General features: G+C 42.9%; 4 protein-coding genes across 4 annotated transcripts; 1 reads left to right on the top strand and 3 right to left on the bottom strand.

Annotated features, from left to right (window-relative positions):
• Positions 1–7,264: 7,264 nt before the first annotated feature.
• LOC121556406 (gastrula zinc finger protein XlCGF17.1-like) lies at positions 7,265–16,642 on the bottom strand. Its single transcript, XM_045219402.1, has 4 exons — positions 16,631–16,642; positions 16,383–16,513; positions 15,805–15,929; positions 7,265–8,823 (listed from the first exon to the last, which is right to left on the bottom strand). The coding sequence occupies exons 1-4, from the start codon at positions 16,640–16,642 to the stop codon at positions 7,967–7,969; spliced, it is 1,125 nt and encodes a 374-aa protein (XP_045075337.1). The 3' UTR covers positions 7,265–7,966.
• Positions 16,643–21,429: 4,787 nt separating this feature from the next.
• LOC123488491 (zinc finger protein 239-like) lies at positions 21,430–27,112 on the top strand. Its single transcript, XM_045219400.1, has 2 exons — positions 21,430–21,460; positions 25,508–27,112. Exon 2 carries the CDS (start codon positions 25,564–25,566, stop codon positions 26,524–26,526), a length of 963 nt encoding a protein of 320 aa, XP_045075335.1. The 5' UTR covers positions 21,430–21,460; positions 25,508–25,563; the 3' UTR covers positions 26,527–27,112.
• A 7,059-nt stretch (positions 27,113–34,171) lies between these two features.
• Positions 34,172–57,067, bottom strand: LOC123488490 (zinc finger protein 501-like). Its single transcript, XM_045219399.1, has 3 exons — positions 56,839–57,067; positions 52,390–53,173; positions 34,172–34,297 (listed from the first exon to the last, which is right to left on the bottom strand). The coding sequence occupies exons 1-3, from the start codon at positions 56,996–56,998 to the stop codon at positions 34,228–34,230; spliced, it is 1,014 nt and encodes a 337-aa protein (XP_045075334.1). The 5' UTR covers positions 56,999–57,067; the 3' UTR covers positions 34,172–34,227.
• Positions 57,068–63,254: 6,187 nt separating this feature from the next.
• Positions 63,255–64,171, bottom strand: LOC121556420 (zinc finger protein 239-like; the record flags this gene model as incomplete). The annotated part of the gene is made up of 1 exon (XM_041870328.2): positions 63,255–64,171. A coding segment is annotated over one exon (864 nt), but the record flags the coding sequence as incomplete, so codon positions are not given.
• Positions 64,172–71,455: the final 7,284 nt, after the last annotated feature.

Genomic DNA, 71,455 nt, shown 5'->3' with positions numbered 1-71,455 from the left:
TGTCAGTGTGTAGAGTCATTATTGTGTGCATGTTAAGTGTAGAGTCCTGTCAGTGTGTAGAGTCATTATAAATATGTGTGCATGTTAAGTGTAGAGTCCTGTCAATGTGTAGAGCCCTGTCAGTGTATAGAGTCCTGCCAGTGTGTAGAGTCCTGTCAGTGTGTAGAGTCCTGTCAGTGTGTAGAGTCCTGTCAGTGTGTAGAGTCCTGTCAGTGTGTAGTGTGTAGAGTCCTGTCAGCGTGTAGAGTCCTGTCAGCGTGTAGTGTGTAGAGTCCTGTCAGCGTGTAGAGCCCTGTCAGTGTGTAGAGCCCTGTCAGTGTGTAGAGTCCTGTCAGTGTGTAGAGTCCTGTCAGTGTGTAGGGTCCTGTCAGTGTGTAGAGTCCTGTCAGTGTGTTGTGTAGAGTCCTGTCAGCGTGTAGAGTCCTGTCAGTGTGTAGAGTCCTGTCAGTGTGTAGAGTCCTGTCAGTGTGTAGAGTCCTGTCAGTGTGTAGAGTCCTGTCAGTGTGTTATGTGTAGAGTCCTGTTAGCGTGTAGAGTCCTGTCAGTGTGTGTGTAGAGTCCTGTCAGTGTGTAGAGTCCTGTCAGTGTGTTATGTGTAGAGTCCTGTCAGTGTGTAGAGTCCTGTCAGTGTGTTATGTGTAGAGTCCTGTTAGCGTGTAGAGTCCTGTCAGTGTGTTATGTGTAGAGTCCTGTTAGCGTGTAGAGTCCTGTTAGCGTGTAGAGTCCTGTCAGTGTGTAGAGTCCTGTCAGCGTGTAGAGTCCTGTCAGTGTGTAGAGTCCTGTCAGCGTGTAGAGTCCTGTCAGTGTGTAGAGTCCTGTCAGTATGTAGAGTCCTGTCAGCGTGTAGAGTCCTGTCAGTGTGTAGTGTGTAGAGTCCTGTCAGCGTGTAGAGTCCTGTCAGTGTGTAGAGTCCTGTCAGTGTGTAGAGTCCTGTCAGTATGTAGAGTCCTGTCAGCGTGTAGAGTCCTGTCAGTGTGTGGAGTCCTGTCAGTGTGTAGGGTCCTGTCAGTGTGTAGAGTCCTGTCAGTGTGTAGAGTCCTGTCAGCGTGTAGAGTCCTGTCAGCGTGTAGAGTCCTGTCAGTGTGTAGAGTCCTGTCAGTGTGTAGGGTCCTGTCAGTGTGTAGAGTCCTGTCAGTGTGTAGAGTCCTGTGTGCATGTGTGTAGAGTCCTGTCAGTGTGTAGAGTCCTTGTGCAGTTGTAGAGTCCTGTCAGTGTGTAGAGTCCTGTCAGTGTGTAGAGTCATTGTGCATGTTGTGTAGAGTCCTGTCAGTGTGTAGAGTCTTGTCAGTGTGTAGAGTCCTGTCAGTGTGTAGAGTCCTGTCAGTGTGTAGAGTCCTGTCAGTATGTAGAGTCCTGTCAGCGTGTAGAGTCCTGTCAGTGTGTAGGGTCCTGTCAGTGTGTAGAGTCCTGTCAGTGTGTAGAGTCATTATAAATATGTGTGCATGTTAAGTGTAGAGTCCTGTCAGTGTATAGAGTCATTATAAATATGTGTGCATGTTAAGTGTAGAGTCCTGTCAGTGTGTAGAGTCCTGTCAGTGTGTAGAGTCATTATAAATATGTGTGCATGTTAAGTGTAGAGTCCTGTCAGTGTGTAGAGTCATTATAAATATGTGTGCATGTTAAGTGTAGAGTCCTGTCAGTGTGTAGAGCCCTGTCAGTGTGTAGAGTCCTGTCAGTGTGTAGAGTCCTGTCAGTGTGTAGTGTGTAGAGTCCTGTCAGCGTGTAGAGTCCTGTCAGCGTGTAGTGTGTAGAGTCCTGTCAGCGTGTAGAGCCCTGTCAGTGTGTAGAGTCCTGTCAGTGTGTAGAGTCCTGTCAGTGTGTAGTGTGTAGAGTCCTGTCAGCGTGTAGAGTCCTGTCAGCGTGTAGAGTCCTGTCAGTGTGTAGAGTCCTGTCAGTGTGTAGAGTCCTGTCAGCGTGTAGAGTCCTGTCAGCGTGTAGAGTCCTGTCAGCGTGTAGAGTCCTGTCAGCGTGTAGAGTCCTGTCAGCGTGTAGAGTCCCTGTCAGCGTGTAGAGCCCTGTCAGTGTGTAGAGCCCTGTCAGTGTGTAGAGCCCTGTCAGTGTGTAGAGTCCTGTCAGTGTGTAGAGTCATTATAAATATGTGTGCATGTTAAGTGTAGAGTCCTGTCAGTGTGTAGAGTCCTGTCAGCGTGTAGAGTCCTGTCAGTGTGTAGAGTCCTGTCAGTGTGTAGAGTCCTGTCAGCGTGTAGAGTCCTGTCAGCGTGTAGTGTGTAGAGTCCTGTCAGCGTGTAGAGTCCTGTCAGTGTGTAGAGTCCAGTCAGTGTGTAGAGTCATTATAAATGTGTGTACATGTTAAGTGTAGAGTCCTGTCAGTGTGTAGAGTCCTGTCAGCGCGTAGAGTCCTGTCAGTGTGTAGAGTCCTGTCAGCGTGTAGAGTCCTGTCAGTGTGTAGAGTCCTGTCAGTGTGTAGAGTCCTGTCAGTGTGTAGAGTCCTGTCAGTGTGTAGAGTCATTATAAATATGTGTGCATGTTAAGTGTAGAGTCCTGTCAGTGTGTAGAGTCATTATAAATATGTGTGCATGTTAAGTGTAGAGTCCTGTCAGTGTGTAGAGTCATTATAAATATGTGTGCATGTTAAGTGTAGAGTCCTGTCAGTGTGTAGAGTCATTATAAATATGTGTGCATGTTAAGTGTAGAGTCCTGTCAATGTGTAGAGCCCTGTCAGTGTATAGAGTCCTGCCAGTGTGTAGAGTCCTGTCAGTGTGTAGAGTCCTGTCAGTGTATAGAGTCCTGTCAGTGTGTAGAGTCCTGTCAGTGTGTAGTGTGTAGAGTCTTGTCAGCGTGTAGAGTCCTGTCAGCGTGTAGTGTGTAGAGTCCTGTCAGCGTGTAGAGCCCTGTCAGTGTGTAGAGCCCTGTCAGTGTGTAGAGTCCTGTCAGTGTGTAGAGTCCTGTCAGTGTGTAGAGCCCTGTCAGTGTGTAGAGTCCTGTCAGTGTGTAGAGTCCTGTCAGTGTGTAGTGTAGAGTCCTGTCAGCGTGTAGAGTCCTGTCAGTGTGTAGAGTCCTGTCAGTGTGTAGAGTCCTGTCAGCGTGTAGAGTCCTGTCAGTGTGTAGAGTCCTGTCAGCGTGTAGAGTCCTGTCAGTGTGTAGAGTCCTGTCAGTGTGTAGAGCCCTGTCAGTGTGTAGAGTCCTGTCAGCGTGTAGAGCCCTGTCAGTGTGTAGAGTCCTGTCAGTGTGTAGAGCCCTGTCAGTGTGTAGGTGTAGAGTCCTGTCAGCGTGTAGAGTCCTGTCAGCGTGTAGAGTCCTGTCAGTGTGTAGAGTCCTGTCAGCGTGTAGAGTCCTGTCAGTGTGTAGAGTCCTGTCAGTGTGTAGAGTCCTGTCAGTGTGTAGAGTCCTGTCAGTGTGTAGAGTCCTGTCAGCGTGTAGTGTGTAGAGTCCTGTCAGCGTGTAGAGTCCTGTCAGTGTGTAGAGTCCTGTCAGTGTGTAGAGTCCTGTCAGTATGTAGAGTCCTGTCAGCGTGTAGAGTCCTGTCAGTGTGTCAGTGTGTAGAGTCCTGTCAGCGTGTAGAGTCCTGTCAGTGTGTAGAGTCCTGTCAGCGTGTAGAGTCCTGTCAGCGTGTAGAGTCCTGTCAGTGTGTGGAGTCCTGTCAGTGTGTAGGGTCCTGTCAGTGTGTAGAGTCCTGTCAGTGTGTAGAGTCATTATAAATATGTGTGCATGTTAAGTGTAGAGTCCTGTCAGTGTATAGAGTCATTATAAATATGTGTGCATGTTAAGTGTAGAGTCCTGTCAGTGTGTAGAGTCCTGTCAGTGTGTAGAGTCATTATAAATATGTGTGCATGTTAAGTGTAGAGTCCTGTCAGTGTGTAGAGTCTTTATAAATATGTGTGCATGTTAAGTGTAGAGTCCTGTCAGTGTGTAGAGCCCTGTCAGTGTGTAGAGTCCTGTCAGTGTGTAGTGTGTAGAGTCCTGTCAGCGTGTAGAGTCCTGTCAGCGTGTAGTGTGTAGAGTCCTGTCAGCGTGTAGAGCCCTGTCAGTGTGTAGAGTCCTGTCAGCGTGTAGAGTCCTGTCAGCGTGTAGTGTGTAGAGTCCTGTCAGCGTGTAGAGCCCTGTCAGCGTGTAGAGTCCTGTCAGTGTGTAGAGTCCTGTCAGTGTGTAGTGTGTAGAGTCCTGTCAGCGTGTAGAGTCCTGTCAGCGTGTAGAGTCCTGTCAGTGTGTAGAGTCCTGTCAGTGTGTAGAGTCCTGTCAGCGTGTAGAGTCCTGTCAGCGTGTAGAGTCCTGTCAGCGTGTAGAGTCCTGTCAGCGTGTAGAGTCCTGTCAGCGTGTAGAGTCCTGTCAGCGTGTAGAGCCCTGTCAGTGTGTAGAGCCCTGTCAGTGTGTAGAGCCCTGTCAGTGTGTAGAGTCCTGTCAGTGTGTAGAGTCATTATAAATATGTGTGCATGTTAAGTGTAGAGTCCTGTCAGTGTGTAGAGCCCTGTCAGTGTGTAGAGTCCTGTCAGTGTGTAGAGTCCTGTCAGTGTGTAGTGTGTAGAGTCCTGTCAGCGTGTAGAGTCCTGTCAGCGTGTAGTGTGTAGAGTCCTGTCAGCGTGTAGAGTCCTGTCAGTGTGTAGAGTCCAGTCAGTGTGTAGAGTCATTATAAATGTGTGTACATGTTAAGTGTAGAGTCCTGTCAGTGTGTAGAGTCCTGTCAGCGCGTAGAGTCCTGTCAGTGTGTAGAGTCCTGTCAGCGTGTAGAGTCCTGTCAGCGTGTAGAGTCCTGTCAGTGTGTAGAGTCCTGTCAGTGTGTAGAGTCCTGTCAGTGTGTAGAGTCCTGTCAGTGTGTAGAGTCATTATAAATATGTGTGCATGTTAAGTGTAGAGTCCTGTCAGTGTGTAGAGTCATTATAAATATGTGTGCATGTTAAGTGTAGAGTCCTGTCAGTGTGTAGAGTCATTATAAATATGTGTGCATGTTAAGTGTAGAGTCCTGTCAGTGTGTAGAGTCATTATAAATATGTGTGCATGTTAAGTGTAGAGTCCTGTCAATGTGTAGAGCCCTGTCAGTGTATAGAGTCCTGCCAGTGTGTAGAGTCCTGTCAGTGTGTAGAGTCCTGTCAGTGTATAGAGTCCTGTCAGTGTGTAGAGTCCTGTCAGTGTGTAGTGTGTAGAGTCCTGTCAGCGTGTAGAGTCCTGTCAGCGTGTAGTGTGTAGAGTCCTGTCAGCGTGTAGAGCCCTGTCAGTGTGTAGAGCCCTGTCAGTGTGTAGAGTCCTGTCAGTGTGTAGAGTCCTGTCAGTGTGTAGAGCCCTGTCAGTGTGTAGAGCCCTGTCAGTGTGTAGAGTCCTGTCAGTGTGTAGAGCCCTGTCAGTGTGTAGAGTCCTGTCAGTGTGTAGAGTCCTGTCAGTGTGTAGTGTGTAGAGTCCTGTCAGCGTGTAGAGTCCTGTCAGCGTGTAGAGTCCTGTCAGCGTGTAGAGTCCTGTCAGTTTGTAGAGTCCTGTCAGCGTGTAGAGTCCTGTCAGCGTGTAGAGTCCTGTCAGTGTGTAGAGTCCTGTCAGCGTGTAGAGTCCTGTCAGTGTGTAGAGTCCTGTCAGTGTGTAGAGCCCTGTCAGTGTGTAGAGTCCTGTCAGTGTGTAGAGCCCTGTCAGTGTGTAGAGTCCTGTCAGTGTGTAGAGTCCTGTCAGTGTGTAGTGTGTAGAGTCCTGTCAGCGTGTAGAGTCCTGTCAGCGTGTAGAGTCCTGTCAGTGTGTAGAGTCCTGTCAGTGTGTAGAGTCCTGTCAGTGTGTAGAGTCCTGTCAGTGTGTAGAGTCATTATAAATATGTGTGCATGTTAAGTGTAGAGTCCTGTCAGTGTGTAGAGCCCTGTCAGTGTGTAGAGTCCTGTCAGTGTGTAGTGTCCTGTCAGTGTGTAGTGTGTAGAGTCCTGTCAGCGTGTAGAGTCCTGTCAGCGTGTAGTGTGTAGAGTCCTGTCAGCTTGTAGAGTCCTGTCAGTGTGTAGAGTCCAGTCAGTGTGTAGAGTCATTATAAATGTGTGTACATGTTAAGTGTAGAGTCCTGTCAGTGTGTAGAGTCCTGTCAGTGTGTAGAGTCCTGTCAGCGCGTAGAGTCCTGTCAGCGTGTAGAGTCCTGTCAGTGTGTAGAGTCCTGTCAGTGTGTAGAGTCCTGTCAGTGTGTAGAGTCCTGTCAGTGTGTAGAGTCATTATAAATATGTGTGCATGTTAAGTGTAGAGTCCTGTCAGTGTGTAGAGTCATTATAAATATGTGTGCATGTTAAGTGTAGAGTCCTGTCAGTGTGTAGAGTCATTATAAATATGTGTGCATGTTAAGTGTAGAGTCCTGTCAGTGTGTAGAGTCATTATAAATATGTGTGCATGTTAAGTGTAGAGTCCTGTCAGTGTGTAGAGTCATTATAAATATGTGTGCATGTTAAGTGTAGAGTCCTGTCAGTGTGTAGAGCCCTGTCAGTGTATAGAGTCCTGCCAGTGTGTAGAGTCCTGTCAGTGTGTAGAGTCCTGTCAGTGTATAGAGTCCTGTCAGTGTGTAGAGTCCTGTCAGTGTGTAGGGTCAAGGGTCAAGGGTCAACTCAAGGTCACTTAGATCTTGGTGACATTGTGTGTCATGAGTCATGAAAACAATACTGCAGTCAGAGTGCAGTACACACTGCAGTTATTCTGCACTTACTGCGTCCAAAATACCATTCGACTGCATTTTCTGCACTTTTACTGCAGTTTCAAAACTGCAATATTTTTTTTGTAAGGGTGTAAACACATCTTGCTATAACATTTCCTCAACAGCACCACCACGGCTACTCTACTTTTGAAAATGAAAGAAACTATTTGGTGTAATTTTTATTATGGAAGATTGAATAAGTGTGCTTCAAACTGTTTGCTTGTAATGATTTGTAGCTATCGTCACATGAGAGCGCATCTGACTCAGTTTCCCAGAAAACACCTGTTGTGTATTCGCGCACCCAAATTCAGGAGGAAACTGAATAGCGGATGGCTGGACCCCGTTTAGCGAGTGTTGGCTCACTTGACCACAGTGAAAACACTGAAGAGCTTGAATCTGTCTGCCATTTTGGCTAGCTAGCTACCAAGGTGACCGACTAGCTGTTGTTGTTGTTGTTGTTGTTGTTGGGTCATCACTACTTACCACAGCCACAAATGGCTAAACCCTGCCTATTTCTACCATTTTAAACCTAACCACACCGCTAACCTTATAGACTGGTTGGTTGTTTAGCAATAAAACTGATGCGTGTGCAACTATGGGGCAAAACCGACGGGGTTGGCGTAGATTATTAACAACATGTACACACTGTATTTCTCAAATGTTTATTGAAAACAATTATTATAAAATTTGGCACAATGAGCACTTGTTGTCTCTCAAATACGTTCTTCCAGGTGTTGGTTAGCGCCAATCGCCAGCTAGCGATTTTTAGCCATATTAGCATAGACGTGACATCAGTCAAAACGTCTCTTATACGTCACGCTAGAAGCATCGCCTGAAGACTAGTACACAAAATTAACTCAATGAAACAAAACGACTCAATTCTAGACGTTTCAAAGTTAGAATCAATAAATGCACATTCTATTCATCTATTTAATAATTTAAAACATTTCAATATCTAAATCAAGTAATCTAATTAATTTTGCAATATCTAAATCATGTAATCAAATTCATTAGGCAATATCCAAATCATATAATCAATCGAATTAACTTCGCGAAAGCCAAATCATATCAAATTCAAGAGGTTTAAAGGTTAGAATCAAGAAATGTAAAACTCCATTCATCTATATAATAATTTACATTTAGCAATATCCTAATAATATAATGAACAACATTGGAGGGTTTATCCTTGTATCCAATGCATTAAAGTTCATAATCAAAACAAAATACACATTGTATAATATTTAATCTGATTTTAGACATCATCATGTCACCAGATGAAAACTAAAACAAAAGTGGGCCTATTTTTTTAAATTATGATTTCATATAAACAATATGATTTAATGTGGCATAAACAAAAACACTAATTCTCAGTCAAAAACATAAGTCAGAACACAGCCTCTCTATTCTCTCATGTGATTTCAGGTCCTCTGACTGGGAAAATGTCTTTCCACAATGAGAGCAGTGGTATGTCTTCTCCTCCTGTGTATGTATCCTTTCATGCTTATTCAGATGCCTTAACCGGTTAAATATCTTTCCACACAGGGAGCAGTGGTAGGTCTTATCCCTTCCTGTGTGTGTCCGCTCATGCCTATTCAGGGACAATAACTTGGTAAAACTCTTTCCACACAGGGAGCATTGGAAGGGCTTTTCTTGTGTGTGTGTTGTCTCATGCTCTTTTAGGTTCCCTAAGCGGGTAAAACTCTTTCCGCACTGGGAGCATTGGAAAGGCTTTTCTCCTGTGTGTATCTTCTCATGCTCCTTCAGGGTCCCTAACTGGGTAAAACGCTTTCCACACTGGGAGCATTGGAAAGGCTTTTCTCCTGTGTGTACCTTCTCATGCTCCTTCAGGCTCCCTAACTGGGTAAAACTTTTTCCACACTGGGAACACTGGAAAGGCTTTTCCCCTGTGTGTCCCCTCTCATGCGTTTTCAAGCTCCCTAACCAGGTAAAAGTCATTCCACATTGGGAACAGTGGTAAGGCTTCTCTCCAGAGTGTATTCTCTTATGCTCATTCAGGCTCCCTAACCAGGTAAAACTCTTTCCACACTGGGAACATTGGAAAGGCTTTTCTCCTGTGTGTTTTCGCTCATGCCGTTTTAGGTACCCTAACCAGCTAAAACTCTTTCCACAGTGGGAGCAGTGATGTCGTCTCGCTGGTTTGGATGTTTCTAGGTCTGGTTCCCCTGAAGGACTCTTCCCGCTGTCAGAGTGAGAGTCTGGTCTCTCTCCTGCCAAAGACAAAACAGATTATTTCGTTAAATACTTAAAGAGACCCGAGTAAAACTTCCACATGATAAAACTGTCTTCATATTAGAGGAGGAGCCTGTCTAAGTGACTGACTGATGCCCCTCCCTCTCTGTGACGTCGAAGCTCCCTCCGCTTAAGCTACTGCCCAGCCTTTCTGAACCGCCTGGCTGAACAACACCTTATCATCTGAAGCTGGTGAAGACCATCACCAAGACCTGACAGATCTCTACATTAAGCTACTGCCCAGCCTTTCTGAACCGCCTGGCTGAACAACACCTTATCATCTGAAGCTGGTGAAGACCATCACCAAGACCTGACAGATCTCTACATGTGTTGTTTTACAATCTACATTTCACAAACAGAACTGGATAATAAGTCTATATAATGATACTGTCATTGTGACAATCTACATTTCACAAACAGAACTGGATAATAAGTCTATATAATGATACTGTCATTGTCACAATATACATTTCACAAACAGAACTGGTGTTATAACCAGTTTTAGGAGGGCAAACAGAACTGGTGTTATAACCAGTTTTAGGAGGGCAAACAGAACTGGTGTTATAACCAGTTTTAGGAGGGCAAACAGAACTGGTGTTATAACCAGTTTTAGGAGGGCATGTCATTTTATGAATGATTTTCCCCCACCTTGTCCGCTCCGTCTCCCGACAGTTTAAAAGTTCCGTGCCCAGTTGATAATCACCCCAATAAATGCTTCAAAACCGAACCTAAATCTATATTTCACACAATATAACAACGGATGAAATAAATGAAGTAAATTATGATGGGGGGGGAAACGGGTGAGTTGATGAGCGACGGGAAGTGAACTATGCAGAATTATGTCATCACCAATTGTGAATGAAGAACAGCAGTCCAAGCAGTCCTATCAGTCTACTCTGGTCTACTACACGTGACATGGACATGCTCCAGCTGATGTCGTTGATTACGTGACATGGACATGCTCCAACTGACCTGGGGCGGCAGGTAGCTTAGTGGTTTAGAGCGTTGTGCCGGTAACCGAAAGATATCTGGTTCTAATCCCCGAGCCGACTAGGTGAAAAATCTGTCGATGTGCCCTTGAGCAAGGCACTTAACCCTAATTGCTCCTGTAAGTCGCTCTGGATAAGTCTGCTAAATGACTCAAATGTAATGTCGTTGTTTTAGTGACATGGACATGCTCCAGCTGATGTCGTTGTTTAAGTGACATTTTAACGTATGGGTGGTCCCGGGGATCGAACCCACTACCCTGGCGTTACAAGCGCCGTGCTCTACCAATTCGTGCTCTCTGCTTGTAACGCCAGGGTAGTGGGTTCGATCCCCGGGACCACCCATACGTAAAAATGTATGCACACATGACTGTATGTCGCTCTGGATAAAAGCATCTGCTAAATGGCATATTATTATTATAAATTATTATACAAATAAATCGGTGTCTTTAATAATAACAACAATATAGAGCTTCACATCTTTCATGGAATGTCCTGAGTAAAGTACTCTAATAAGGTCCCTGTTTTTAGGCTGAGTAAAGCACTCTAATTAGGTCCCTGTTTTTAGGCTGAGTAAAGTACTCTAATAAGGTCCCCGTTTTTTATGCTGAGTAAAGTACTCTAATAAGGTCCCTGTTTTTAGGCTGAGTAAAGTACTCTAATAAGGTCCCTGTTTTTAGGCTGAGTAAAGCACTCTAATAGGGGTCCCCGTTTTTAGGCTGAGTAAAGTACTCTAATAAGGTCCCTGTTTTTAGGCTGAGTAAAGCACTCTAATAAGGTCCCTGTTTTTAGGCTGAGTAAAGCACTCTAATAAGGTCCCTGTTTTTAGGCTGAGTAAAGCACTCTAATTAGGTCCCTGTTTTTAGGCTGAGTAAAGTACTCTAATAAGGTCCCTGTTTTTAGGCGGAGTAAAGCACTCTAATAAGGGTCCCTGTTTTTAGGCTGAGTAAAGCACTCTAATAAGGTCCCTGTTTTTAGGCTCAGTAAAGCACTCTAATAAGGTCCCTGTTTTTAGGCTGAGTAAAGCACTCTAATTAGGTCCCTGTTTTTAGGCTGAGTAAAGTACTCTAATAAGGTCCCTGTTTTTAGGCGGAGTAAAGCACTCTAATAAGGGTCCCTGTTTTTAGGCTGAGTAAAGCACTCTAATAAGGTCCCTGTTTTTAGGCTCAGTAAAGCACTCTAATAAGGTCCCTGTTTTTAGGCTGAGTAAAGCACTCTAATTAGGTCCCTGTTTTTAGGCTGAGTAAAGTACTCTAATAAGGTCCCTGTTTTTCGAGTAAAGCACTCTAATAAGGGTCCCTGTTTTTAGGCTGAGTAAAGCACTCTAATAAGGTCCCTGTTTTTAGGCTCAGTAAAGCACTCTAATAAGGTCCCTGTTTTTAGGCTGAGTAAAGCACTCTAATAAGGTCCCTGTTTTTAGGCTCAGTAAAGCACTCTAATAAGGTCCCTGTTTTTAGGCTGAGTAAAGCACTCTAATAAGGTCCCTGTTTTTAGGCTGAGTAAAGCACTCTAATAAGGGTCCCTGTTTTTAGGCTGAGTAAAGCACTCTAATAAGGTCCCTTTTTTTAGGCTCAGTAAAGCACTCTAATAAGGTCCCTGTTTTTAGGCTGAGTAAAGCACTCTAATAAGGTCCCTGTTTTTAGGCTGAGTAAAGCACTCTAATAAGGTCCCTGTTTTTAGGCTGAGTAAAGTACTCTAATAAGGTCCCTGTTTTTAGGCTGAGTAAAGCACTCTAATTAGGTCGTTCAACCAAAAGAGGGCCTTTGGCGTCCCTTTGATATTTTAAGTAGAAATTGTGCACCAACATTGAATTCTAGAAGCCTGTTATATTAAATGAAGTGCCCTTTAATATAGCCCACATGGAGAATTCAATGCATTTTTTATATTAATAAAGGCTTGCTAGTGTCCAAACGTAGCATTTTGACATGTCCTTCCGTCAAACCTGTGTCACTTCTAGGATGATTTTAACCCACTTAATCCCAAAAACGATCCAGGTTTCACCATAATTGTAAAGCCCTATTTATTTTTCTGCTTTGACAAAGTCATTTCTGAAGATGTATTATTTATTTCATGCGATTAGTGAGTCATTTACGTTTGTCCCTCATTTTAAGGTCAAACTTCTTATTTTTTATTAATTTTTTTGCACAACAACTTCCATTCCCCCCGTCACGAGGGGATTTATGGTGATTTAAGAACAAATTGTCAACCCTGTTACGCTAAACTTTCCCCAGTTCATTGTTGTAAATGATCATGTATTCTCAGTCAACTCACCTGGTAAAATAAGGAATATCTATATATATTTTTAAATAAACCCTGTTACTTTATTTAGCACTTACTGTAGTTTTTTGTTTGTTTTTCTGTCTTCAGAAACTAGTTCATGAAGTTGAACATGTGCTCTTTATGACAGAATGTAACAATTTGGTGAAAACAAACGTTTTTTTTTGTTTGTTTTTTACCAAGTTACACTTCTCAAAAGCCACCGAATTTGTGGAACGACCCAATAATAGATATTGAGGACCAGTGGCGGCTCCTGAAAAAATTCTCAGGGGGGGCAATTTTTCTGATGATTTAGGTGACCTACACACATTTTAAAAAAGATATGTCCAGCAACAACATGAAGACAGGGGCAGCATATAAATCAATACCAGAAGCATTTATTGACTGATCTCAAAAGTGTTGGCTTACCAGGGTTGGTGGAGCCCTCAGTTTCATCTTTGCCTCGCAAAGCTAACTCAAACACTCCGCAAAACTTCACACACTGGATTAGCCGGCTGAGGATGTGGCGGTTCTTGCTAATGTCATAGTAAATATATTTGTTATATGGAATATGATATGTTGAGTAAAATGTTGTGCTAAGATCTATTTAGGTCAGGAGCTGGTTATAAGTTCTGTTCCTATCCAATAACAATGGACAAAAGGGTCCTATCTTGTCAGCCTTGTCAGCAGGTGGCCAAGGACAACACCCACGCCATAGGCCTCTCAGTTCTTCCAACTCACGAGTTCTTGCTCTGAGGACACACACACACACACACACACAAACACACACACACACACACATCATCACTGTTAAACACACACACACACACACATCATCATTGTTAAACACACACACACACACACACACACAAATCCCCTCTCTTAGGCTGAACATTTGAAGACAGAGAACCCGACTCAGAGCCAATGCAACAGTAGCCTGGAGGGGACCTCGCCCAACTCATCAGGACCAATCAGAAGATCAGAACTACTAGATTCAACCTACTTCATTTATTGCATAAAATGTCTGCACACAATGTTTCGGGGCTCTCTTCAGATAATAATAATAATAATAATAATATGCCATTTAGCAGACGCTTTTATCCAAAGCGACTTACAGTCATGCATGCATACATTTTTGTGTATGGGTGGTCCCGGGGATCGAACCCACTACCTTGGCGTTACAAGCGCCGTGCTCTACCAGCTGAGCTACAGAAAGTGGATACTCATGGATGCGCATCGCAATTGTAAAATGTCAACACAATTGGAGACACCACGTCATTTTTGGAGACATGTTATTGACAGTAAACTATTGTAGATGCGACTGCTAACTAAATAAAACATTTTAGCTGGCTAGCTAATCATCTTAGCTAAATGTGGGGCAAACAATTCAGTTATTTACCGTTAATTTTAGGGATTGGGGTGAAAGAAATCGAGTTACATAGTGATACTTTACGATATACTGTATTGACAATATCGCAATATTTTAGCGCTAGTTGGCTGTACCTGCACCAAAACACCATTATTGTTCCTTCATAGCTTGTTCTCAATCTTTTCACATTGGGAGCCAATTTGTTTTCAGCACTTTTATTTCCATGACTGATCAAAACTCGTTCTCATGGCTTTCTGATCCCTCTGCAACAGACATATGGTGCGCAATAAAATCACAGTATCGAATCGCAATACGTATAGAATCATGAGACTCGCAATGCATATATCTTATCGTGAGGTTCCTGGCAATTCCCAGCCCAAGTTCATTTGCCACAACAAATCTCTTCGCTAGCAAACGCGATGTCTTCTCCAAAACGGCAATGTGTCTCCAGCAATGTTTACTTTTTTGACGTTCTATGGCATCTCCACTTTCAAGCATATATGACCACATGTAATATTTTGGTAAGTGATGCAAATAGTGAACTATGTAGGGCCAGGATGTAAAATATATGTAGCTGCAGCAATTTCTCTTATCTGATATGGTAAGTAATGGGGCTTAATGTATAGCTCCCTAAGAGTTTGACGAACGGGTCCGTGCACGCGATTCCAGATATCTTTACCTCTGAATAAACTGCCTTTATTATACCATATCCACCCTGTCCAAAGTCTCTACTTGGTCTCAGTTCTCCAGTAAACTTGTGATTATCAACACTAACCTCATCGTTGTGGCGGCGGACAGCTAGCCTGTATCCCTCATCCAGTTGAGAGTGGCAATGTCTTTTTTCGTTCGTACCAATTTTTGGAAAATCCTCGGGTGTAGGACTTTCCGCCTTTAGTAGAAACCTGTTGAATTATTAAATTTGGTCTGGGAGGTCCTAATTGTTTCGTTGCCAATTTATCTTCATTTGTTCGCCGACAAAAAGGAACTTCTTTCAAAGACACAATCGAGTTGTTACGTTCATGGTTACGTTACGTATGACGAAAGCGCGTAAGTGCAAGCCCTCAGACACCCATAGAGATTGTATTGAAAGCTTTGAAATTTGAAAAAAATAGATTTTACATGGGAGTCTATGACAGACTTCTGGGCGATTTTCAACCTGACTGAAATCGCCCCAAAAGGGGGGGTGGCCATTTGAAGCAATTGGACATTTAGTGGCAGTGTGGCACTGTGGCAGATCAGACGTCTAGATTACAACACTGATAACTACTGTTGCCGTGATATAATTGATTAGAAAAAAAATCCCTTCCTTTTCCCGTTTGGCAGTGCGTCGCCCATATCGCCCTATTGAACAGGCCGCCCCTGTTGAGGACTACAGTATTACAATCAAAGGTCAAGCATTTTGAGTGGTACACATATTTCACAGTGTAGCTTTAACAATTCCTACGGTACAGAACAACATATTTAAATGTACAACTTCAGTAGAACGCTGCATTAAAACCACACATTGGTTCAACAGACAGAGGGTTAGCCTTTAAAACCACACATTGGTTCAACAGACAGGGGGTTAGCCTTTAAAACCACACATTGGTTCAACAGACAGCAGACAGGGGGTTAGCCTTTAAAACCACACATTGGTTCAACAGACAGCAGACAGGGGGTTAGCCTTTAAAACCACACATTGGTTCAACAGACAGCAGACAGGGGGTTAGCCTGTGATCGTTCCATTACACGTCAGAGTTGTTGGAAGAAGGCTTCTTCTGTACAGGGGAGTTTTTGTTAAGAGCCCCGACGCTCGGTCTGAACATGAACAAGCATGCGTTGCTGTACGGTTTTGGAAGCATAAAGGAACTTATCTTTCAGACCAGCAATAAAAAGGGTTTCATTGCTACGTTTATAGGGTTAATGTTCCCACACGGCCATATCTCCATGTTACAGCGCGTGTTTGGGGAAAACAGACGGAAGTCAGAGGCGTCCCTGTGCTAATTAGCTATCAGCGTCTCCTAACACCTGTCTGTAAATGGAAGACGGACGCCACAAAGGGGTTGTCACTGGAAAAACACTGAAGGCTGCAAAGGTGTTAAAACAGTGTGCAGTAAGTGTATATTTTGCATTTTGTGAAATTATCTTTAATATCACATCAAAAATAGAGAGATTTATGTTTCTAGAACCGTACCGCAATTGAGAATGGATTCACATTTAGTATTTGGCCGTTTCGGCTGCCAGAGCCAAATCGCCACTAAGCAGAACATGTAAGGTCCATGGACTATAATAAGTAACGTTAGGCTTCTTTCGTCCATTATTGCGCTAACAGAGGTTGGTTGTGCTCCTGTTATTAAGATAGTACTTACTGGTGGTAATCAGATCTACTTTCTCCCCCTCCTCGTTCACTCCAAAAACGGCAACCTCCTCTTCCTCCTCTTCTTTCACAGTAACATTCTCCGCCTCTTTCACTCTGAACTCTCCTTCCTCTTCTTTCAATGCGACAGTCATCTCCCCCTCCTCCACTCCAAAAACCGCATCCTCCTCCTCTTTCACTCTGAACGCGTCTTCCTCTTCTTTCACTGTAACATCCTCCTCCTCTTTCACTCTGAACGCGTCTCCCTCTTCTTTCACTGTAACGTCTTTCTCTTCTTCTTTCACGGTAACAGCCTCACCCTCTACTTGTTTTTGTATTGTAACATCTTCCTCTTCCTCCTCCTCTTTCACTAGATCTTCTTTCTCCGTCCAGCAGACCTCCCCTTCTTTATCAGGAGGAGAGTAGCTTAGTGAGCTCATGGTCGGGGGTGTTAGCTAGCTAGTGCTAACTTAACCAGCCTGCTAGCTGACTAACAACGTAAATATAACATGAAATAGGGTAGCTAAACGACAGAAGTGTGTTTAACACACAGAGGCAAATATACACCGAGACAGTCTAAAGAGCTTGAACCTTTTGGCTATGTCGTCTAGCAAGCTACGGAGGTGGCTGACTAGCTGTTGTTGAAAACGTCCCGTCTCGTCCACTAGATTATACGTCACACTGGCAGCATCACCGGAAAGACGCTCATCGCCGTCAGCTGACTGGAGGGGGTAACGCAGTTGAGAGAAAATTATTTTATTTCATTTAAAATAAACTTACCATCTACTACACATCTGACTGCATTTAAGCAAATGCCATATTAATTCAGTCAAACAAACGCTCTGCATCATGGTTTAACAGTGATCTACGTTCTATGAAAGTTGCTGGGAGCAACAACAAAAAAACAAAGCTAACTGCTCATGCCCAGGTCCTGGCATATCACCAGACTGCACACAAAGAGGCACTGAACACTGCACACACGTTATACGATACCAATCTCATTGCAAATGGTGAGGGGAAACCCAGAATTATATGTTCTGTTATATAGAAATGAGTTCAACCACCAGATAACTCCTCCTTTACCCACTCCATTGAGCAATGAAACTGTTTTAATGAATTTTTCAAATCCCAAAATCCAAAATCAAGTGCATCTATTGCACTGTACAATCTACCCTTTGCTTCATACTGAGCCTCCCAGCTGCAGTTTCACCAAATTCTCATTGACAACCCCAACATCTGTCTGAAGTCAACTACCTGCCCCTCTGCTTCATACTGAGCCTCCCAGCTGCAGTTCCACCAAATTCTCATTGACAACCCCAACATCTGTCTGAGGTCAACTACCTGCCCCATTGGACCCGATTCCCACAGTACTCATGAATCCAGCCTCACTCTTCTCAGTCCAACTACGACCACAATCATCAATAACTCTCTTAATTCAGACACTGTGCCTAAATTCCCTGAAGACTGACTCCATCATACCAACCAGGGTTAGGCTCAAATCACAACTTTGGAATTTCATGAGTTGAAGTTAGAATTAAATTGGTCACAGGATGTAGAATTTGAGTGACAGGAAGTAGGGTTGAAATCAGTGCAATTCAAAGAAATACAGTGGGGGGAAAAAGTATTTAGTCAGCCACAATGTGATTTTCTGGATTTTTTTTTCTCATTTTGTCTGTCATAGTTGACGTGTACCTATGATGAAAATTACAGGCCTCTCTCATCTTTTTAAGTGGGAGAACTTGCACAATTGGTGGCTGACTAAATACTTTTTTTCCCCCCACTGTAGCTCTCAGTCATAGAACATGAGTTTACTTAAATCCAGATACCAAAGAATATATCACTTTTCTCTGCAAACAATCTTCATATAGTCTTTAACCCTCGGTTCTTAGAGTAGCCAATTATATTTCCACCAAACATTTGGTCGACTTGAGGGTTAAACTAATGCATTCTGGGAAATGTCATATTTTGCCCATATTCGAACAAAATTGAAGTGAATGAATGAAAATATAACTTTAAATATTTGCATACAGGTTTTTGTTTTTTCCTTGGTCGTTCATTTTAAGAGTTTTCCCTGAAAATCAATTGTTTTCACCGATATTTGTTATTGCTGTATATAACGTCATGTTTGATGTTTTCTGTACAAGAGGTACATTGTAGCATAGAGGCATTTTGAATTTCACTGAATTCAATTCTATTTCCTTTCATTCAAAGTCAAATTGTCAATTCTGTGTCCTGTTTACTGCTTCTGAACTGAGGCCAACCCTGACACCAACCGTGTGTTCAGCCCTTCCAACCTGAAGTTTATTTGTATTTTTTTTTTTTTAAAGCTTTATTTGACCCGTTAGGTCAATTATTTAAAAAAATATTATTGACAATGACGGTCTGGCAAAGGCCCTTGAAGTTGAGGTCTCAATACAACTACAGCACTACCTCTCTGCCAACAATCTGCATGAACCCTTCCAGTCTGACTGGATACAACTACAGCACTACCTCTCTACCAACAATCTGCATGAACCCTTCCAGTCTGACTGGATACAACTACAGCACTACCTCTCTACCAACAATCTGCATGAACCCTTCCAGTCTGACTGGATACAACTACAGCACTATCTCTCTGCCAACAATCTGCATGAACCCTTCCAGTCTGACTGGATACAACTACAGCACTATCTCTCTACCAACAATCTGCATGAACCCTTCCAGTCTGACTGGATACAACTACAGCACTATCTCTCTGCCAACAATCTGCATGAACCCTTCCAGTCTGACTGGATACAACTACAGCACTATCTCTCTGCCAACAATCTGCATGAACCCTTCCAGTCTGACTGGATACAACTACAGCACTATCTCTCTGCCAACAATCTGCATGAACCCTTCCAGTCTGACTGGATACAACTACAGCACTACCTCTCTACCAACAATCTGCATGAACCCTTCCAGTCTGACTGGATACAACTACAGCACTACCTCTCTACCAACAATCTGCATGAACCCTTCCAGTCTGGTTAGATACAACTACAGCACTATCTCTCTACCAACAATCTGCATGGACCCTTCCAGTCTGGTTAGATACAACTACAGCACTACCTCTCTGCCATTAATCTGCATGAACCCTTCCAGTCTGGTTAGATACAACTACAGCACTATCTCTCTACCAACAATCTGCATGGACCCTTCCAGTCTGACTGTATGTAGTCTGAACTATCTCTCAACTACAGACGGCTGGTGGCACCTTAATTGGGGAGGACGGTCTCATGGTAACAGCTGGAACGGAATAAATGGAATGATTTCAAACACATCAAACCCATGGTTTCCATGGTGATACCATTCCATGTACTACATTCCATCATGTATCCATCTCTGACATGGTGGAATAATACTGATGGGAACATTCATGAGGTAGTGAATGTTTTTCATTTCAACAACTGTTACTGATGTCTCTTCCTGGGATTTATTTTTATTTTTTTAAACCTCATTCAGCTCAATCCACCCATCCCCTGATGGTGCCAGAGAGAATAAACTGTATCCCCAAACTCCCAGTGATGTCTGCTACCAGGCCACCAATAGGTTTGTATATGTCACATGAAATCATATTGTTCATTTGAACTTATACTGAAATTATAGTTTTATAAATCAGATTAAATATTTTTTTTTAAACAGAAAACTCGCAGGAAGGGACATCAGTAACAGTTGTTGATGGTGCCAGAGAGACTAAGGGGATCATAATCTGTATCCCCAAACTCCCAGTGACCTCTGTTACCAGGCCAACAATAGGTTGCTAGGCAGGTTGCTAGGGAGCAGGACACCTGACAGTCCTTCTGCCTGCTCAGGTCAGAGCCTCCTCAGTCTCTCTCCAAGTGGACAAGAGTGATTGATGTTGTTATTGAAACGTGTGCATTTACTGTCGGTTGTTACTGTGGCTAGTTGTTAATAGTAGTTGATGCTCTGTGTTATATCCAGTCCTTTGGTTATGTCACTATCTCCTTATACAGCCAATGTTAGTATTGCTCTTATGCTATTCCTCATTCAACCTCATGCTATGTTTATCAGTATATTCCTTCGTATCTATTGTCTGAACAGAACCACATCTATTTTATATGTCCTCTGGAAATAAAGTTATTTAGTGTGTGTAACTCTCTGTGAGGTCGCCTTATTCCTGACCCGGGAAAGCTGTCAGTGAATCACAGAGCAGCCCAACTGGAGAGCCGCTCTCTTTCAACAATGTATCAATGTCATCGGAACAACGTCATCCCATTTTCATACACATTAAGCTTAATGACTAGAAACACAAATTAACTAAATGAAACACCGACACAATGCCAGTGGTTTCAAGGTTAGAATCAATAAATGCATATTCTATTCATCTGTTTAATCATTAAACATTTTGCAATATCCAAATCCTATATCAAATCGAATTCCAGAGGTTTGAATGTTAGAATCAACAAATGCCAATTGTATTAATCTGTTTAATAATTACATTTAAATAGAACTTGGTTCTAGTTGAGACACTCCAAGCGAGTGTCTCATTGAAAAATGCAAGATATGTAAATTTCTCAATGGAGGGGGTAAGGGAGGAGTTATCTGGGAGTTGAACTAATTCCTTTATGACAGAAAATAGCATTTTGGGGTTCCCCTCACCATTTGCAATGAGATTGGTATAGTATAACGTGTGTGCGGTGTTCAGTGCCTCTTTGTGTGCAGTCTGGTGATATGCCAGGACCTGGGCATGAGCAGTTAGCTTTGTTTTTCCTCTAGCGACTCTCCAGGTTGCTCTCAGCAGCTTTCATAGAACGTAGATCACTGTTAAACCATGATGCAGAGCGTTTGTTTGACTGAATTAATATGACATTGCCTTAAATGCAATGTTAGATGTAAAGTTTAAATTCTCACTCATTACAAATCTGCACTAATCAGTCAACATATGTTTTCCTTCGTACGTCTCAATATATTCTTATTTAATGAAAGATATATAAAAAAAAAAACGTTTGTTCTGGAAATAAAATACACTTTTCTCTCAACTGCGTTACCCACTCCGAGATGGTAGATGGCGATGTGGGTCTTTCAGGCGATGCTGCCAGTGTGACGTATAATCTAGTGGACGGGACGTTTCTTCAACAACAACAGCTAGTCTGTTATCTCGGTAGCTTGCTAGCCAACATAGTCGAACCAATAAAGCTCTTTAGACGCTCTGTGTTTTAAAGTCACATGTCGTTCAGCTAGTTACCACTTTTAATTTCATATTTACGTTGCTATACTAGCTATATAGCTAAGATAGCCCCACACTAGGCTTGTCGCTAACGCTAGCTAGCTAACATCCCCGACCATGAGCTCACCAGGCTACTCGCCCCCTGTTAAAGAAGAGGAGGTCTGCTGGACGGAGAAACTGAACATTGTAGTGAAGGAAGAGGAGGATGTTACAATACAAAAACAAGTAGAGGGTGAGGCTGTTACCGTCAAAGAAGAAGAGAAAGACGTTACAGTGAAAGAAGAGGAAGACGCGTTCAGAGTGAAAGAAGAGGAAGACGCGTTCAGAGTGAAAGAGGAGGAGGATGTTACAGTGAAAGAGAAAGAGGAGGACGCCGTTTTAGGAGTGAAGAAGGAGGAGGGAGAAATAACTGTCACATTGAAAGAAGAAGAGGAGGATGCTGGAGCTCTGATTAACACCAGTAAGGACAATCTTAATAACCGGGGCACAAACTGGTTTTAAAACGGCATTCTACTGAATTTCTATGCTTGAATATGTTATTTAATGTAAGAATTGATAAAACTACACTGTAAAATGTATATACCACCAAAGAGCGGGTGACCAACAAAACGTTAACAACGGATTTGCACTCAAATTCACAACTTTAATGTCTCACAGAATGGACTTGTCCGTATCGATGCTCCAATTCCATTGTATTCTATAAGAAATAATTTTGCCAGCTGTGGTCCATATGTTCAGCTGAGGAGTGGAGGCTGTGTGTGGACCAACAAGATATAGCTCTGGTCCATATGTTCAGCTGAGGAGTGGAGGCTGTGTGTGGACCAACAAGATATAGCTGTGGTCCATACGTTCAGCTGAGGAGTGGAGGCTGTGTGTGGACCAACAAGATATAGCTGTGGTCCATATGTTCAGCTGAGGAGTGGAGGCTGTGTATGTGGACCAACAAGATATAGCTGTGGTCCATATGTTCAACTGAGGAGGGGAGGCTGTGTATGGACCAACAAGATATAGCTGTGGTCCATATGTTCAGCTGAGGAGGGGAGGCTGTGTATGGACCAACAATATATAGCTGTGGTCCATATGTTCAGCTGAGAACCCTAAAGGGGAGGCTGTGTGTGGACCACCAAGATATAGCTGTGGTCCATATGTTCAGCTGAGGAGGGGAGGCTGTGTGTGGACCAACAAGATATAGCTGTGGTCCATATGTTCAGCTGAGGAGTGGAGGCTGTATGTGGACCAACAAGATATATCCTAAATGAAACGTTTGATGTGTGTGTCTATAGAGCTCGCCAGCTTGTTGTCCTAAAAAAATGAAAGTCGATAGCTCAGGTTTGTTTTAGCCATTCCTATGGGGGAAATATGTATTTGTATTTATTACGGATCCCAATTAGCTGCTGCACTCTTCCTGGGGTCCGGAAAAAGTAAGGCAGTTATAAAATGTTACATTACATTACAATACATTCATAACAGATTTCACAACACACTAAGTGGAAATGAAAGGGGAAATGAATGGGGTTTTGGGATGAACTCAGAGAATAAGGTGTGAGGTTAACACAGGCTTAGGAGATCTTATACGTTTTGTTCTATAACATAATATCAGTCAGTTAACATGACCTTTAATGAATAAATGTGTTTGTTTTGATTACATAAATGCTTCAAAATTCACAAACAGTTACGTTAGCTGATGAAAATTGTCTCATAGATCAAAATGTATAAGATCTCTGAAGCCTGTGTTTACCACGGAACTTATTTTCGGCGTTTATCCAAAACCCCTTTTATTTTTTTTAACCATTCATTTCCCCATAGGCTTTGTCCAATGAGCCATGGTGGAGTTAGTGACTACAAAAAGACGCCATTACTATTGCTCTCTATAGTCCCCCTCGGGGGGAGTATATACCCCAAAAAGACGCCATTACTATTGCTCTCTATAGTCCCCCTCGGGGGGAGTATATACCCCAAAAAGACGCCATTACTATTGCTCTCTATAGTACCCCTCGGGGGGAGTATATACCCCAACAAGCAGACGTCTAAATAATGTAATGTTGGAGAAATAAAATAAATAGGAAGTGTTATAGATGTTACATGAAATGGACAAACAACATGGGGAGACTGAACGCCTGAGTTTGTAAGTCTTGAAAACATGGTCAAAAGATGGATAGCCACTGTTCTGATCAGTTCAGCCTATAAACATGACATTATCTATTATTATAGAGCTCTGATCAGCCTAAAAACATTACTATTGCTCTCTATAGTACCCCTCGGGGGGAGTATATACCCCAAAAAGACGCCATTACTATTGCTCTCTATAGTACCCCTCGGGGGGAGTATATACCCCAAAAAGACGCCATTACTATTGCTCTCTATAGTCCCCCTCGGGGGGAGTATATACCCCAAAAAGACGCCATTACTATTGCTCTCTATAGTACCCCTCGGGGGGAGTATATACCCCAAAAAGACGCCATTACTATTGCTCTCTATAGTACCCCTCGGGGGAGTATATACCCCAAAAAGACGCCATTACTATTGCTCTCTATCGTACCCGTCGGGGGGAGTATATACCCCAAAAAGCAGACGTCTAAATAATGTCATGTTGGAGAAATAAAATAAATAGGAAGTGTTATAGATGTTACATGAAATGGACAAACATTATGGGGAGACTGAACGCCTGAGTTTGTAAGTCTTCAAAACATGGTCAAAAGATGGATAGCCACTGCAATGGAAAGGCTTGGCTCAACACATCAGTTAACATTTAGAAAAGATAGTCATGTCCATTATTACTTCAGAGATGAAGTGGGCCACCAACAAAACATTATTAACAATGGATCAAATGCAGCCTATAACATTGACTGAAATATTTAGTAATATATATTATTATAGAGCTCTGATCAGCCTATAACATGACATTATCTATTATTATAGAGCTCTGCTCAGCCTATAAACATTATCTATTATTATAGAGCTCTGATCAGCCTAGAGCTGGGCTTTACGGAAGAGTGTCCAGAAAAAATACATTGCTTAATGAAAAAAATAAGCAAACACGTTTGGTGTTCGCCCAAAGGGATGTGGGAGACTCCCCAAACATATGGAAGAAGGTACTCTGGTCAGATGAGACAAAAATTGAGCTTTTGGGACATCAAGGAAAACGCTATGTCTGGCGCAAACCCAACACCTCTCATCACCCCGAGAACACCATCCCCACAGTGAAGCATGGTGGTGGCAGCATCATGCTGTGGGGATGTTTTTCATCAGCAGGGACTGGGAAACTGGTCAGAATTGAAGGAATGATGGATGGCGCTAAATACAGGGAAATACTTGAGGGAAACCTGTTTCAGTCTTCCAGAGATTTGAGACTGGGACAGAGGTTCAATGACCCTAACCATACTGCTAAAGCAACACTCAAGTGGTTTAAAAAAAATAAAATGTAAATGTTTAAGGAGAAACATTTAAATGTCTTGGAATGGCCTAGTCGAAGCCCAGACCTCAATCCAATTGAGAATCTGTGGTATGACTTAAAGATTGCTGTACACCAGCGGAACCCATCCAACTTGAAGGAGCTGGAGCAGTTTTGCCTTGAAGAATGGGCAAAAATCCCAGTGGCTATATGTGCCAAGCTTATAGAGACATACCCCAAGAGACTTGCAGCTGTAATTGCTGCAAAAGGTGGCTCTACAAAGTATTGACTAGTTATGCACACTCAAGTTTTCTGTTTTTTTTTTGTCTTATTTCTTGTTTGTTTCACAAGAAAAAATATGTTGTATCTTCAAAGTGGTAGGCATGTTGTGTAAACCAAATGATACAAACCCCCCAAAAATAAAAATGTATTTCCAGGTTGTAAGGCAACAAAATAGGAAAAATGCCAAGGGGGGTGAATACTTTCGCAAGCCACTGTAAATACAGGTTTAGAACCTATATAAAATATAAATCAAACTGGATGGGCTTCAGAGATAGGACTAAAAACAAACAAAACTATTGTAAAAGAAATGAAATGTATATAGTATGTAGAAAGCTTATGTAGAAGCTGGAAGTAGAAGCCTAAGTATTGTGTCCATTATTTTACTCAAATTTTCAAAAATATATTTTAAAAAGAAAATAAAACTAGTTCAAGTCAAAATTAATTACAGATTTCTTGATTTATCTGACATTAATTCGGCCTCTTTTGAGGAAGTTGGTTGTTGTTGGTTGTTGTTGTTGCTATGGCGTCTCAAGAGGGACAAACAGTAATATTGCCACTTTTTTTTAATCATTTTTCAAGCGAGGGTCTTTTAAGGGGGGTATGCGAGGCACAGGTGTTTGCTTCTCCTAGTGGAGTTCTGAAAGAGCCAACTCAACCTAGTGTGAACCTATTACACTCACCACGGTTATTTTGAATGGAGAAATGTTGTGAAAAATGGCTTTAGGTTACTGAGGGATCTAGTCTAGATTGAACCTAATAGGAAGACAGTTTTATCATGTGGAAGTTTCATTCAGGTCTTTCTGTTTAACTAAATACTCAGTGTTTCTTTGCCAGGAGAGAGACCAGACTCTGACAGCGGGAAGAGTCCTTCAAAGGAACCAGACCCAGAAATGTCCAAACCAGCAGGACAACACCACTGTTCCCACTGTGCAAAGAGTTTTACCAAGTTACAGAACCTAAAAGTACATGAGAGGACACACAGAGGAGAAAAGCCTTTCCACTGCTCTCAGTGTGGAAAGAGGTTTACCCGTTTAGAGAACCTGAAACAGCATGATAGAATACACAGAGGGGAGAAGCCTTACCATTGTTCCCATTGTGAAAAGAGCTTTAGGTCGTTAGGCACCCTGACAACGCATGTGAGAATACACACAGGAGAGATGCCTTACCACTGTTCCCACTGTGGAGAGAGTTTTAGGTGGTTAGGGAGCCTGAAAACGCATGAGAGGACACACAACCAAGAAAAGCCCTACCAATGCTCCCAGTGTGGAAAGAGATTTACAGAGTTAGGGTCCCTGAAAATACATAATAGACTACACACAGGAGAGAAGCCTTATTACTGCTCCCTATGTGGAATTAATTTTACCTGGTTAGCGAGTCTGAAAACACATGAGAGAATACACACAGGAGAAAGGCCTTACCACTGTTCCCACTGTGGAAAGAGCTTTAGTAGGTTAATGAACCTGAAACAGCATGAGAGAATACACACAGGAGAGAAGCCTTACCAATGTGCCTTGTGTGGAAAAAGTTTTACCCAGTTAGGGAACCTAAAAGAGCATGAGAGAATGCACACAGGAGAGAAGCCCTACCAATGCTCCCTGTGTGGAAAGAGTTTTACCAAGTTAGTTGGCCTTAATAAGCATGACAGGACACACACCGGAGGGGAGAAGACCTACCACTGCTCCCAGTGTGGAAAGACATTTAACTGGTTAAAGCACCTGAAAGAGCATGAAAGAATACATACACAGGAGGAGAAGACATTCCACTGCTCTCATTGTGGAAAGACATTTTCCCAGTCAGAGGACCTGAAATCACATGAGAGAATAGAGAGGCTGTGTTCTGACTTATGTTTTTGACTGAGAGTTTGTGTTTTTGTATATGTCACATGAAATCATATTGGTCATATGAAAATATACTAAAAGTATAGTTTTTTCATCTTGAGACATGTCTCAAATCAGATTAAATATTTTAAAAAACAGAAAACTCGCAGGAAGGGACATCAGTAACAGTTGTTGATGGTGCCAGTGAGACTAAGGGATCATAAACTGTATCCCCAAACTCCCAGTGACCTCTGTTACCAGGCCAACAATAGGTTGCTAGGCAGGTTGCTAGGGAGCAGGACACCTGACAGTCCTTCTGCCTGCACAGGTCAGAGCCTCCTCAGTCTCTCTCCAAGTGGACAAGAGTGATTGATGTTGTTATTGAAACGTGTGCATTTACTGTTGGTTGTTACTGTGGCTAGTTGTTAATAGTAGTTGATGCTCTGTGTTACATGCAGTCCTTTGGTTATGTCACTATCTCCTTATACAGCCAATGTTATTATTGCTCTTATGCTATTCCTCATTCAACTTCATGCTATGTTTATCAGTATATTCCTTCGTATCTATTGTCTGAACAGAACCACATCTATTTTATATGTCCTCTGGAAATAAAGTTATTTAGTGTGTGTAACTCTCTGTGAGGTCGCCTTATTCCTGACCCGGGAAAGCTGTCAGTGAATCACAGAGCAGCCCAACTGGAGAGCCGCTCTCTTTCAACAATGTATCAATGTCATCGGAACAACGTCATCCCATTTTCATACACATTAAGCTTAATGACTAGAAACACAAATTAACTCAATGAAACACCGACACAATACCAGAGGTTTGAATGTTAGAATCAACAAATGCCAATTGTATTAATCTGTTTAATAATTACATTTAAATAGAACTTGGTTCTATGCGAGTGTCTCATTTGAACAATTCAAGATATACAGTGGGGAAAAAAAATATTTAGTCAGCCACCAATTGTGCAAGTTCTCCCACTTAAAAAGATGAGAGGCCTGTAATGTTAATCATAGGTACACATCAACTATGACAGACAAATTGAGAAAAAAAATGCAGAAAATCACATTGTAGGATTTTTAATGAATTTATTTGCAAATTATGGTGGAAAATAAGTATTTGGTCACCTACAAACAAGCAAGATTTCTGGCTCTTACAGACCTGTAACTTATTATTTAAGAGGCTCCTCTGTCCTCCACTCGTTACCTGTATTAATGGCACCTGTTTGAACTTGTTATCAGTATAAAAGACACCTGTCCACAACCTCAAACAGTCACACTCCAAACTCCACTATGGCCAAAACCAAAGAGCTGTCAAAGGACACCAGAAACAAAATTGTAGACCTGCACCAGGCTGGGAAGACTGAATATGCAATAGGTAAGCAGCTTGGTTTGAAGAAATCAACTGTGGGAGCAATTATTAGGAAATGGAAGACATACAAGACCACTGATAATCTCCCTCGATCTGGGGCTCCACGCAAGATCTCACCCCGTGGGGTCAAAATGATCACAAGAACGGTGAGCAAAAATCTCAGAACCACACGGGGGGACCTAGTGAATGACCTGCAGAGAGCTGGGACCAAAGTAACAAAGCCTACCATCAGTAACACACTACGCCGCAAGGGACTCAAATCCTGCAGTGCCAGACGTGTCCCCCTGCTTAAGCCAGTACATGTCCAGGCACGTCTGAAGTTTGCTAGAGTGCATTTGGATGATCCAGAAGAGGATTGGGAGAATGTCATATGGTCAGATGAAACCAAAATAGAACTTTTTGGTAAAAACTCAACTCGTCGTGTTTGGAGGACAAAGAATGCTGAGTTGCATCCAAAGAACACCATACCTACTGTGAAGCATGGGGGTGGAAACATCATGCTTTGGGGCTGTTTTTCTGCAAAGGGACCAGGACGACTGATCTGTGTAAAGGAAAAAATGAATGGGGCCATGTATCGTGAGATTTTGAGTGAAAACCTCCTTCCATCAGCAAGGGCATTGAAGATGAAACGTGGCTGGGTCCTTCAGCATGACAATGATCCCAAACACACCGCCCGGGCAACGAAGGAGTGGCTTCGTAAGAAGCATTTCAAGGTTCTGGAGTGGCCTAGCCAGTCTCCAGATCTCAACCCCATAGAAAATCTTTAGAGGGAGTTGAAAGTCTGTTGCCCAGCGACAGCCCCAAAACATCACTGCTCTAGAGGAGATCTGCATGGAGGAATGGGCCAAAATACCAGCAACAGTGTGTGAAAACCTTTTGAAGACTTACAGAAAACGTTTGACCTGTGTCATTGCCAACAAAGGGTATATAACAAAGTATTGAGAAACTTTTGTTATTGACCAAATACTTATTTTCCACCATAATTTGCAAATAAATTCATTAAAAATCCTACAATGTGATTTTCTGGATTTCTTTTCCTCATTTTGTCTGTCATAGTTGACGTGTACCTATGATGAAAATTACAGGCCTCTCTCATCTTTTTAAGTGGGAGAACATGCACAATTGGTGGCTGACTAAATACTTTTTTTCCCCACTGTACACATTTCTCAATGGAGGGGGTAAGGGAGGAGTTATCTAGGAGTTGAACTAATTTCTTTACAACAGAAAATAGCATTTTGGGGTTCCCCTCACCACTTGCAATGAGATTGGTAAATTAAATAGAACTTGGTTGTATTTGAGACACTCCGCGCAATTCAAGTCCTTATTGGATATCAGGAAGATACAACCCTTAAAGAGAAACGAGGAGAACTAAAATAACTAAAAACTAACTTCCCTTTTTCTCTGTGGATTAATCATCGGAGTAGAGAAACCATTTTGTTTTTGACTCCGGATCATAATTCTACAAAAGAACCAGCTAGAAAGAAAGACCATATGCATGTCAGGTAAACAATAACAACTCTATGTTTAATCTCCCAGGACAAACTAGCTAGTAACAGCTATCTAGCTAAATGTCTATGAATGTTTCATGTGTGTTTCGAACCTGCCCCGAAATGAACATAACTGATTCACAGTTGATTTTGGTATTTTAACCTGCTGGTCATATTCACATCTGGTGGGGATCGACTAAATCATCATGTGCATCATGGCCTTGTGGTTTGAGTGTCCACCTTGAAGGTTGGGAGTTCGATCCCCGGCTGAATCATTCCAGACCGTAAAAATGGGACCAGGTGCGTCTATGCACTCAGAATTAAGGAAATAGTAAGACCTTGAGATAGACTAACTTCCTGTCCAGGAGATAGGTTCCTCTTACTATACTGTGGTACTCTAAGAGTCCTGTCCAGGGGAAGTACTTGTACATCAAGCTGTCTCATGCTACAGAAACAGGAGATCGGCTCATTGGAGCAGGAGCCGTTCTGGGTCAGACCAGCCAAGGCTTGTGAAAGGCTACTTACACACTTACTTGTATTCAGTCAATCAATGTTCAAAATAAAATACACATTTCATGAATCAAGATTTTAAAGAAAAACAAATGTAGACCTATTTTTGAGGAAGCTTTCATCTAAACCATTAGCTTTCATATAAACCATTATATTTCATATAAACCATTAGCTTTCATATAAACCATTATATTTCATATAAACCATTAGATTTTGTGTGGCATAAACAAAAACACAAATTGTCAGTCAAAAAGACAAGTCAGAACACAGTCTCTCTATTCTCTCATGTGATTTCAGGTCCTCTGACTGGGAAAATGTCTTTCCACAATGAGAGCAGGGGTAGTTTTTTTCTCTTGAGTGTGTCCTCTCATGCGTTTTCAGGCTCGCTGACCAGGTAAAAGCCATTCCACATTGGGAGCAGTGGTAAGGCCTTTCTCCTGTGTGTATTCTCTCATGTGATTTTAGGTCCTGTGATCGTAAAAATTTATTTCCACAGTGGGAACAGTGGTAAGGCTTCTCTCCTGTGTGTATTCTCTCATGTGTTCTCAGGCTTGCTAACCAGGTAAAAGTAATTCCACATTGGGAGCAGTGGTAAGGCTTCTCCCCCGTGTGTATTCTCTCATGCATTTTCAGGGACCTTAACTGGGTAAATCTCTTTCCACACTGGGAACATTGGAAAGGCTTTTCTCCAGTGTGTGTGGTCTCATGCTGTTTTAGATTCCCTAACTTGGTAAAACTCTTATTACACTGGGAACATTGGTGTCGTCCTGCTGGTTTGGACGTCTCTGGGTCTGGTTCCCCTGAAGGACTCTTCCCGCTGTCAGAGTGAGAGTCTGGTCTCTCTCCTGCCAAAGAAAAACAGAGTATTTAGTTAAACAAAGAGCTGAATGAAACCTCCACATGATAAAACTGTCTTTCTATGAGGTTTAATCCAGACTAGATCCCTCAATAACCTGACACCAGTTTTCACAACAATTCATCTTTAAAAATAAACTTGATGAGAGTTTAAAAACAAATGATGTAGAGCTCCAAATCTAATCTTGCTCTCATGGTATGTCATGTTTTAGGCTGAACAGAGCTCTATAATAATAGATAATGTCATGTTTATAGGCTGATCAGAGCTCTATAATAATAGATAATGTCATGTTTATAGGCTGATCAGAGCTCTATAATAATAGATAATGCCATGTTTTAGGCTGAGCAGAGCTCTATAATAATAGATAATGTCATGTTTATAGGCTGATCAGAGCTCTATAATAATAGATAATGTCATGTTATAGGCTGATCAGAGCTCTATAATAATATATATTACTAACTATTTACATTTACATTTACGTCATTTAGCAGACGCTCTTATCCAGAGAGACTTACAAATAGGTGCATTCACCTTATAGCCAGTGGGATAACCACTTTACAATGTTTTTTATTTTTATTATTTTTATTATTTTTTTTTTGGGGGGGGGTGGGTTGGAGTAAAGGGAGGGGGGGTAGAAGGGTTACTTTATCATATCCCAGGTATTCCTTAAAGAGGTGGGGTTTCAAATGTCTCCGGAAGGTGGTGAGTGACTCCGCTGTCATGGCGTCGTGAGGGAGCTTGTTCCACCATTGGGGTGCCAGAGCAGCGAACAGTTTTGACTGGGCTGAGCGGGAACTATGCTTCCGCAGAGGTAGGGGAGCCAGCAGGCCAGAGGTGGATGAACGCAGTGCCCTCGTTTGGGTGTAGGGACTGATCAGAGCCTGAAGGTACGGAGGTGCCGTTCCCCTCACAGCTCCTATTTCAGTCAATGTTATAGGCTGCATTTGATCCATTGTTAATAACGTTTTGTTGGTGGCCCACTTCATCTCTGAAGTAATAATGGACATGACTATCTTTTCTAAATGTTAACTGATGTGTTGAGCCTTTCCATTGCAGTGGCTAACTATCTTTTGACCATGTTTTGAAGACTTACAAATTCAGGCGTTCAGTCTCCCCATAATGTTTGTCCATTTCATGTAACATCTATAACACTTCCTATTTATTTTATTTCTCCAACATGACATTATTTAGACGTCTGCTTTTTGGGGTATATACTCCGCCCGAGGGGTACTATAGAGAGCAATAGTAATGGCGTCTTTTTGGGGTATATACTCCCCCCGAGGGGTACTATAGAGAGCAATAGTAATGGCGTCTTTTTGGGGTATATACTCCCCCCGAGGGGTACTATAGAGAGCAATAGTAATGGCGTCTTTTTGGGGTATATACTCCCCCCGAGGGGGACTATAGAGAGCAATAGTAATGGTGTCTTTTTGGGGTATATACTCCCACCGAGGGGAACTATAGAGAGCAATAGTAATGGCGTCTTTTTGGGGTATATACTCCCCCCGACGGGAACTATAGAGAGCAATAGTAATGGCGTCTTTTTGGGGTATATACTCCCCCCGAGGGGAACTATAGAGAGCAATAGTAATGGCGTCTTTTTGTAGTCACTAACTCCACCATGGCTCATTGGACAAAGCCTATGGGGAAATTAATGGTTAAAAAAAAAAGGGGTTTTGGATAAACGCCGAAAATAAGGTCCGTGGTAAACACAGGCTTCAGAGATCTTATATGTTTTGATCTATGAGACAATTTTCATCAGCTAACGTAACTGTTTGTGAATTTTGAAGCATTTATGTAATCAAAACAAACACATGTATTCATTAAAGGTCATGTTAACTGACTGATATTATGTTATAGAACAAAATGTATAAGATCTCCTAAGCCTGTGTTAACCTCACACCTTATTCTCTGAGTTTATCCCAAAACCCCATTCATTTCCCCTTTCATTTCCACTTAGTGTGTTGTGAAATCTGTTATGAATGTATTGTAATGTAATGTAACATTTTATAACTGCCTTACTTTTTCCGGACCCCAGGAAGAGTGCAGCAGCTAATTGGGATCCGTAATAAATACAAATACATATTTCCCCCATAGGAATGGCTAAAACAAACCTGAGGTATCGACTTTCATTTTTTTTAGGACAACAAGCTGGCAAGTTCTATAGACACACACATCAAACGTTTCATTTAGGATATATCTTGTTGGTCCATACACAGCCTCCCCTCCTCAGCTGAACATATGGACCACAGCTATATCTTGTTGGTCCACACACAGCCTCCACTCCTCAGCTGAACATATGGACCACAGCTGGCAAAATTATTTCTTATAGAATACAATGGAATTGGAGCATCGATACGGACAAGTCCATTCTGTGAGACATTAAAGTTGTGAATTTGCGTGCAAATCCGTTGTTAACGTTTTGTTGGTGACCAGCTCTTTGGTGGTATATACATTTTACAGTGTAGTTTTATCAATTCTTACATTAAATAACATATTCAAGCATAGAAATTCAGTAGAATGCCGTTTTAAAACCAGTTTGTGCCCCGGTTATTAAGACTGTACTTACTGGTGTTAATCAGAGCTCCAGCATCCTCCTCTTCTTCTTTCAATGTGACAGTTATCTCTCCCTCCTCCTTCTTCACTCCTAAAACGGCATCCTCCTCTATCTCATCCTCCTCTTCCTCTTCTTTCACTGTAACATCTTCCTCCTCTTTCACTCTGAACGCGTCTTCCTCTTCTTTCACTGTAACGTCTTTCTCTTCTTCTTTCACGGTAACAGCCTCACCCTCTACTTGTTTTTGTATTGTAACATCCTCCTCTTCCTTAACTACAATGTTCAGTTTCTCCTTCGTCCAGCAGATCTCCTCTTCTTTAGGAGGCGAGTAGCCTGGTGAGCTCATGGTCGGGGATATTAGCTAGCTAGCATTAGCGACAAGCCTAGTGTTGGGCTATCTTAGCTATATAGCTAGTATAGCAACGTAAATATGAAATTAAAAGTGGTAACTAGCTGAACGACATGTGACTTTAAAACACAGAGCGTCTAAAGAGCTTTATTGGTTCGACTATGTTGGCTAGCAAGCTACCGAGATAACAGACTAGCTGTTGTTGTTGAAGAAATATCCCGTCCACTAGATTATTCGTCACACTGGCAGCATCGCCTGAAAGACCCACATCGCCATCTACCATCTCGGAGTGGGTAACGCAGTTGAGAGAAAAGTGTATTTTATTTCCTGAACAAAAGTTTATTTTTTTATATATTTCATTAAATAAGATAAGCTTAATGTGTATAAAAATGTGATGACGTTGTTCTGATGACATTGATACATTGTTGAAAGAGAGCGGCTCTCCAGTTGGGCTGCTCTGTGATTCACTGACAGCTTTCCCGGTCTGATTTTAGACATGTCTCAAGATGAAAAAACTATAATTTTAGTTTAATTTCATATGAACAATATGATTTTATATATGATTTTATTTACATGTGACATATACAAAAACACAAACTCTCAGTCAAAAACATAAGTCAGAACACAGCCTCTCTATTCTCTCATGTGATTTCAGGTCCTCTGACTGGGAAAATGTTTTTCCACAATGAGAGCAGTGGAATGTCTTCTCCTTTGTATGTATCCTCTGATGTGATTTCAGGCTTCCTAACTGAGTAAAATGCTTTCCACAGTGGGAGCAGTGGTAGGGCTTTTCTCCTGTGTGTATTCTCTCATGCGTTTTCAGGCCTTCTAACCACCTAAAACTCTTTCCACAGTGGGAACAGTGGTAAGGTTTTTCTCCTGTGTGTGTCCTTTTATGTGATTGCAGGCTCCCTAATAAGGTAAAAGTCTTTCCACATTGGGAGCAGTGGTAAGGCTTCTCTCCAGAGTGTATTCTCTTATGTGTTTTCAGGTTCCCTAACTGACTAAAACTCTTTCCACACTGGGAGCATTGGAAAGGCTTTTCTCCTGTGTGTGTCCTCTCATGCTCTTTTAGGTTCTGTAACTTAGTAAAACTCTTTCCACACTGGGAACAGTGACGTCGTTTTGCTGGTTTGGACGTCTCTGGTTCTGTTTCCCCTGAAGGACTCTTCCCACTGTCTGAGTGAGAGTCTGGTCTCTCTCCTGTCAAAGACAAACAGAGTATATAGATAAATACTAAACAGAGACCTGAATGAAACCTCCACATGATAAAACTGTCTTCCTATTAGGTGTATTCCAGACTAGGTCCCTGACCTGACCTCAGTTTTCACAAAATTTAGTCTTAAAACATAATCTTGATGAGATTTTAAAAACAAATGTAGAGCTCCAAATCTAATCTTGCTCTCATGGAATGTCATGTTTATAGGCTGATCCGAGCTCTATAATAATAGATAATGTCATGTTTATAGGCTGATCAGAGCTCTATAATAATAGATAATGTCATGTTTATAGCTGAGCAGAGCTCTATAATAATAGATAATATCATGTTTTAGGCTGAGCAGAGCTCTAAAATAATAGATCATGTCATGTTTTAGGCTGATCAGAGCTCTATAATAATAGATCATGTCATGTTTATAGGCTGATCAGAGCTCTCTAATAATAGATAATGTCATGTTTTAGGCTGATCAGAACTCTATAATAATAGATAATGTCATGTTTTAGGCTGATCAGAGCTCTATAATAATAGATAATGTCATGTTATAGGCTGAGCAGAGCTCTATAATAATAGATAATGTCATGTTTTAGGGTGAGCAGAACTCTATAATAATAGATCATGTCATGTTATAGGCTGATCAGAGCTCTATAATAATAGATCATGTCATGTTTCTAGGCTGATCAGAGAACTATAATAATAGATAATGTCATGTTTTTAGGCTGATAAGAGCACTATAATAATAGATAATGTCATGTTATTAGGCTGAGCAGAGCTCTATAATAATAGATAATGTCATGTTTTTAGGCTGAGAAGAGCTCTATAATAATAGATAATGTCATGTTTATAGGCTGTTCAGAGCTCTATAATAATAGATAATATCATGTTTATAGGCTGATCAGAGCTCTATAATAATATATAATGTGATGTTTATAGGCTGAATAGAGAACTATAATAATAGATAATGTCATGTTTATAGGCTGAGCAGAGCTCTATTATAATAGATAATGTCATGTTTATAGGCTGAGCAGAGCTCTATTATAATAGATAATGTCATGTTTATAGGCTGATCAGAGCTCTATAATAATAGATCATGTCATGTTTATAGGCTGAGCAGAGCTCTATAATAATAGATCATGTTTTAGGCTGATCAGAGCTCTATAATAATAATAGATAATGTCATGTTTTAGGCTGATCAGAGCTCTATAATAATAGATAATGTCATGTTTATAGGCTGATCAGAGCTCTATAATAATAGATAATGTCATGTTTATAGGCTGATCAGAGCTCTATAATAATAGATAATGTCATGTTTTAGGCTGATCAGAGCTCTATAATAATAGATAATGTCATGTTTATAGGCTGATCAGAGCTCTATAATAATAGATAATGTCATGTTTTAGGCTGAGCAGAACTCTATAATAATAGATAATGTCATGTTATAGGCTGATAAGAGCTCTATAATAATAGATAATGTCATGTTTCTAGGCTGATCAGAGCACTATAATAATAGATAATGTCATGTTTTTAGGCTGAGCAGAGCTCTATAATAATAGATAATTTCATGTTTTAGGCTGATCAGACCTCTATAATAATAGATAATGTCATGTTTTAGGCTGATCAGAGCTCTATAATAATAGATATTGTCATGTTTATAGGCTGATCAGAGCTCTGTAATAATAGATAATGTCATGTTATAGGCTGAGCAGAGCTCTATAATAATAGATAATGTCATGTTTTAGGCTGAGCAGAACTCTATAATAATAGATAATGTCATGTTATAGGCTGATCAGAGCTCTATAATAATAGATAATGTCATGTTTCTAGGCTGATCAGAGCACTATAATAATAGATAATGTCATGTTTTTAGGCTGATCAGAGCACTATAATAATAGATAATGTCATGTTTTTAGGCTGAGCAGAGCTCTATAATAATAGATAATGTCATGTTTTTAGGCTGAGCAGAGCTCTATAATAATAGATAATGTCATGTTTATAGGCTGATCAGAGCTCTATAATAATAGATAATGTCATGTTTATAGGCTGAATAGAGCACTATAATAATATATAATGTCATGTTTATAGGCTGAGCAGAGCTCTATTATAATAGATAATGTCATGTTTATAGGCTGATCAGAGCTCTATAATAATAGATCATGTCATGTTTATAGGCTGAGCAGAGCTCTATAATAATAGATCATGTTTTAGGCTGATCAGAGCTCTATAATAATAATAGATAATGTCATGTTTATAGGCTGAGCAGAGCTCTATAATAATAGATCATGTTTTAGGCTGATCAGAGCTCTATAATAATAATAGATAATGTCGTTTATAGGCTGATCAGAGCTCTATAATAATAATATATTACTAACTATTTCAGTCAATGTTATAGGCTGCATTTGATCCATTGTTAATAACGTTTTGTTGGTGGCCCACTTCATCTCTGAAATAATAATGGACATGACTATCTTTTCTAAATGTTAACTGATGTTGTTGAGCCAAGCCTTTCCATTGCAGTGGCTATCCATCTTTTGACCATGTTTTGAAGACTTACAAACTCAGGCGTTCAGTCTCCCCATAATGTTTGTCCATTTCATGTAACATCTATAACACTTCCTATTTATTTTATTTCTCCAACATGACATTATTTAGACGTCTGCTTTTTGGGGTATATACTCCCCCCGAGGGGTACTATAGAGAGCAATAGTAATGGCGTCTTTTTGGGGTATATACTCCCCCCGAGGGGTACTATAGAGCAATAGTAATGGCGTCTTTTTGGGGTATATACTCCCCCCGAGGGGTACTATAGAGAGCAATAGTAATGGCGTCTTTTTGGGGTATATACTCCCCCGAGGGGTACTATAGAGAGCAATAGTAATGGCGTCTTTTTGGGGTATATACTCCCCCCGACGGGTACTATAGAGAGCAATAGTAATGGCGTCTTTTTGGGGTATATACTCCCCCCGAGGGGTACTATAGAGAGCAATAATTATGGTGTCTTTTTGGAGTATATACTCCCCCCGAGGGGTACTATAGAGAGCAATAGTAATGGTGTCTTTTTGGAGTATAAAGTCCCCCCGAGGGGTACTATAGAGAGCAATAGTAATGGCGTCTTTTTGGGGTATATACTCAGTTTTTTTTTTAAAATCTTGTTCGAGGGAGATTATCAGTGGTCTTGTATGTCTTCCATTTCCTAATAATTGCTCCCACAGTTGATTTCTTCAAACCAAGCTGCTTACCTATTGCAGATTCAGTCTTCCCAGCCTGGTGCAGGTCTACAATTTTGTTTCTGGTGTCCTTTGACAGCTCTTTGGTCTTGGCCATAGTGGATTTTGGAGTGTGACTGTTTGAGGTTGTGGACAGGTGTCTGTTATACTGATAACAAGTTCAAACAGGTGCCATTAATACAGGTAACGAGTGGAGGACAGAGGAGCCTCTTAAAGAAGAAGTTACAGGTCTGTGAGAGCCAGAAATCTTGCTTGTTTGTAGGTGACCAAATATTTATTTTCCACCATAATTTGCAAATAAATTCATTAAAAATCCTACAATGTGATTTTCTGGATTCTTTTTTCTCAATTTGTCTGTCATAGTTGACGTGTACCTATGATGAAAATGTCACACTCTGGCTCCGGGACTTTTTATGTTGAGTCAGGGTGTGTAGATTTCCGTGTTTTTTGTACTGTGTTTAGTGTCTAGGTGTTCTAGTTCTATGTTTGGTCTAGTGACTCCCAATCGGAGGTAACGAGTGTCAGCTGTCGGCTCGTTATCTCTGATTGGGAGCCATATTTAAACTGTGTGTTTTCACCTTGTGTTTGTGGGTTTTTGTTCCTGTTCAGTCATTGTCAATTTTGGACTTCACGTATCGTCATTTGGTTTTGTTGTTTTTCGTGGTCGCTTTATTTAATAAAGTCTACATGTTCGCTACAAACGCTGCGCTTTGGTCCGCTTCCTTAGACGATCGTGACAGAAAAACCCACCATTCTAGGACCAAGCGGCGTGTCAAGCGGCAACAGGATCTACCTCCAAAGGATTCATGGACATGGGAGGAGATACTGGATGGAAGGGGTCCTTGGGCACAACCGGGAGAATATCGCCGCCCTCGTGAAGAGCTGGAGGCAGCTAAAGCCGAGAGGAGGCGGTATGAGGAGGCAGCACGGAGTCAAGGCTGGAAGCCCGTGGGTACTACCCAAAAATTTCTTGGGGGGGGGCTTAAAGGGAGTGTGGCGAAGTCAGGTAGGATACCTGCGCCTACTCCCTGGACTTACCGTGGAGAGCGAGAGTACGGGCAGACACCGTGTTACGCAGTTGAGCGCATGGTGTCTCCTGTACGCGTGCATAGCCCGGTTCGGTACATTTCAGCTCCACGTATCGGCCGGGCTAGATTGAGCGTTGAGCCGGATGTCATGAAGCCGGCCCAACGCATCAGGCCACCAGTGCGTCTCCTCGGGCCGGCTTACATGGCACCAGCCTTACGCATGGTGTCCCCGGTTCGCCTACATAGCCCGGTGCGGGTTATTCCTCCTTCCCGTACTGGTCGGGCGACGGGGAGCATACAACCAGGTAAGGTTGGGCAGGCTCAGTGCTCAAGGGAGCCAGTACGCCTGCACGGTCCGGTATTTCCGGCGCCACCTCCCCGCTCCAGCCCAGTACCACCAGTGCCTACACCACGCACCAAGCCTCCTGTGTGTCCCCAGAGTCCTGTGCGTCCTGTTGCTGCTCCCCGCACTAGCCCTGAGATGCGTGTCCTCAGCCCAGGACCACCAGTTCCGGCACCACGCAATAGGCCTTATGTGCGTCCCCAGGGTCCAGCATGCCCTGTTGCTACTCCCCGCACTAGCCCTGAGATGCGTGTCCTCAGCCCGGGACCACCAGTTCCGGCACCACGCACTAGGCTTTATGTGCGTCCCCAGGGTCCAGCATGCCCTGTTGCTACTCCCCGCACTAGCCCTGAGATGCGTGTCCTCAGCCCGGGACCACCAGTTCCGGCACCACGCACCAGGCCTATAGTGCGTCTCGGCCGGCCAGAGTCTGCCGTCTGCCCAACGGCGCCTGAACTGCCCGTCTGCCCAACGGCGCCTGAACTGCCCGTCTGCCCAACGCCGTCTAAGCCGCCCGTCTGCCATGAGCCTTCAGAGCCGTCCGCCAGACCGGAGCCGCTAGAGCCTTCCGCCAGACAGGAGCAGCCGAAGCCTTCCGCCAGACAGGAGCAGCCAGAGCCTTCCGCCAGACAGGATCAGCCAGAGCCTTCCGCCAGACAGGACCAGCCAGAGCCTTCAGCCAGCCATGAGCAGCCAGATCCGTCAGCCAGCCATGAGCAGCCAGATCCGTCAGCCAGCCATGAGCAGCCAGATCCGTCAGCCAGCCATGAGCAGCCAGATCCGTCAGCCAGCCATGAGCAGCCAGATCCATCAGCCAGCCATGAGCAGCCAGATCCGTCAGCCAGCCATGAGCCGTCCCAGCCGGGATCCGCCAGAGCCGTCCCAGCCGGGATCCGCCAGAGCCGTCCAGCCGGGATCCGCCAGAGCCGTCCAGCCGGGATCCGCCAGAGCCGTCCAGCCGGGATCCGCCAGAGCCGTCCAGCCGGGATCTGCCAGCCAGCCGGGATCCGCCAGAGCCGTCCAGCCAGGATCCGCCAGCCAGCCAGGATCCGCCATTCAGTCCGGTGCTGCCCCCTTAGTCCGGTGCCTGGTGCTCCCCTTAATCCGGGTGGGTTAAGTTGGAGGGTGGTCAAATGGAGGAGGCTACGAAAGCGGGTAGTGACTATGGTGGGGTGGGGACCACGACCAGAGCCAGAACCACCGCCGAAGAGGTATGCCCACCCAGCCCTCCCTTGGTTAGCCCTAGTTTAGGCGCGGTCGCAGTCCGCGCCTTTAGGGGGGGGTACTGTCACACTCTGGCTCCGGGAGATTTTTTATGTTGAGTCAGGGTGTGTAGATTTCCGTGTTTTTTGTACTGTGTTTAGTGTCTAGGTGTTCTAGTTCTATGTTTGGTCTAGTGACTCCCAATCGGAGGTAACGAGTGTCAGCTGTCGGCTCGTTATCTCTGATTGGGAGCCATATTTAAACTGTGTGTTTTCACCTTGTGTTTGTGGGTTTTTGTTCCTGTTCAGTCATTGTCAATTTTGGACTTCACGTATCGTCATTTGGTTTTGTTGTTTTTCGTGGTCGCTTTATTTAATAAAGTCTACATGTTCGCTACAAACGCTGCGCTTTGGTCCGCTTCCTTAGACGTTCGTGACAGAAAATTACAGGCCTCTCTCATCTTTTTAAGTGGGAGAACTTGCACAATTGGTGGCTGACTAAATACTTTTTTCCCCCACTGTATATATTGTTGGTCCACATACAGCCTCCCCTTTAGGGTTCTCAGCTGAACGTATGGACCACAGCTGTCAAAATTCATATGGACCACGGCTGGCAAAATTATTTCTTATAGAATACAATGGAATTTGAGTATTGATACGGACAAGTCCATTCTGTGAGACATTAAAGTTGTGATTTTGCGTGCAAATCCACTGTTAACGTTTTGTTGGTGACCCGCTCTTTGGTGGTATACACATTTTACAGTGTAGTTTTATTAATTCTTACATTAAATAATATATTCAAGCATAGCAATTCAGCAGAATGGCGCCTTAAAACAACGCATCAGTTCAACAATAGTTTGTGCTCCTATTTTTAAGACAGTACTTACTAGTGTTAATCAGGGCCTGGTTTCTCAAAAGCATCTTACTGCTAAGTTCATCATTAGAACCATTGGATGCCTTAAGATGCCTTTGGGAAACCGGAACCAGATATCCAGTTTCCTCCTCTTCTTCCTCCTCCTTTTTCGATGTGACAGTCATCTCCCCCTCCTCCTCTTTCACTCCAAAAACGGGAGCCTCCTCTTCTTTCACTGTAACAACCTCCTCTTTCACTCTGAACGCTTCTCCCTCTTCTTTCACTGTAACGTCTTTCTCTTCTTCTTTCACGGTAACAGCTTCACCCTCTACTTGTTTTTGTATTGTAACATCCTCCTCTTCCTCCTCCTCTTTCACTAGAGCTTCTTTCTCCGTCCAGCAGACCTCCTCTTCTTTAGCAGGAGGAGAGTAGCTTAGTGAGCTCATGGTCGGGGATGTTAGCTAGCTAGGCTAGTGCTAACTTAACCAGCCAGCTAGCTAGCTGACCAACAACAACAACACCGTAAATATGAAATTAAATGGGATAACTAACTAGACGACAGAAGTGGGTTGAAAACACAGTGGCTAATATACACGAAAGCGTCTAAAGAGCTTTATTGGTTCGGTTATTTTGTCTAACAAGCTACCGAGGTGTCTGACTAACTGTTGTTGAAGAAGCTTCTTCTTCGATGAGGTTTAACGGCGGTTGGCATCCAATTTGTTATATTACCGCCACCTACTTGACGAGTATAACTCCCTTATATTTTGCTTGAAAGATAATAATATAAATAATAATATGCCATTTAGAAGACGCTTTTATCCAAAGCGACTTACAGTGATGCGTGCATACATTTTTGTGTATGGGTGGTCCCGGGGATCGAACCCACTACCCTGGCGTTACAAGCGCCGTGCTCTACCAGCTGAGCTACAGAGGACCAAAAAATAAAGAAATACCCTACCTTCTAACGCTACACTCACAAATTTTTTTATAGTATAAAATAAAATTAACACCACCCTACTCCACTATTTAAATATATTTAGTCCTACTTCAGGCCAACAGCCTGAAATGATGTGACATCACCACTTAACACTCCCTGTAACTCTTCTGATGTCAAGTCTCGCACACCCAAATAGCGCTCTGCAGCTGCCACCACAACCTCTATTATCTCGACTTACATTCCATACCTGCAGTACAATTAATAACCATTGCTATAAATGTTAAAAATCCAATCTTACTGAAACATACACTACCGTTCAAAAGTTTGGGGTCACTTAGAAATGTCCTTGTTTTCGAAAGAAAAGCAATTTTTTTGTCCATTAAAATTACATCAAATTGATCAGAAATACAGTGTAGATATTGTTAATGTTGTAAATGGCTATTGTAACTGGAAACTGCTGATTTTTAATGGAATATCTACATAGGCGTACAGAGGCCCATTATCAGCAACCATCAGTCCTGTGTTCCAATGGCACATTGTGTTTGCTAATCCAAGTTTATCATTTTAAAAGGCTAATTGATCATTAGAAAACCCTTTTGCAATTATGTTAGCAGAGCTGAAAACTGTTGTGCTGATTAAAGAAGCAATAAAACTGGCCTTCTTGAGACTAGTTGAGTATCTGGAGCATCAGCAATTGTGGGTTCGATTACAGGCTCAAAATGGCCAGAAACAAAGAACTTTCTTCTGAAACTCGTTAGTCTATTCTTGTTCTGAGAAATGAAGGCTATTCCATGCAAGAAATTGCCAAGAAACGGAAGATCTCGTACAACGCTGTGTACTACTCCCTTCACAGAACAGTGCAAACTGGCTCTAACCAGAATATAAAGAGTGGGAGGCCCCAGTGCACAACTGAGCAAGAGGACAAATACATTAGTGTCTAGTTTGAGAAACAGATGCCTCACAGGTCCTCAACTGGCAGCTTCATTAAATAGTACCCGCAAAACACCAGTCTCAACGTCAACAGTGAAGACGCGACTCCGGGATGCTGACCTTCTAGGCAGAGTTGCAAAGAAAAAGCCATATCTCAGACTGGCCAATAAAAATAAAAGATTAAGATGGGCAAAATAACACAGACACTGGACAGAGGAAGATTGGAAAAAAGTATTATGGACAGACGAATCAAAGTTTGAGGTGTTCGGATCACAAAGAAGAACATTTGTGAGACGCAGAACAAATGAAAAGATGCTGGAGGAGTGCTTGATGCCATTTGTCAAGCATGGTGGAGGCAATGTGATGGTCTGGGGGTGCTTTGGTGGTGGTAAAGTGGGAGATTTGTACAGGGTAAAAGGGATCTTGAAGAAGGAAGGCTATCACTCCATTTTGCAACGCCATGCCATACCCTTTGGACGGCGCTTGATTGGAGTCAATTTCCTCCTACAACAGGACAATGACCCAAAGCACAGCTCCAAACTATGCAAGAACTACTTAGGGAAGAAGCAGTCAGCTGGTATTCTGTCTATAATGGAGTGGCCATCACAGTCACCGGATCTCAACCCTATTGAGCTGTTGTGGGAGCAGCTTGACTGTATGGTACGTAAGAAGTGCCCATCAAGCCAATCCAACTTGTGGGAGGTGCTTCAGGAAGCATGAGGTGAAATCTCTTCAGATTACCTCAACAAATTGACAACTAGAATGCCAAAGGTTTGCAAGGCTGTAATTGCTGCAAATTGAGGATTCTTTGACGAAAGCAAAGTTTGAAGGACACAATTATTATTTATATTAAAAATCATTATTTCTAACCTTGTCAATGACTACATTTCCTATGCATTTTGCTATATTTCCTATTCAAACTAATTTCATGTATGTTTTCATGGAAAACAAGGGCATTTCTAAGTGACCCCAAACTTTTGAACGGTAGTGTATGTATGTATATATATTTGCGAGAGAAAAAATACATATGGGGGATTGGAAGTGATGCAGACAATTACATTGATGGAAGTTACATTCTATCTGCAATATTAAAGCTGATCAATTTTATAAAAAACTGAATTTAAAAAAGTTTTTTTTTTAAACTCAATGTTTAATCTCCCAGGACAAACTAGCTAGTAACAGCTATCTAGCTAAATGTCTATGAATGTTTCATGTGTGTTTCGAACCTGCCCCGAAATTAATATGATTGATTCACAGTTGATTTTGGTATTTTAACCTGCTGGTCATAATCGCATCTGGTGGAGATAGACTAAATCATCATGGCCTTGTGGTTTGAGTGTCCACCTTGAGATTGGAAGGTTGGGAGTTCGAGTCCCGGCTGAATCATTCCAGACTAAATCATCATGCCCATCATGGCCTTGTGGTTTGAGTGTCCACCTTGAGATTGGAAGGTTGGGAGTTCGAGTCCCGGCTGAATCATTCCAGACCGTAAAAATGGAACCCGGTGTGTCTCTGCCTGGCACTCAGCTTTAAGGAGATATAATGGGGTTAAAGCCCTGCGATAGACTAGCATCCTGTCCAGGGGGTGTATTTGTACATCAAGCTGCCTCACGCTACAGAAACAGGAGATAGGCTCCTGCTCCGATGAGCCGTTCTGGCTCACGCCAGGCAAGGCTCGTGCTAGGCTACTTACTTATCCAGTCAATGTTCAGAAGAAAACACATTCTGAATGTTAATCTGAATTTAGATGTGATCATGGGGGGTGGGTGCAACTCAATATTAGGAAGGTGTTCCTAATGTTTTGTGCACTCAGTGTAGATTAACAAAAATATAAATGCAACATGTTCAAAGATTTTACTGAGTTACAGTTCATATAAGGAAATCAGTCAATTTAAATTAATTAATTAGGCCCTAATCTATGGATTTCACATGACTGGGAATACAGATATGCATCTGTTGGTCACATACAGTGGGGAGAACAAGTATTTGATACACTGCCGATTTTGCAGGTTTTCCTACTTACAAAGCATGTAGAGGTCTGTAATGTTTATCATAGGTACACTTCAACGGTGAGAGACGGAATCTAAAACAAAAATCCAGAAAATCACATTGTATGATTTTTAAGTAATTAATTTGCATTTTATTGCATGACATAAGTATTTGATCACCTACCAACCAGTAAGAATTCCGTCTCTCACAGACCTGTTAGTTTTTCTTCAAGAAGCCCTCCTGTTCTCCACTCATTACCTGTATTAACTGCACCTGTTTGAACTCGTTACCTGTATAAAAGACACCTGTCCATTACATTACATTTTTTTACATTTTAGTCATTTAGCAGACGCTCTTATCCAGAGCGACTTACAGGAGCAATTAGGGTTAAGTGCCTTGCTCAAGGGTACATTTACGTCATTTAGCAGACGCTCTTATCCAGAGCGACTCACCAATTGGTGCGTTCACCCTATAGCCAGTGGGATAATCACTTTTTTTTTTTTGGGGGTAGAAGGATTACTTTATCCTATCCCAGGTATTCCTTAAAGAGGTGGGGTTTCAAATGTCTCCGGAAGGTGGTGAGTGACTCCGCTGTCCTGGCGTCGTGAGGGGAGCTTGTTCCACCATTGGGGTGCCAGAGCAGCGAACAGTTTTGACTGGGCTGAGCGGGAACTATGCTTCCGCAGAGGAAGGGAGCCAGCAGGCCAGAGGTGGATGAACGCAATGCCCTCGTTTGGGTGTAGGGACTGATCAGAGCCCGAAGGTACAGAGGTGCCGTTCCCCTCACTGCTCCATAGGCAAGCACCATGGTCTTGTAGCGGATGTGAGCTTCAACTGGAAGCCAGTGGAGTGTGCGGAGGAGGGGGGTGACGTGAGAGAACTTGGGAAGGTTGAACACCAGACGGGCTGCGGCATTCTGGATGAGTTGTAGGGGTTTAATTGGCACAGGCAGGGAGGCCAGCCAACAGCGAGTTGCAGTAGTCCAGACGGGAGATGACAAGTGCCTGGATTAGGACCTGTGCCGCTTCCTGTGTAAGGCAGGGTCGTACTCTCCGAATGTTGTAGAGCATGAACCTGCAGGAGCGGGTTACCGCCTTGATGTTGGCGGAGAACGACAGGGTGTTGTCCAGGGTCACGCCTAGGCTCTTCGCACTCTGGGAGGAGGACACAGCGGAGTTGTCAACCGTGATGGCGAGATCATGGAACGGGCAGTCCTTCCCCGGGAGGAAGAGCAGCTCCGTCTTGCCAGGGTTCAGCTTGAGGTGGTGATCCGTCATCCATGCTGATATGTCTGCCAGACATGCAGAGATGCGATTCGCCACCTGGTTATCAGAAGGGGGAAAGGAGAAGATTAGTTGTGTATCGTCAGCGTAGCAATGATAGGAGAGGCCATGTGAGGATATGACAGAGCCAAGTGACTTGGTGTATAGGGAGAAAAGGAGAGGGCCTAGAACTGAGCCCTGGGGGACACCAGTGGTGAGAGCACGTGGTGCGGAGACAGCTTCTCGCCACGCCACTTGGTAGGAGCGACCGGTCAGGTAGGACGCAATCCAGGAGTGAGCTGCGCCGGAGATGCCCAGCTCGGAGAGGGTGGAGAGGAGGATCTGATGGTTCACAGTATCAAAAGGCAGCAGACAGGTCTAGAAGGACAAGAGCAGAGGAGAGAGAGTTAGCTTTAGCAGTGCGGAGAGCCTCCGTGACACAGAGAAGAGCAGTCTCAGTTGAATGACCAGTCCTGAAACCTGACTGGTTTGGATCAAGAAGGTCATTCTGAGAGAGATAGCAAGAGAGTTGGCCAAAGACGGCACGCTCAATAGTTTTGGAAAGAAAAGAAAGAAGGGATACTGGTCTGTAGTTGTTGACATCAGTGGGATCAAGTGTCGGTTTCTTGAGAAGGGGAGCAACTCTCGCTCTCTTGAAGACGGAAGGGACATGGCCAGCGGTCAAGGATGAGTTGATCAGCGAGGTGAGGTAGGGGAGAAGGTCACCGGAGATGGTCTGGAGAAGAGAGGAGGGGATGGGGTCAAGCGGGCAGGTTGTTGGGCGGCCTGCAGTCACAAGTCGCAGGATTTTATCTGGAGAGAGAGGGAGAAAGAAGTCAAAGCATAGGGTAGGGCAGTGTGAGTAGGACCAGCAGTGTCATTAGACTTAACAAACGAGGATCGAATGTCGTCAACCTTCTTTTTCAAAGTGGTTGACGAAGTCATCCACAGAGAGAGAGGAGGGGGGGGATTCAGGAGGGAGGAAAATGTGGCAAAGAGCTTCCCTAGGGTTAGAGGCAGATGCTTGGAATTTAGAGTGGTAGAAAGTGGCCTTAGCAGCAGAAACAGATGAAGAAAATGTAGAGAGGAGGGAGTGAAAAGATGCCAGGTCGGCAGGGAGTTTAGTTTTCTTCCATTTCCGCTCCGCTGCCCGGAGCTCTGTTCTGTGAGCTCGCAATGAGTCATCAAGCCACGGAGCTGGAGGGGAGGACCGAGCCGGCCGGGAGGATAGGGGACACAGAGAGTCAAAGGATGCAGAAAGGGAGGAGAGGAGGGTTGAGGAGGCAGAGTCAGGAGATTGGAGGGAGAAGGATTGAGCAGAGGGAAGAGATGATAGGATGGAAGAGGAGAGAGTAGTGGGAGAGAGAGAGCGAAGGTTGCGGCGGCGCATTACCATCTGTGTAGGGGCAGAGTGAGTAGTGTGGGAGGAGAGCGAGAGAGAAAAGTAAACAAAGTAGTGGTCGGAGACATGGAGGGGAGTTGCAGTGAGATTAGTAGAAGAGCAGCATCTAGTAAAGATGAGGTCAAGCGTATTGCCTGCCTTGTGAGTAGGGGGGGATGGTGAGAGGGTGAGGTCAAAAGAGGAGAGAAGTGGAAAGAAGGAGGCAGAGAGAAATGAGTCAAATGTGGACATAGGGAGGTTGAAATCCCCCAAAACTGTGAGGGGTGAGCCATCTTCAGGAAAGGAACTTATCAATGCGTCAAGCTCATTGATGAACTCTCCAAGGGAACCTGGAGGGCGATAGATGACAAGGATATTAAGCTTAAATGGGCTAGTGACTGTGACAGCATGGAATTCAAATGAGGAGATAGACAGATGGGTTAGGGGAAAAATTGAGAATGTCCACTTGGGAGAGATGAGGATTCCTGTGCCACCACCCCTCTGACCAGATGCTCTCGGGGTATGCGAGAACACATGGTCAGACGAGGAGAGAGCAGTAGGAGTAGCAGTGTTTTCAGTGGTAATCCATGTTTCCGTCAGCGCCAGGAAGTCGAGGGACTGGAGATTAGCATAGGCTGGGATGAAGTCAGCTTTGTTGGCAGCAGAATGGCAGTTCCAGAGGCTGCCTGAGACCTGGAACTCCAGGTGTGGGGTGCGTGCAGGGACCACCAGGTTAGAGAGGCAGCAGCCACGCGGTGTGGGGCGTTTGTGTAGCCTGTGCAGAGAGGAGAGAACAGGGATAGGCAGAGGCATAGTTGACAGGCTGTAGCAAATGGCTACAATAATGCAGAGGAGATCGGAATGAAATGAACTAAACACCGGGAGAGTAGAGAACAGGGCCTCCCTCACCAAAAACTTCTACTTCTAACAACTATAATTGTTTCACTGAACCACCCGAACAAAAACTCTACCAACTTCCACCTTTAGAAATCAGAATTGTTGTGAACCACAGCGGTTCAATGTTTAAAGGAATAGACTCAACCCACTTTATTCAGCTAGCTAACTATGACACCATAGCTAACTAGCATGCTAGCATCCAAAAACACACAGTTTAGCACCAACACTTGCATCCAAAAACACACAGTTTAGCGCCAACACTTGGTCACAACAAACCACCAATAGTGTGTTAACACACTAAGCAGATAATTCGTGTCCGTGTCTGTTGGCTAGCTAGCAATGGCCACTGTGTTGACCTTGTTTGAAGAACGGCTAGCTAGCTAGCTTCGTGCTACCCCCGGCACCGCTGAACAACAATGCCAACCCACAGTAACTAACCACAACAGCCCACGATGCCTAGCTATGACGCCATAACTAACTAGCATGCTAGCATCCAATAACACACAGTTTAGCACCAATACTTGGTTACAACAAACCACCAAGAGTGTGTTAACACACTAAACAGATAATTCATGTCCGTGTCTAGTTTATTTCGTAACGCAGCAAAAATTAAACGTTGGTTAGCTAGCACATTAACATTGGAAACACTCTCCACCGTTGCACTAAACAGATAATTACCAATAAACGTTACCAGTAGCTACCCGCTAGCTAGCATACCAAGAGTGTGTTAACACACAAAACAGATAATTCATGTCCGTGTCAAGTTCCTTTCATAACGCAGCAAAAAAAAAATAACGTTGGCTAGCTAGCACATTAGCTAGCACATTAACATTGGAAACCACTCTCCACCATTGCACTAAACAGATAATAACCAATAAACGTTACCAGTAGCTACCCGCTAGCTAGCTAGCCTCGTGCTTCGCCGGGCTCCGCCGTAACAATACTTAAACATAGACAGGCATACACAGGCATACAGCAGTTTGGTTGTGCAGAAGAGTGCATCGGAGAGGGTGTCACTACCTGCAGTGCCAAGATGCCAGCAGCCAGGTAACCAAACAAAGCAAGAAACAGCCTCTTTCATGAGAAGAAGAGTAGCTAAACACTCAATAAAACAGACTCCAACCTCTCCACAATGGCCAAGACCAGAGAGCTGTGTAAGGACATCAGGGATAAAATTGTAGACCTGCACAAGGCTGGGATGGGCTACAGGACAATGGGCAAGCAGCTTGGTGAGAAGGCAACAACTGTTGGCGCAATTATTAGAAAATGGAAGAAGTTCAAGATGACGGTTAATCACTCTCGGTCTGGGGCTCCATGCAAGATCTCACCTCGTGGGGCATCAATGATCATGAGGAAAGAGAGGGATCAGCCCAGAACTACATGGCAGGACCTGGTCAATGACTTGAAGAGAGCTGGGACCACAGTCTCAAAGAAAACCATTAGTAACACACTACGCCGTCATGCATTAAAATCCTGCAGCGCACGCAAGGTACCCCTGCTCAAGCCAGCGCATGTCCAGGCCCGTCTGAAGTTTGCCAATAACCATCTGGATGATCCAGAGGAGGAATGGGAGAAGGTCATGTGGTCTGAAGAGACAAAAATAGAGCTTTTTGGTCTAAACTCCACTCGCCGTGTTTGGAGGAAGAAGAAGGATGAGTACAACCCCAAGAACACTATCCCAACCGTGAAGCATGGAGGTGGAAACATCATTCTTTGAGGATGATTTTCTGCAAAGGGGACAGGACGACTGCACCGTATTGAGGGGAGGATGGATGGGGCCATGTATCACGAGATCTTGGCCAACAACCTCCTTCCCTCAGTAAGAGCATTGAAGATGGGTCGTGGCTGGGTCTTCCAGCATGACAACGACCCGAAACACACAGCCAGGGCAACTAAGGAGTGGCTCCGTAAGAAGCATCTCAAGGTCCTGGAGGGGCCTAGCCAGTCTTCAGACCTGAACCCAATAGAAAATCTTTGGAGGGAGCTGAAAGTCCGTATTGCCAAGCGACAGCCCCGAAACCTGAAGGATCTGGAGAAGGTCTGTATGGAGGAGTGGGCCAAAATCCCTGCTGCAGTGTGTGCAAACCTGGTCAAGACCTACAGGAAACGTATGATCTCTGTAATTGCAAACAAAGGTTTCTGTACAAAATATTAAGTTCTGCTTTTCTGATGTATCAAATACTTATGTCATGCAATAAAATGCAAATTAATTACTTAAAAATCATACAATGTGATTTTCTGGATTTTTGTATTAGATTCCGTCTCTCACAGTTGAAGTGTACCTATGATAAAAATTACAGACCTCTACATGCTTTGTAAGTAGGAAAACCTGCAACATCGGCAGTGTTTAAAATACTTGTTATATATATGTTGTATAAATACTTGGAAGGAATTGTGCGTAGAGCTCCGAGAAAGGATCGTGTCGAGGCACAGATCTGTCTATAGATGGAGCTCAGCTGTTTATTAGGATCAGGATCAGATTGTACCATGAATTAAAATTAAGCTCCCTTCAGGGTGTTTAAGAAATAATAATATTAGTTGAAATGGTGTTTCTTTGTTGACGAGGATGGCGAACTGAGGATGACCCCTCTGCTCTTAGAGGTAAAAGAAAGAACAATACATCCACTTTATTTGTCATTTTTCATGTTCAAGATCAGTTAGAAACTAACTTGTAATAAACATATATCTGACATGAGCTGCCTAAGAGAGGAGAGGATCAGGAGAGGATCTCAACAGGTTTCTTGGTTTTGTTTATTCCTTTCACCAAGAGGATACAGTTAGAGTTGTATCACTCATTACAGTTTCAGTTGGCATTCAAATGTGTGGTATTATTACAGTATTGTACTGTGTCTATGCGCATCTATGTAAATGTTGCTGAGAACATGGCATAACATGCAGTCCATTACGCTAACAGACAGTTTTGATCAGTCAGCGGCTAGAAAGCAAGACGGAGAAAGGATTGACCTTCAGAACATAACACACGGCACAAAACCAATGACGTACGCACATTCAGTATGCAGGACAACAGAGAACATGTCAACGAACAACTTATCAATGTTATCAGAACAACATCATCACATTTTCATACACCTTTTAGCTTGACGACTAAAATACACCAATTAACTCAATGAAACAACAACAACTAAATGAATGGAGGTTCCAAGGTTAGAATCAAGAAACGCACATTCTATTAATCTATTTAAGGGGTCAAGACAGGAACAGGGTTGGTCTTCCCCTGGTCTATTAAATCATTGACATTACAAAAATATCAAATTAAATCTAAGGGATTCTACTTGTATCCAATATATTAATGTATAACAGCAGACATTTTAAGTTTTTTATCTGAGATAATTTTTAAAAAAGTAGAACTATTTCTAAGTAAGCTTTCATACATATTGATTTCATGAGGCATAAACAAAAACACTAATTCTCAGTCAAAAACATAAGTCAGAACACAACCTCTCTATTCTCTCATGTGATTTCAGGTCCTCTGACTGGGAAAATGTCTTTCCACAATGAGAGCAGTGGTATGTCTTCTCCTCCTGTGTATTTGTATGTATTCTTTCATGCTCTTTCAGGTTCCGTAACCGGGTAAATCTTATTTCACACAGGGAGCATTGGTAGGGCTTCTCTCCTGTGTGCATTCTCTCATGCTCTTTTAGGTTCCCTAACTGGGTAAAACTCTTTCCACACAAGGCACATTGGTAAGGCTTCTCTCCTGTGTGTATTCTCTCATGCTGTTTCAGGTTCATTAACCTACTAAAGCTCTTTCCACAGTGGGAACAGTGGTAAGGCCTTTCTCCTGTGTGTATTCTATTATGTATTTTCAGGTACCATAACTCGGTAAATCTCTTTCCACACTGGGAGCATTGGTAGGGCTTTTCTTGGTTGTGTGTCCTCTCATGCGTTTTCAGGCTCCCTAACCATCTAAAACTCTCTCCACAGTGGGAACAGTGGTAAGGCATCTCTCCTGTGTGTATTCTCACATGCGTTGTCAGGGTGCCTAACGACCTAAAGCTCTTTTCACAATGGGAACAATGGTAAGGCTTCTCCCCTCTGTGTATTCTATCATGCTGTTTCAGGTTCTCTAAACGGGTAAACCTCTTTCCACACTGAGAGCAGTGGAAAGGCTTTTCTCCTCTGTGTGTCCTCTCGTGCACTTTTAGGTTCTGTAACTTGGTAAAACTCTTTGCACAGTGGGAACAGTGGTGTTGTCCTGCTGGTTTGGACATTTCTGGGTCTGGTTCCTTTGAAGGACTCTTCCCGCTGTCAGAGTCTGGTCTCTCTCCTGGCAAAGAAACACTGAGTATTTAGTTAAACAGAAAGACCTGACTGAAACTTCCACATGATAAAACTGTCTTCCTATTAGGTTCAATCTAGACTAGATCCCTCAGTAACCTAAAGCCATTTTTCACAACATTTCTCCATTCAAAATAACCGTGGTGAGTGTAATAGAGTATCACACTAGGTTGGGTTTGCTCTTTCAGAACTCCACTAGGAGAAGCAAACACCTGTGCCCCTTAAAAGACCCTCGCTTGAAAAATGAGAAAAAAGTGGCAATATTACTGTTTGTCCCTCTTGAGACGCCATAGCAACAACAACCAGTATACACTTCCTCAAAAGAGGCCGAATTAATGTCAGATAAATCAAGAAATCTGTAATTAATTTTGACATTAGTTTTATTTTATTTTTAAAATATATTTTCTGCTAAAAATTGGAGTAAACTAATGGACAACACTTAGGCTTCTACTTCCAGCTTTCTACATACTATATACATTTCACGGACACAATGTATTTTACAATAGTTATCTTTTGTTTGTTACTAGTCCCATCCTTCAGCTCCCATCTACCTCTGAAGCCCATCCTAACTGTGCTGTTTCACAAAAGTTCTGAACCTATATTTACAGTGGCTTGCGAAAGTATTCACCCCCCTTTGCATTTTTCCTATTTTGTTGCCTTACAACCTGGAATTACATTTTTATTTTTGGGGGGTTTGTATCATTTGATTTACACAACATGCCTACCACTTTGAAGATGCAAAATATTTTTTATTGTGGAACAAACAAGAAATAAGACAAAAAAACAGAAAACTTGAGTGGGTGGGCATAACTATTCACTATTCATTTTTGTCTCATCTGACCAGAGTACCTTCTTCCATATGTTTGGGGAGTCTCCCACATGCCTTTTGGCGAACACCAAACGTGTTTGCTTATTTTTTTTCTTTAAGCAATGTATTTTTTCTGGACACTCTTCCGTAAAGTCCAGCTCTGTGGAGTGTACAGCTTAAAGTGGTCCTATGGACAGATACTCCAATCTCCGCTGTGGAGCTTTGCAGCTCCTTCAGGGTTATATTTGGTCTCTTTGTTGCTTCTGATTAATGCCCTCTTTGCCTGGTCCGTGAGTTTTGGTGGGCGGCCCTCTCTTGGCAGGTTTGTTGTGGTGCCATATTCTTTCCATTTTTTGATAATGGATTTAATGGTGCTCCGTGGGATGTTCAAAGATTCTGATATTTTTTTATAACCAAACCCTGATCTGTACTTCTCCACAACTTTGTCCCTGACCTGTTTGGAGAGCTCCTTGGTCTTCATGGTGCCGCTTGCTTGGTGGTGCCCCTTGCTTAGCGGTGTTGCAGACTCTGAGGCCTTTCAGAACAGATGTACATATACTGAGATTAAGTGACAGATCATGTGACACTTAAATAAAGTCCACCTGTGTGCAATCTAACTAATTATGTGACTTGTGAAGGTAATTGGTTGCACCAGATCTTATTTAGGGGTTTCATAGCAAAGAGGGTGAAAACATATGCACGGGGCCTCCAATTATTTTTATGGACTGGATCTTTATATTTACCACCTGTGTCCGGTTTCAGTAATAATGAAATCAGACCTTGTTGAGTATCTGATAATCTACCATTTACACAGGAGTGGTTAAAACATGCTAATAACGGTCCTCTGAGTATATAAAAAAGGTTTGGTATACCTCGACTGGTTGCCTCCAGCCCTTCTTTCCTATTAAGTGGTTAAAACATGCTAATAACGGTCCAGGAGTTTTCCCGGACTTAAAGGCTTTAATTGCATCAATAAGTTCCTCCTCTGTAATTTGGCCTTCATACAGTGGGGGAAAAAAGTATTTAGTGTGGTCCTCTGTACTCACTAGCACGGCTTGTCGCAGGTAGTGGTTCGATCCCACCACATCACCACGCAGATGTGAAAAAGCGCTTCAGCCACCAATTGTGCAAGTTCTCCCACTTACAAAGATGAGAGAGGCCTGTAATTTTCATCATAGGTACACGTCAACTATGACAGACAAAATGAGGAAAAAAAATCCAGAAAATCACATTGTAGGATTTTTAATGAATTTATTTGAAAATGATGGTGGTAAATAAGTATTTGGTCAATAACAAACGTTTCTCAATACTTTGTTATATACCCTTTGTTGGCAATTACAGAGGTCAAACGTTTTCTGTAAGTCTTCACAAGGTTTTCCCTATTTTGGCCCATTCCTCCATGCAGATCTCCTCTAGAGCAGTGATATTTTGGGGCTGTTGCTGGGCAACACGGACTTTCAACTCCCTCCAAAGATTTTCTATGGGGTTGAGATCTGGAGACTGGCTAGGCTACTCCAGGACCTTGAAATGCTTCTTACGAAGCCACTCCTTCGTTGCCCGGGCGGTGTGTTTGGGATCATTGTCATGCTGAAAGACCCAGCCACTTTCATCTTCAATGCCCTTGCTGATGGAAGGAGGTTTTCACTCAAAATCTCACGATACATGGCCCCATTCATTCTTTCCTTTACACGGATCAGTCGTCCTGGTCCCTTTGCAGAAAAACAGCCCCAAAGCATGATGTTTCCACCCCCATGCTTCACATTAGGTATGGTGTTCTTTGGATGCAACTCAGCATTCTTTGTCCTCCAAACACGACGAGTTGAGTTTTTACCAAAAAGTTATATTTTGGTTTCATCTGACCATATGACATTCTCAATCCTATAGAAAATGTGTTATTGTGGGAAGCTTGTGGAAGGCTACCCGAAACGTTTGACCCAAGTTAAACCATTTAAAGGCAATGCTACCAAATACTAATTGAGTGTATGTAAACTTCTGACCCACTGGGAATGTGATGAAAGAAATAAAAGCTTAAATAAATCATTCTCTCTGACATTATTCTGACATTTCACAATCTTAAAATAAAGTGGTGATCCTAAGATAGGGAATTTTTACTCGGATGAAATGTCAGGAATTGTGAAAAACTGAGTTTAAATATATTTGGCTAAGGTGTATGTAAACTTCCGACTTCAACTGTATAAGTTATTTCTCCAAGATTCAATGGCTAGGCCCAGAGCCATGTTTACTGAACTAAAATATAAACAGAACATGCAACAATTTCTATAGTTTTACTGAGTTCGTAGCCTACGCCATACCATAACCCCACTGTTCACAACGTTGACATCAGCAAACCGCTCGCTCACACACGCCACGTTCTACGGTTGTGAGGCCAGTTGGACATACTGTCAAATTCTCTAAAATGACGTTGGAGGCGGATCATGGTAGAGAAATTAACATTCAATTCTCTGGATTACAGCTCCGGTGGACATTTCTCCACTCAGCATGCCAATTGCACGCTCCCTCAAAACTTGAGACAGCTGTGGCATTGTGTTGTGTGACAAAACTGCACATTTTGGAGTGGGCTTTTATTGTCCCCAGCACAAGGTGCACCTGTGTAATAATCATGCTGTTTAATCAGCTTCTTGATATGCCACACCTGTCAGGTGGATGGATGTAAACTAATTTGTGCACAACATTTTAGAGAAATAAGCTTTTTGTGTGGAACTTTTATATCAGCTCATAAAACATGGGACCATACAATTTACAATCATATTTTTGTTCAGGGTATCAAAACTATACATTATTTCAACAAGTGCAGTTTGTGACCCTGTTTTTAAGACAGTACTCACTGGTGTTAATCAGATCTTCAGTCTCCTCCTCCTCTCCCAAAACGTCTTCCTCCTCCTCTTTTCTTAACATAGCATCCTCTTCCTCTCCAAAAGGTTCTTTCTCTATAACATCATCTTCTTCATCTTTCAGTGTTATGGCCTCCACTTCCTCCTTTTTCATTCTGAAAGCTTCTACCTCCTCTTCCTCCACTGTGACAGCCTCTATCCCCTCTTCCTCTTTCACTCTGAAAGGTTCTTCCTCTTCTTTCACTGTAACATTCTCCTCTTCTTCTTTCAATGTGATACTGATAGCCTCCTCTTCCTCCACTGTGACGGCCTCTATCCCCTCTTCCTCTTTCACTCTGAAAGGTTCTTCCTCTTCTTTCACTGTAACATACTCCTCTTCTTCTTTCACGACAATGTTCAGCCCCAGAGCTTCTTTTTCCGTCCAACAGACCTCCTCTTCTTTAGCAGGGGGGTAGTTGCTTAGTGAGCTCATGGTCGGTGAGGTTAGCTAGCTAGATTGCTAGTTAGCATTAACGACTAGCCTGGTTCTAAGCTAATTTAGCAAGCCATCTATCTACTAACCTGATTAACAACGTAAATATTAAAATGGGGCAACTAGCTATACGAAATTAGTATGTTTAAAACACAGGGACAAAAATACAACGAAACAGTCTAAAGAGCTTGAATGTTTCGTCTATATTGGCTAGCAAGCTACGGAGGTGGCTGACTAGCTGTTGTTGAAAACGTCCCGTCCCGTCCACTAGATTATACGTCACGCTGGCAGCAACGCCTGAAAGACGCACATCTCCATCACCTGACTGGAGTGGGGAAGCGTGTCTCGATTGATTAGTGCACATTTGTAATGAGTATACATTTAAAACATACTTTCCATCTACTACACATCTGGATTTAAAGGGAAATTATTACATAATATTCCGGTGTAACCTAAAATATTATCCCAGTTTGATATGCTGCTTGTGTATTCATTCCCATATTAGCAAAAAAAAAAAAAAACGTAATGTTACGTAGGTCACAGAGAAACAATCACATGGCTAGCTAGTTGGCTACAGCAGGTTGATCCATTTCACAATAACCTGTAATGACTAGTTAACAAAATACGTTTTTTTGGGTGGATTCTTGGGTTTTCTTGTTGTGTTCTCATTTGTTGTGAGAGCAAACGAAGAGTATCTTGTCTTGTTGTCTTCCCTTGCTAGCAAGTTGGCTAAGCACTGCAAGCTAGCTAGCCTTTTAGCTCCCTCTCGTTGATGAATGTTTATATGTCATGTTGTGAGCTAAACACTTAGCTGTTTGGATTTATTCACAATAAAGAGAACCATAATGAGTTACTTCACCCTTGTGTTGTTTCATTAATTTTGGGCTAGACCCAGTGGCGGCTCCTGAAAAAATTCTCAGGAGGGGCAATTTTTCTGATGATTTAGGTGACCTACACACATTTTAAAAAAGATATGTCCAGCAACAACATGAAGACAGGGGCAGCATATAAGTCAATACCAGAAGCATTTATTGACTGATCTGGGGAGATGGATTCCAGTTTCTGTGACAGATTATAAATAATCTCAGATGCCTTTGTTATATTAGCTTTTGGTTGAATGTACTGTCGTAGTAAATATATAATGTTATAGCTTGGTCTGACTAAAATCTTGTGCATGACCCATTTTGTGTTGGGCGTTTGTTTTCAATCAATGCTGTTCCTATCCTATAACAATGGACAAAAGAGTCCTATCTTGTCAGCCTTGTCAGCAGGTGGCCAAGGACAACACCCACGCCATAGGTCTCTCAGTTCTTCCAACTCACGAGTTCTTGCTCTGAGGACACACACACACACACACACACACACACACTCATCACTGATAACACACACACATACACACATCATCACTGTTAAACACACACACACACACACACACAAATCCCCTCTCTTTAGGCTGAACATTTGAAGACAGAGAACCCGACTCAGAGCCAATGCAACAGTGGAGGGGACCTCGCCCAACTCATCAGGACCAATCAGAAGATCAGAACTACTAGATTCAACCTACATCATTTATTGTATAAAATGTCTGCACACAATGTTTTCGGGGCTCTCTTCTCCCTAAGAGTTTGACGAACGAGTCCGTGCACGCGATTCCAGATATCTTTACCTCTGAATAAACTGCCTTTATTATACCATATCCACCCTGTCCAAAGTCTCTACTTGGTCTCAGTTCTCCAGTAAACTTGTGATTATCAACAGTACACAACGGTAACAAACAATTGGGGGAACTCACGGGGCAGATAGTAAGGTTCAATGACACAGAAAGCAGTTCAATGTCGGGGTACAGAGTCGCTCTCTTACCAGGATCGCGGTCCGCTCTGACCAGGGTGAAGCCGGCCGGCTCCACTTCTCTGTCCGGGACTCTGTCATCCAGCCAAGTCTCCCAGCTGTATTGGGATTCCGCTGCCAGCAGCGTTTTCATTATTTAGTCCGTTCGTAGCGGGTATGTACACGATCAACAAGATCAGTCCAAAACCAACCACTGGAAATCCATGGTTGGCAGAATGTTTGTAAACTAAGTCTACAAATTAAAAACATAAAATAACGCCACACTGCAGGTCGCAACAGAGACGCTGCTAGCCGCCATTGTCTTAGTTACGTTCAACGTTACGTCACGTATGACGAAAGCGCGTAAGTGCAAGCCCACAGACACCCATAGAGAATGTATTGAAAGCTTTGAAATGTGAAAAAATAGATTCTACATGACAGGCTATGAGAGACTTCTGGGCGATTTTCAACCTGACTGAAATCGCCCAAAAAACGGGCGGGGACATTTGAAGCACGACTTTAGCCTGATTTGACATTTAGTGGCTGGCAGATCAGACGTGAACACTGATAACTGCTGTTGCCGTGATATAATTGATTAGAAAAAAAATCCCTTCCTTTTCCCGTTTGGCAGTGCGTCGCCCATATCGCCCTATTGAACAAGCCGTCCCTGGCTAGACCCCCAAGACACTTAACTAACCTTTCTGGATGTGGTAACTAGTGACAACCTTGTTGTTGTCAAAGAAGCGTCATGTCCACCAGATTATACGTCACACTGGCAGAATCGCCTGAAAGACCGGAGGAAAATATGTATAAAAAATATATATATATATATATATATATTATATTGAGGCGTACAAAGAGTTTTAAATTAATTTTGTATTAAATATATATATAAACTGAGCAAAAAAAGAAACGTCCCTTTTTCAGGACCCTGTCTTTCAAAAATAATTCGTTAAAATCCAAATAACTTCACAGATCTTCATTGTAAAGTGTTTAAACACGGTTTCCCATGCTTGTTCAATGAACCATAAACAATTAATTAACATGCACCTGTGGAACGGTCGTTAAGACACTAAAAGCTTACAGACGGTAGGCAATTTAGGTCACAGTTATAAAAACTTAGGACACCAAAGAGGCCTTTCTACTGACTCTGAAAAACACCAAAAGAAAGATTCCCAGGGTCCCTGCTCATCTGCGTGAAAGTGCCTTAGGCATGCTGCAAGGAGGCATGAGGACTGCAGATGTGGCCAGGGCAATACATTGCAATGTCCGTACTGTGTGACGCCTAAGACAGCGCTACAGGGAGACAGGACGGACAGCTGATCGTCCTCGCGTGTAACAACACCTGCACAGGATCGGTACATCCGAACATCACACCTGCGGGACAGGTACAGAATGGCAACAACAACTGCCCGAGTTACACCAGGAACGCACAATCCCTCTATCAGTGCTCAGTGGTGTGTCACAGCATCATCGGACTGAGCTTGTTGTCATTGCAGGCAATCTCAACGCTGTGTGTTACAGGGAAGACATCCTCCTCCCTTATGTGGTACCCTTCCTGCAGGCTCATCCTGACATGACCCTCCAGCATGACAATGCCACCAGCCATACTGCTCGTTCTGTGCGTGATTTCTTGCAAGACAGGAATGTCAGTGTTCTGCCATGGCCAGCAAAGAGCCCGGATCTCAATACCACTGAGCACATCTGGGACCTCAGAGGGTGAGGGCTAGGGCCATTCCCCCAGAAATGTCAGGGAACTTGCAGGTGCCTTGGTGGAAGAGTGGGGTAACATCTCACAGCAAGAACGGGCAAATCTGGTGCAGTCCATGAGGAGGAGATGCACTGCAGTACTTAATGCAGCTGGTGGCCACACCAGATACTGACTGTTACTTTTGATTTTGACCCCCCCTTTGTTCAAGGACACATTATTCAATTTCTGTTAGTCACATGTCTGCGGAACTTGTTCAGTTTATGTCTCAGTTGTTGAATCTTGTTATATTCATACAAGTATTTACACATGTTAAGTTTGCTGAAAATAAACACAGTTGACAGTGAGAGGACGTTTCTTTTTTTGCTGAGATTATATATATATATACAGTACCTGTCAAAAGCCTGGACACACCTACTCATTCAAGGGTTTTTCTTTATTTTTACTATTTTCTACATTGTAAAATAATAGTGAAGACATCAAAATTATGAAATAACCCATATGGAATCATGTATTAACCAAAAAAGTGTTGAACAAATCAAAATGTACTTTATATTTGAGATTCTTCAAATAGCCACCTTTGCCTTGATGACAGCTTTGCACACTCTTGGCATTCTCTCAACCAGCTTCACCTGGAATGCTTTTCCAACCGTCTTGAAGGAGTTCCAACATATTCTGAGCACTTGTTGGCTGCTTTTCCTTCACTCTGCGGTCCGACTCATCCCAAACCATCTCAATTGGGTTGAGGTCGGGGGATTGTGGAGGCCTGGTCATCTGATGCAGCACTCCATCACTCTCCTTCTTGGTCAAATAGCCCTTACACAGCCTGGAGGTGTGTTGGGTCATTGTCCTGTTGACATTTTTTTTGAAGTCCCACTAAGCCCAAACCAGATGGGATGGCGTATCACTGCAGAATGCTGTGGTAGCCATGCTGGTTAAGTGTGCCTTGAATTCTAAATAAATCACAGACAGTGTCACCAGCAATGCACCCCCACACACTAACACCTGCTCCTCCATGCTTTACGGTGGGAACCACATGCGGAGATCATCCGTTTACCCACATCGTGTCTCACAAAGACACAGCATTTGGAACCAGAAATCTAAAATTTGGACTCATCAGACCAAAGGACACATTTCCACCGATCTAATGTCCATTTCTCATGTTTCTTGTCCCAAGCAGGTCTCTTCTTCTTATTGATGTCCTTTAGTAATGGTTTCTTTGCAGCAATTCGGCCTGATTCACACAGTCTCCTCTGAACAATTGATGTTGAGATGTGTGTTACTTGAACTCTGTGAAACATTCAATAGGGCCCCATGTAGCTCAGTTGGTAGAGCATGGCGCTTGCAACGCCAGGGTTGTGGGTTCGATTCCCACGGGGCCAGTATGAAAAAAATAACATGTATGCACTCACTAACTGTAAGTCACTCTGGATAAGAGCGTCTGCTAAATGACTAAAATGTAAATGTAAATTTGGGCTGCAATTTCTGAGGCTGATAACTCTAATGAACTTATCCTCTGCAGCAGAGGTAACTCTGGGTCTTCCATTCCTGTGGCGGTCCTCATGAGAGCCAGTTTCATCATTGCGCTTGATGGTTTTTACGACTGCACTTGAAGAAACTTTCAAAGTTCTTGAGATCTTGAGTAATGATAGACTGTAGTTTCTCTTTGCTTATTTGACTTGGTCTTTTACCAAATAGGGCCATCTTCTGTATACGAACCCTACCTTGTCACAACTCAAATGATTGGCTCAAACGCATTAAGAAGGAAAGAATTTCCACAAATTAACTTTTCAGGTGACTACCTCATGAAGCTGGTTGAATGCCAAGAGTGTGCAAAGCTGTCATCAAGGCAAAGGGTGTTTATTCGAAGAATCTCAAATTTAAATATATTTTGATTTTCTTAATGCTTTTTTGGTTACTACATGATTCCATATGTGTTATTTCATAGTTTTGATGTCTTCACTATTATTCTACAATATAAAAAATAGTCAAAATAAAGAAAAACCCTTGAATGATTAGGTGTGTCCAAACATTTGACTGGTACTATATATATATATATATATATATATATATATATATAATGTATATACACACACACACAATATCCAAATCCTATATACAATCAAATTCAAATTAATTTAGAAAAAGCCAAATCATATATCAAATTCAAGAGGTTTCAAGGATAAACTTAAGAGATGCAAAATTCCATTTATCTATATAATCATTTACATTTAGCAATTCAATTTAATTTTCAATATCCAATTAATATAAGTAACAACATCAGATTGCATTAAAGTTCATAATCAAAACTAAATCCACATTTTAAAATATTTAATCTGATTTTAAACATGATCAGGTCTCCAGATGAAAAAAACTAAAAACAGGCCTATTCTTTTGTATGAATTCATAAATACAATATGATTTAATGTGGCATAAACAAACACACAAATTCTCAGTCAAAAACATAAGTCAGAACACAGCCTCTCTATTCTCTCATGTGATTTCAGGTCCTCTGACTGGGAAAATGTCTTTCCACAATGAGAGCAGTGGTATGTCTTCTCCTCCTGTGTATGTATCCTTTCATGCTTATTCAGATGTCTTAACCGGTTAAAACTCTTATCACACAGGGAGCAGTGGTAGGTTTTATCCCCTCCTGTGTGTGTCCTCTCATGCCGATTCAGGGCCCCTAACTTGGTAAAACTCTTTCCACAGAGGGAGCATTGGAAGGGCTTTTCTCCTGTGTGTGTCCTCTCGTGAGCTTTTAGGTACCCTGATCGGGAAAATCTATTTTTACACTGGGAGCAGTGGTAAGGCTTTTCTCCTGTGTGTATTCTCTCATGTAATTTTCGGTGCCCTATCTGAGTAAAACTCTTTCCACAATGGGAACATTGGAATGGCTTTTCTCCTGTGTGTATTCTCTCATGCCTTTTCAGGTTATTTAACCAGCTAAAACTCTTTCCACAGTGGGAGCAGATCTTTCTCCCTCCAGAGTGTGTCATCTCATGCTCCTTCAGGCTCCTTAACCAGCGATAACTAATTCCACAGTGGGAGCAGTGGTAAGGCTTCTCTCCTGTGTGTATTCTCTTATGTATTTTCAGGCTCCCTAACTGACTAAAACTCTTTCCACACTGGGAACATTGGAAAGGCTTTTCTCTTGTGTGCAACGTCTCATGCTGTTTTAGGTTCCAGAACCGGGTAAAACTCTTTCCACAGTGGGAGCAGTGATCTCGTCTCTCTGGTTTGGACGTCTCTGGGTCTGGTTCCCCTGAAGGACTCTTCCCGCTGTCAGAGTGAGAGTCTGGTCTCTCTCCTGCCAAAGACAAACAGATTATTTAGTTAAACAGAAAGCTGAATGAAACCTCCACATGATACTAGGTCTTCCTATGAGGTTTAACCGGGAATAGATCCCTCAATAAAAGAGCAGAGCGTGTTAGCCAGCAGCATCCCACCCTGCATCCCACTGCTGGCTTGCCTCTGAAACTAAGGAGGGTAGGTCCTGGTCAGTCCCTAAATCACAGTGTCTGTAGTGCCAAGTCATCACAGAGTGGCTGTAATGCTTGTAGGCCAGTGTTTCCCAAACTCGGGACCCCAAAGGATGCACGCTTAGGTTTTTCCCTAGCACTACACAGCTGATTGGGTATGGTAACTCCTACTCCTATAGGTTAGCCATCCCTGTGATTGGGTATGGTAACTCCTACTCCTATAGGTTAGCCATCCCTGTGATTGGGTATGGTAACTCCTACTCCTATATGTTAGCCATCCCTGTGATTGGGTATGGTAACTCCTACTCCTATAGGTTAGTCATCCCTGTGATTAGGTATGGTAACTTCTACTCCTATAGGTTAGTCATCCCTGTGATTGGGTATGGTAACTCCTACAGGTTAGTCATCCCTGTGATTGGGTATGGTAACTCCTACAGGTTAGCCATCCCTGTGATTGGGTATGGTAACTCCTACTCCTATAGGTTAGTCATCCCTGTGATTGGGTATGGTAACTCCTACTCCTATAGGTTAGCCATCCCTGTGATTGGGTATGGTAACTCCTACTCATACAGGTTAGCCATCCCTGTGATTAGGTATGGTAACTCCTACTCCTATAGGTTATTCATCCCTGTGATTAGGTATGGTAACTCCTCCTCCTATAGGTTAGCCATCCCTGTGATTGGGTATGGTAACTCCTACTCCTATAGGTTAGCCATCCCTGTGATTGGGTATGGTAACTCCTACTACTATAGGTTAGTCATCCCTGTGATTGGGTATGGTAACTCCTACTCCTATAGGTTAGCCATCCCTGTGATTGGGTATGGTAACTCCTACTCCTACAGGTTAGCCATTCCTGTGATTGGGTATGGTAACTCCTACTCCTACAGGTTAGCCATTCCTGTGATTGGGTATGGTAACTCCTACTCCTATAGGTTAGCCATCCCTGTGATTGGGTATGGTAACTCCTACTCCTATAGGTTAGCCATCCCTGTGATTGGGTATGGTAACTCCTACTCCTATAGGTTAGCCATCCCTGTGATTGGGTATGGTAACTCCTACTCCTATAGGTTAGTCATCCCTGTGATTGGGTATGGTAACTCCTACTCCTATAGGTTAGTCATCCCTGTGATTGGGTATGGTAACTCCTACAGGTTAGCCATCCCTGTGATTGGGTATGGTAACTTCTACTCAGATAGGTTAGTCATCCCTGTGATTGGGTATGGTAACTCCTACTCCTATAGGTTAGCCATCCCTGTGATTGGGTATGGTAACTCCTACTCCTACAGGTTAGCCATCCCTGTGATTAGGTATGGTAACTCCTACTCCTATAGGTTAGCCATCCCTGTGATTAGGTATGGTAACTCCTCCTCCTATAGGTTAGTCATCCCTGTGATTGGGTATGGTAACTCCTACTCCTATAGGTTAGTCATCCCTGTGATTGGGTATGGTAACTCCTACAGGTTAGCCATCCTTGTGATTGGGTATGGTAACTCCTACTCCTATAGGTTAGCCATCCCTGTGATTAGGTATGGTAACTCCTACTCCTATAGGTTAGTCATCCCTGTGATTGGGTATGGTAACTCCTACTCCTATAGGTTAGCCATCCCTGTGATTGGGTAAGGTAACTCCTACAGGTTAGCCATCCCTGTGATTGGGTATGGTAACTCCTACTCCTATAGGTTAGACATCCCTGTGATTGGGTATGGTAACTCCTACTCCTATAGGTTAGCCATCCTTGTGATTGGGTATGGTAACTCCTACTCCTATAGGTTAGCCATCCCTGTGATTGGGTATGGTAACTCCTACTCCTATAGGTTAGGCATCCCTGTGATTGGGTATGGTAACTCCTACTCCTATAGGTTAGCCATCCCTGTGATAGGGTATGGTAACTCCTACAGGTTAGCCATCCCTGTGATTGGGTATGCTAACTCCTACTCCTATAGGTTAGCCATCCCTGTGATTAGGTATGGTAACTCCTACTCCTATAGGTTAGCCATCTCTGTGATTGGGTATGGTAACTCCTACAGGTTAGCCATCCCTGTGATTGGGTATGCTAACTCCTACTCCTATAGGTTAGCCATCCCTGTGATTGGGTATGCTAACTCCTACTCCTATAGGTTAGCCATCCCTGTGATTAGGTATGGTAACTCCTACAGGTTAGCCATCCCTGTGATTGGGTATGCTAACTCCTACTCCTATAGGTTAGACATCCCTGTGATTGGGTATGGTAACTCCTACTCCTATAGGTTAGCCATCCCTGTGATTGGGTATGGTAACTCCTACTCCCATAGCTTAGCCATCCCTGTGATTAGGTATGGTAACTACTACTCCTATAGGTTAGCCATCCCTGTGATTGGGTATGGTAACTCCTACTCCTATAGGTTAGGCATCCCTGTGATTGGGTATGGTAACTCCTACTCCTATAGGTTAGCCATCCCTGTGATAGGGTATGGTAACTCCTACATGTTAGCCATCCCTGTGATTGGGTATGCTAACTCCTACTCCTATAGGTTAGCCATCCCTGTGATTAGGTATGGTAACTCCTACTCCTATAGGTTAGCCATCTCTGTGATTGGGTATGGTAACTCCTACAGGTTAGCCATCCCTGTGATTGGGTATGCTAACTCCTACTCCTATAGGTTAGCCATCCCTGTGATTGGGTATGCTAACTCCTACTCCTATAGGTTAGCCATCCCTGTGATTAGGTATGGTAACTCCTACAGGTTAGCCATCCCTGTGATTGGGTATGCTAACTCCTACTCCTATAGGTTAGCCATCCCTGTGATTGGGTATGGTAACTCCTACTCCTATAGGTTAGCCATCCCTGTGATTGGGTATGGTAACTCCTACTCCCATAGCTTAGCCATCCCTGTGATTAGGTATGGTAACTACTACTCCTATAGGTTAGCCATCCCTTTGATTGGGTATGCTAACTCCTACTCCTATAGGTTAGCCATCCCTGCGATTGGGTATGGTAACTCCTACAGGTTAGCCATCCATGTGATTGGCCAATCACATCAAGATTATGATCAGTGATTAGTTCATTGACTTCCGTCTCGCTTCCGCATTGTCTCCGTGCTGCTGTGCTGTTTGTTGCTACTTGGCTACCTGCCAAACTATTCACATTTTACTTTTAATAACGTTTAATCAAACTCTGTGTCCCGAGACAGAAGAGTCATTTTCCTGTGCGTTTTTGCTGCCAACTTTACTTTATTTTCCTTTTTTCCATCGCAACTTTTTTCCCTCATTCAACTTTTTCACTCCGGACGCTTTATCTGGACATGGTTCGTCAACATCTTCAACAGCCGAAGCTAAGTAGTAACATTAACATGATGTCTTCTAATTGCAGTCGCTGTACTCATAATATACAGGAGAACGATCGCCTTACGGCGAGAATAGCTGTGCTACAAGCCCAGCTTCAGACGCAATCGTTAGGCAAGGGTAATTTCAGTGTAGGAAAGGAAGAAACAGCGTCTGTGCCACCAGTAAGTACAGATAGTAACGTTAGTATAAATCCCCCCGCACAGTCCCCCGCAGCCGGACAACTTTCTCATGGCTTCTGGAGGGGAAATACTGTTGGAATGCTCAACCGGTGTCGCTCATTCAGCCGACAGAAACTTTCAACCGGTTTTCCCCATTATGTAGCGAGTCGGAGTCTGAGTCTGAGTCTTCTCTTGTCTCTACTCCTCCCGTTACGGGGTCTGAGACGCCGAAGGCTCCCACCATTAGCTCTGACAAATTGAAAACCCTAGTCATTGGCGACTCCATTACCCGCAGTATTAGACTTAAAACGAATCACCCAGCGATCATACACTGTTTACCAGGGGGCAGGGCTACCGACGTTAAGGCTAATCTAAAGATGGTGCTGGCTAAAGCTAAAACTGGCGAGTGTAGAGAGTATAGAGATATTGTTATCCACGTCGGCACCAACGATGTTAGGATGAAACAGTCAGAGGTCACCAAGTGCAACATAGCTTCAGCGTGTAAATCAGCTAGAAAGATGTGTCTGCATCGAGTAATTGTCTCTGGCCCCCTCCCAGTTAGGGGAGTGACGAGCTCTACAGCAGAGTCTCAGCACTCAATCGCTGGTTGAAAACTGTTTTCTGCCCCTCCCAAAAGATAGAATTTGTAGATAATTGGCCCTCTTTCTGGGACTCACCCACAAACAGGACCAAGCCTGACCTGCTGAGGAGTGACGGACTCCATCCTAGCTGGAGGGTGCTCTCATCTTATCTACCAACATAGATAGGGCTCTAACTCCTCTAGCCCCACAGTGAAATAGGGTGCAGGCCAGGCAGCAGACTGTTAGCCAACCTGCCAGCTTAGTGGAGTCTGCCAATAGCACAGTCAGTGTAGTCAGCTCAGCCATACCCATTGAGACTGTGTCTGTGCCTCGACCTAGGTTGGGCAAAACTAAACATGGCGGTGTTCGCCTTAGCAATCTTATTAGGATAAAGACCTCCTCCATTCCTGCCATTATTGAAAGAGATCGTGATACCTCACATCTCAAAATAGGGTTACTTAATGTTAGATCCCTCACTTCAAAGGCAGTCATAGTCAATGAACTAATCACTGATCATAATCTTGATGTGATTGGCCTGACTGAAACATGGCTTAAGCCTGATGAATTTGCTGTGTTAAATGAGGCCTCACCTCCTGGTTACACTAGTGACCATATTCCCCGTGCATCCCGCAAAGGCGGAGGTGTTGCTAACATTTACGATAGCAAATTTCAATTTACAAAAAAAAATGGCGTTTTCGTCTTTTGAGCTTCTAGTCATGAAATCTATGCAGCCTACTCAATCACTTTTTATAGCTACTGTTTACAGGCCTCCTGGGCCATATACAGCGTTCCTCTCTGAGTTTCCTGAATTCCTATCAGACCTTGTAGTCATAGCAGATCATATTCTAATTTTTGGTGATTTTAATATTCACATGGAGAAGTCCACAGACCCACTCCAAAAGTATTTCGGAGCCATCATCGACTCAGTGGGTTTTGTCCAACATGTCTCTGGACCTACTCACTGCCACAGTCATACTCTGGACCTAGTTTTGTCCCATGGAATAAATGTTGTAGATCTTAATGTTTTTCCACAAAATCCTGGACTATCGGACCACCATTTTATTACGTTTGCAATCGCAACAAATAATCTGCTCAGACCCCAACCAAGGAGCATCAAAAGTCGTGCTATAAATTCTCAGACAACACAAAAATTCCTTGATGCCCTTCCAGACTCCTTCTGCCTACCCAAGGACGTCAGAGGACAAAAATCAGTTAACCACTTAACTGAGGAACTCAATTTAACCTTGCGCAATACCCTAGATGCAGTTGCACCCCTAAAAACGAAAAACATTTGTCATAAGAAACTAGCTCCCTGGTATACAGAAAATACCCAAGCTTTGAAGCAAGCTTCCAGGAAATTGGAACGGAAATGGCGCCACACCAAACTGGAAGTCTTCCGACTAGCTTGGAAAGACAGTACCGTGCAGTACCGAAGAGCCCTCACTGCTGCTCGATCATCCTACTTTTCCAACTTAATCGAGGAAAATAAGAACAATCCAAAATTTCTTTTTGATACTGTTTCAAAGCTAACTAAAAAGCAGCATTCCCCAAGAGAGGATGGCTTTCACTTCAGCAGTAATAAATTCATGAACTTCTTTGAGGAAAAGATCATGACCATTAGAAAGCAAATTACGGACTTCTCTTTGAATCTGCGTATTCCTCCAGGGGCTTAGCTGTCCTGGATCTGCACAGCTCTGCGAGGGGCCTGGGATCGGGAGAGACACTTAAGTGTTTTAGTACTATATCTCTTGACACAATGATGAAAATAATCATGGCCTCTAAACCTTCAAGCTGCATACTGGATCCTATTCCTACTAAACTGCTGAAGGAGCTGCTTCCTGTGCTTGGCCCTCCTATGTTGAACATAATAAACAGCTCTCTATCCACCGGATGTGTACCAAACTCACTAAAAGTGGCAGTGATAAAGCCTCTCTTGAAAAAACCAAACCTTGACCCGGAAAATATAAAAAACTATCGGCCTATATCGAATCTTCCATTCCTCTCAAAAATTTTAGAAAAAGCTGTTGCGCAGCAACTCACTGCCTTTCTGAAGACAAACAATGTATACGAAATGCTTCAGTCTGGTTTTAGACCCCATCATAGCACTGAGACTGCACTTGTGAAGGTGGTAAATGACCTTTTAATGGCGTCAGACCGAGGCTCTGCATCTGTCCTCGTGCTACTAGACCTTAGTGCTGCCTTTGACACCATCGATCACCACATTCTTTTGGAGAGACTGGAAACCCAAATTGGTCTACACGGACAAGTTCTGGCCTGGTTTAGATCTTACCTGTCGGAAAGATATCAGTTTGTCTCTGTGAATGGTCTGTCCTCCGACAAATCAACTGTACATTTCGGTGTTCCTCAAGGTTCCGTTTTAGGACCACTATTGTTTTCACTATATATTTTACCTCTTGGGGATGTTATTCGAAAACATAATGTTAACTTTCACTGCTATGCGGATGACACACAGCTGTACATTTCAATGAAACATGGTGAAGCCCCAAAATTGCCCTCGCTAGAAGCCTGTGTTTCAGACATAAGGAAGTGGATGGCTGAAAACTTTCTACTTTTAAACTCGGACAAAACAGAGATGCTTGTTCTAGGTCCCAAGAAACAAAGAGATCTTCTGTTAAATCTGACAATTCATCTTGATGGTTGTAAAGTCGTCTCAAATAAAACTGTGAAGGACCTCGGCGTTACTCTTGACCCTGATCTCTCTTTTGACGAACATATCAAGACTGTTTCAAGGACAGCTTTTTTCCATCTACGTAACATTGCAAAAATCAGAAATTTTCTGTCCAAAAATGATGCAGAAAAATTAATCCATGCATTTGTTACTTCTAGGTTAGACTACTGCAATGCTCTACTTTCCGGCTACCCGGATAAAGCACTAAATAAACTTCAGTTAGTGCTAAATACGGCTGCTAGAATCCTGACTAGAACCAAGAAATTTGATCATATTACTCCAGTGCTAGCTTCCCTACACTGGCTTCCTGTTAAGGCAAGGGCTGATTTCAAGGTTTTACTGTTAACCTATAAAGCGTTACATGGGCTTG

Source organism: Coregonus clupeaformis, unplaced genomic scaffold (genome assembly GCF_020615455.1).
Source record: "Coregonus clupeaformis isolate EN_2021a unplaced genomic scaffold, ASM2061545v1 scaf2366, whole genome shotgun sequence".
Taxonomy (NCBI): Eukaryota; Metazoa; Chordata; class Actinopteri; order Salmoniformes; family Salmonidae; genus Coregonus; species Coregonus clupeaformis.
Note: the sequence above shows the minus strand (reverse complement) of the source record. Positions and strands in the feature narration are given on the sequence as shown.

Coding starts and splice junctions, on each gene's coding strand:
- LOC121556406 (XM_045219402.1), bottom strand. Junction 15,930..16,382: donor CTAGACGACATAGCCAAAAG/GTTCAAGCTCTT, acceptor TGTCGCATTGAA/AGAAGAGGAAGGAGAGTTCA. Junction 8,824..15,804: donor AGTAGATCTGATTACCACCA/GTAAGTACTATC, acceptor TGTCTTTGGCAG/GAGAGAGACCAGACTCTCAC.
- LOC123488491 (XM_045219400.1), top strand. CDS start 25,564: ATGTCCAAACCAGCAGGACAACACCACTGTTCCCACTGTGCAAAGAGT.
- LOC123488490 (XM_045219399.1), bottom strand. CDS start 56,998: ATGAAAAAGGAGGAAGTGGAGGCCATAACACTGAAAGATGAAGAAGAT. Junction 53,174..56,838: donor TGAAGATCTGATTAACACCA/GTGAGTACTGTC, acceptor TTTCTTTGCCAG/GAGAGAGACCAGACTCTGAC. Junction 34,298..52,389: donor TGCTCTCATTGTGGAAAGAC/ATTTTCCCAGTC, acceptor TTGTGGAAAAAC/ATTTTCCCAGTCAGAGGACC.